Source organism: Hylobates moloch, unplaced genomic scaffold, assembly GCF_009828535.3.
Source record: "Hylobates moloch isolate HMO894 unplaced genomic scaffold, HMol_V3 SCAFFOLD_15, whole genome shotgun sequence".
In the NCBI taxonomy this organism is placed as follows: Eukaryota; Metazoa; Chordata; class Mammalia; order Primates; family Hylobatidae; genus Hylobates; species Hylobates moloch.
In genome coordinates this window covers 29,341,077-29,412,631 of record NW_026652290.1, presented here as the reverse complement: position 1 = coordinate 29,412,631, position 71,555 = coordinate 29,341,077, and the positions used below count along the sequence as shown (strand labels likewise).

The following is a 71,555-nucleotide window of genomic DNA, read 5'->3' as shown; positions in this document are numbered from 1 at the left end:
TAGCCATTCAAATCACAGATGGTCTATAATCTAGGTAATTGATCTGTAATCAAAACTGCTACCAGCCAGCCTGGGTAACAGAGCAAGACCCCGTCTCTAAAAAACAAACAAATGAAAAAACATGATAGATATTTTGGTTATCTGCCCCCCAACCTATTTCTTCATGAATCCAAATAAATTCAAACTTCTTGGTTATTCCAGGTCACAGACCCTTAAAGCAATTGTTTAAATTAGAAGATGCTACATTTTGAAGCAGAGACTGATTCACTGTAGCTTAATAAATTTTTACTGAGCCCATACTGTGTATATTTTGTCCTGGGCTTCAGAAACCAGGGAATCCCATTGGGTAAGGGGAGCCTGGTTCAGGGATCAGCAGCCTGAATGAATTCTGCTAAACAATTTTCATCTGGCTTTAGCTATTTCTGTTGAGCTATCAACACAGATGTTGGGTTTTGCTCTCAGAATTTTAAGGACACCTGGCAATGGACAGACGATCTACTGGAACTGGAGGAGAGGGGGAGGCGTAGTGTGCAAACACACAAATGGCCATTGTCCCAATATTACAGCCATTGCTTCATTCACCAGACATGCATTGAGCCTGTCTGTGCCAAGGACCAGGAAAGACCAGTAGGGGAGACAAAATGAAACCCTGTACCCTGCCACCGAGCACCTTAGTGTCCAGAGGAAAGGAAGGCATAACCTAGGTGAGGTTGTAAGATACAGTGGTCTAAAAAATAAGAGGCCCAGTGTTCTAGAGCAGGACAGTTCAGAGTGAAGAGAAATGCTTCCAGCTAGGAGAAGGGGGCAAGAGGAGGGGCAAGGATGACTTTTTTCCCTACGTCGCTCTTCTCAGTGGGTGCCATTAACATCCCCATGGTCACCCAAGCTGGACTTCCAGGGGTGTCTTCAGCTTCTCCTCTTCCCTCATGCCCACCTATGATGGACCCCCAAATGCTCTCTGTTACAGTTACAGAATGTCCCTCCAATTCATACCCTCCTGCCTACTCCCAAATTCAGGTCCTCATCCTCTCTTGCCATAACTTTTGCCAGAGTTTCCTAACCCATTTCTCTACATCCAGGTCTCCCCCCATCCCATCTTTCCTGCTGCCTTGGAAGTAATCTTCAAAAATCACAGATCTGACCATGTCACTCTTCTGCTTAAGAACTTTTGCTGATTTTTCATTACCTACCGCAGCAAATCCAAAATTTTGTCACTAGCATATCAGATTCACTATTTTAGTTTTTGTCATATCTTTGTATGTCCTCGTGCCAGTTGTTTACCTGCATGTCTCAGCTCCTAACCCTCACTTCATCACTCTATTCTGTATTTGGGGTATCATGGGGTATCATGGTGTCTACACATTATATTTTCCAGACTTCTTTTCTAGCTGTGTGTCTGTTAGGACTTGAATATGCCAATCGCCTGCTCAGTGGGAATTAGAAGTCAGAAGTAAGAGACAATCTTCCATCTGCAGCTTTGCTGGAAATTCTAGTAGTTGCTGTTGTGGCTGCAGCCATGCAGTGGGTCTAGCTCCCAGCAGCCTGAGCAGAGGAAGCACCTTTTTCATGGTTCAAACCCTGGTGGAGGTGACGCCACTTTATTGAATCCAGAACTGAAGACACTGTAGAAGCAGTTGTAGATACTTGGGTTCCAGCCCAGGCATTAGCAGCTTTGAATCCTTCTTCCTCTGCTCTCCCAGCTCTTTCCACTCTTGGTAACCAATCTCATGTATTAAATTCCCTCATTTGAAATGCCTAGGTTAATATCTGTCTTCCATATTGGACTCTGACTGATACGCTCTTATACTATTTTATGCACTATTTTTCTCTCAATGATTCCCTAAAAATACTTGACCTTATTCTAAGCAATTATATCCATGAGATCATAAGTTGGTCTATGTTTTTCTAATACATATTAGACTAAATGCTTAATTATTAAAATTAAAAATATTCATCCATGTACCATCTAAAACCATCTCAAGTGCTGACATATGCCCACTCTGGGAAAGCATGGTCCAGTCCACATCCCTCTCACTAGCTAGTGTGGTCCCCTCCCCAGCTCCCACATTCATCTCCCCACTCAGACTCTCCCATGCTCTTCCCTAACCTGTCCTGAATCAAGGCCTTGCTTCTGCAGCATTTTTTATGCTTTTGCATGCTTCGCTCTTTCTTCATGAAAGCATCTTGACTTCTTCTCTGACCAGAAAATTTCTTCTTGCTCTTAATTCAAACATTCTCTAGATTTTGAAGTTTTATTCAAACTTAATCCTATTCAAAAGGCAGCTTTAACTCCCTTTATGTTTCCTACTAGACAGCAAGTTTTTCATACGTTCAAAATGTTAGCCCAGCACAAATCTCACATAATAGGTCAGAGGATGCTTTATGAGTGAACCATTAAGCAGTGGAAAATTCATCTGATGTCTTGTGGGTTCAGCAGGATCTGAAGTTGAAGAATGAAACCCAAGGAGAGGGAATAGGATGATGCTTGTGATTATGATGAAACACAAGATATATGTTTACAGCATGGCCCAGATGGGATATTCCAGTAAATACAGTATTGGAAGAACTGTAAATCCTTGCTTTGAAGAATTGGGATTCAGTATATATGCTTTATACCGAACCTCTGATAAACACAAGAGTCCAGCAGCCACCCCAGGATCTTTAATTTCTTGAGATCTCTCTTCATGCACATGGACTGTCAGGCTCTTTGTTCTGGAATAACAAGACATTTCTGAACCAACAGTAACCCATCAATGAATGACTCAAGAAGTCAGTGGTGGCTAGACTATTGTCCTGTCAACATTTTCTAGTCATATACTCCATGGAAAGTGTAGTGCTAAGCTCCAGTTTGGAAGAATTTTTAGGAGAGAAGACATGCAATATCTTTAAAAATTATAATGTGGAAATAATAAAAGTCAAAAACACAAGCTTTGGAGTCCAGCAGGCTGGTTTTGTGTTTCTACTTGGCAACTTCCAATTTAGGCAAATGGAGGCAGTTACGGACCTCTTTATACCTTAGTTTTCTCAACTGAAAAATGGGAACATATTGCTTGTCTTACAGTATTACTTTGAGAATTTGATGAGATAGTACAGAGAAAGCACCGAGTGTTAAATTAATGAAAGCTGTTATCATTATTAGTGTATTAGAATAGAATAGAAATTGCTTTGGGGATGTTGGTCTAGGGGTGCAGAGAAGGCAGAGACCTCAGGAGGGCTTCATGGAGAGCAACCAAAGCTCTGAGTTTTGAAGAGGCCAGGACAGTGCCGCTGTGGCTCTGAAGGGTTGATTGCCCATGGCTTTAAAGCAGAGAGGATGCAGGGTTGCAGGATAGGGGTGATAAATGGGTCCAGGATTCCTTGGGAGATATTTCTCTTTAAAGTGTCAGGCTGACATTAAACCGCCAACTGGACATTCAACCCTCAGGGACAAGGGACATGGGACAAATAAACAGTATTAGCTCTTACAGCCAAAACAGGAATCTAATGAACCTGGCTTGCAGGTAAGTTTTGGGTTCTGTCTTGATTACATCAGCTGACACATGATTGCCACTGCCTGCCATGCCATCCACAGGCTCTACACTCTACCATGTAAAGGAGAGCTTAGTGGGAGTCCTAAGGTAAATCATGGGAAGGCCTCATGTCATACAACAAGCACATTCCTAACAAGTTACCATGTAAAGGAAAAGATTGTTCATTCAATACACTTTTCTGTGTAGTATAATTCATTTGACAGTGCAAACTACCACCCACAATTTTTGTTTAGCATATTTTAATTTTTGCTCCTCCCGTGGGTTCTTTTAGCAGGGAAGCCTCTAAAAATGCTAAGGATATTGAATGGTTCATTACAGCAGGTCTTATTTTAAATACTGTACAGCTGTTACAGGGGAATTCTTTAAAGAACTTACCATGATTGAAGAAACAAAATTGGTGTATATAAAATAAGTCTTAGAAATATCCTAAATAGTTTTTTGTTGCAGTTTGTACATCCTGAAATTCTACCAAAAGGATTGAAAACAGCACATAGTGAAAACACAAGACTTTCAGGACCAATGACATGGCCAATGAAGCTGATGCAAACTCTTCCTGCAGCATGGCTAGAGTGTCCAGCTTGAAGTATAATAATTTTTCAGCTGAGGTCACAAGAAAAAAAGGAAAACCCCAGATGCTAGGAACACAGAAGGAGCTAAAAGTCAGAGCAGTAAGCAGTGAGCTGAGTCTGGGGCACCTGAGGTGGTTGCCAGAATTGAAAATTACTCAGATGGCCAGGAGCAAAACCCAAGTTTTGCCATCTGGAGCAGGAGATGAAGCCTCAGTACTGCACAAGACACAGCTGCACCTTCAGGAAACTGGGGAATGGAGGCACTACCCACTGGCCGAGAGAGATGGGAAGGAAGCTCGTCCCCAAGCCAGGAGATTGAAAAATTGGTCCTCGCTGGTCATACCTCTGGGACATCTGACAGATGCAAAGTGCTCCGATCCCCTGTTATATGAGTGTCGCATTTCCGAAGGACTTGACAGTTTACACAATTTTTTTTAAATTTTTTTATTTTTACAATAACCACTTAAAATTTTTTTTAAAAATTTTTAACTTTTATTTTAGATGCAGGGGTACATGTGCAGTTTTGTTATTTAGGTAAAATGCATGTAACAGGGGTTTGGTGTACAGATAATTTCATCACCCAGGTAGTAAGCATAGGACCCAATAGGTATTTTTTCTGATCCTCTCCCTCCTCTCACCCTCACCCTCAACTATGCCCCAGTGTCTGGTGTTCCCCTACTAGTATCCATGTGTTCTCATTGTTTAGCTCCCACTTATAAGTGAGAACACACAGTATTTAATTTTCTGTTCCTGTGTTCGTTTGCTTAGGATAATGGCCTCTAGCTCCATCCACGTTGCCGCAAAGGACATGATCTCATTCTTTTTTATGGCTGCATAGTATTCCATGGTGTATATATACCACACTTTCTTTATTCAGTCTACTGTTGGTGGGCATTAGGTTGATTCCATGTCTTTGCTATTGTGAATAGTGCTGCAATGAACATACTTATGCATGCGTCCTTATGGTAGAACAATTTATATTCCTTTGGGCATATACCCAGTAGTGGGATTGCTGGGTCAAATGGTAATTCTGTTTTAAGTTCTTTGAGGAATCACCACACTGCTTTTCACAATGGCTGAATTAATTCACACTCTCACCAGTAGTCTGTAAGTGTTCCTTTTCTCTGCAACCTCGCCAGCATGTTATTTTTTGACTTTTAATAGTCACCATTCTGACTGGCATGTGATAGTATCTCATTGTGGTTGTGATTAGTTTACACAATTATTTCACAAGGCAAAAAATGTTATGACCATTTAACAGATAAGCAAGTAGAGGCTCACCAAGGCTCCACATCAGGTATAAAGAAGAGCTGGGCCCAAACCCAAGTCCTTTCCCTCTGCAGCCCTGCCTGTAGCAGAATTATGGGCTCCTCGGGCCACCTCCTATGTTCAAAACACCCAGGAAATGGGCAGGCCAGTACTGCAGGCACTGAGGTCAAAGGTGCTTGTTCTAAAATAAACACCTGTCATCCCCTGGCCACCAAGAAGTGACTCCCCTCCTTTCCCACACCTGCATGCTGCCCATCTGAGTAGGGATGTGAGAAGAGGGGATGTCTAGTGTGGAGTGAGCGGGGCCAGAATCTTTGGACACTCCAAAGCTGTGCCCACAGAATGGGAGTGTCTTTTTTTCTTTCTTGAAAGCCACTTGAACTTTGTCATTGCAATTAAGCTTATCTCTTCTTGTGTTTGCTCAGCTAGTGGGTGGAAGATGTCATTACCCTCTCCTAACTTTATGGAAAACTCATGAGTATTAATTTTTGAAATGGCTACTAATCTCTGTGCCCTCAAGATTCACCAAAAAAAAAAAAAAAAAAAGACAAAGGGAAGTCAGCGGGGGTTGCCTAAGAATGACCATATCTCAGTCCTGGGGGAGAGGGGGAGTCCTGGCCTGGCTTTGATCAGCTCGATTTACTTGTCAGGCTGCCCATCTGCCAGGGAAACTGTCAAGGCTTCACTGGTTGTGCCAGGCCCTTGACCAGCCTCTGGGTCAGCTGCATTCCCAATGCTGTTCTGAGTCTGCAGGCGTTGCCCGGACAGGGTAGGCAGGAAGTGCAGGGTGAGGCAGAGTGGTCCACAAGGAGACAGCTCACGGGTCCTGCTGTTCCTCAGACACCAGGAAAGGTGCACCTGGTCCCTACCTCCCCTGAGGCCTCCAGGGTTGGTGCTGACTTGCTCTATGGAGAAGCTTTCATGATGCTCCTTCCCACTCCCCTCCATAGATCCCAGAAAGCAGCAGTGTGGGGCGTGATACTTGACATTTGGGATCAAGGGGAGAGGGCCTAGTTGTGGAATGTATAAGCCAGACATCCCTTTATCTGAGTGGGATGTCAGGCAGGCAGCTGGGGCATGAGAGAACATGGGCACTTGCAGCAGATTCTCCCAAACAAAGCAACTGACGGGTGTGATGGGAGTTGGGCATGGTAATGACTCTGTCATGGTCATTTTCCTTGGTGACTATTTCATTGATTTTAGGCTGCAAAGCTCCTAAGCTCCCCATCTAAGCAAGTGTTTACGTATTCCTTCCTTGACAAACGCTAGAAGAGCTCTTTAGGTAGGTAGTGAATAGGGTCTCAGGTATAGAGCTGAATTTAGCCCTGGGCTGAACCTTCACATGGTCATTAGACAGACATATGCCAGCTATTGGTGCAGGCTTTAGGTGTCACATGTAACCCAGACGGGATCTAAATAAAACAAGCTTGAATTCCTCCAAAGCCCTTCCTAGGATTTCTAGGCACCTGGGGAACCCTGTAGGGAATGCAGCCCCACAGACACTCCACTTCCTGGTACTGCTTCTGCGTGTGCCATCTCAGCCCCATCACATCCATCCACAAATGAAGCTCAGCCTTGCATCATTTTCCACTTGCTCACATATTGATTCAGGCACTATATTTTACTGAAGCTTCTGAAATAGTTGGGGTGGAAATTAAAGAAAGATGGATGGGGATTCACTGCAGCAAATGAGCAGCCTCAAAGCCAATGCCATCCTGGAGCTCTTCTTGCCTTGCGGTCACTGGGGCTATCTCAGTGACCCATCACCCCATGCCCTCTTGGTGGCCCCTCTCCTGCCTGCCTGCCACATTCCTCTCTCTTCTTTCTGCAGTCTGGGGGAGGGACAGGAAGACACACCCAACATCTCCTGGTCTCCTGCGTGAGGGAGCTGCCCTTCTCTTCACCAGCTTGGCTCTCGCTGACACACGAGTCTGAGGTCTGGGGTCTCACACACTCTGTCTCCTAGGCAGCTAATCCAGTCATTTACACACACACACACACACACACACACGCGCGAGGAATTCTCATGCCAGTTCTTAAGATAATGGATTTTTTACTTCCTTACATATACAAAAATGAAAAATCAGCATCCCACCTGGAGACCAGGGTCTAATATGGGCCCCTTTAGTACAATGAGACATGTTAAAAGATGGGCAATCAAAGCTCGGAGCAAGATGAAAGAAGGACTGTGGGTGTGCCCATCCTTCTTTGAGCCACCTTGCCCCCTTCCTGCCTGCTGCTCAGGTAGTCGTGGTGATTATAAAAAGCCATAAGTTCTCAGCATGCAGGCCCACTTCGCTTGCTGCAGGGACAGCCCCAATTCATGGCCTGGGAGGCACCTTGTGTCCTAGACACTGTTAGAGGAGGGCCAAGCAGGGAGGGCCAGAGCACCCTCTGTGCTGGAGGGAAAGGTCTGCTGGTGCCAGAATCTGCCTGGCAGAACACTCCATTAGTGAGTGTTCTCTGCCCACACCGCTCCTAAGGTGAGGACCTCCCTGTGGTAGGGTACACCTTAACACCACCTGTCAGGGATGCCATAGAAGGACCCTGGCACTGGGACTGTGGGTGGAGGGGAGAACTTCTGAAGTGCTTTGCTGGATCAACATGTCCAAATGCTGGAGACCACGGAGGGCAGAGAGAGTGACATGGACGCCCCGATGTATCCACTTGGCCCTGTGGCTGGAACTGTGGCCTGAGGAGAAGGAAGGAAAAAGGATGGAAAGGTAGACTGGAGTTGCCTTTTGAGGGCTGGCAGCCCTGCTAGAAGTTTTGGCAATGGGAGTCATTTTCCAAGCCAAAAATTAGAACTCATGATAGGGAAACGGAAGTGTTACTGGGGGTGGCCATCATGACCCGTCACGTGACACCAGGCCATCCAGGACCTGTGGCCTCTGAAGTGATAGGAACCACTGAGGCTCATGCCTGGAGCGGTGGCCCGACTCAGCCTATGCTTCAGGATGATCTGTCTAACCACAGAGTAGAGGAGGCCCAGAGGACGAAGGCTGGAGGCTGCGGGTGAAAAGGTTGATGCCAAAGTCCAGACAAAGAAGGGAGAGAATCTGGGGGTGAGGGGGTGCTTGTAAAGAGCTGCCTCAGAGGCAGGAACTGGGACATGTGCACCCATTGGGCACCACGCCTCTCTGTGCTTCACAACAAACTGGCACATCCCAAGGCCACTGGAAGCCCTGCTGGGCCATCTCCCCAAGGCCAGTGCTGTACACATAACCCTACAAGACCAGTTTCCTACACATAACCCCAGATCCCTTGTCCTGTCTTCTCAGCGGGGCTGCAGCAAGTCAGCAGGTGCCACTTTCTCCTGCCTTGTCTCTGCCTAATAAAATGTGTCTCAATTCCGCACACATGGTTCCAATGTTTTACACCTGCCATTTAGCATGGACCACTTTAACACCTCAAAAAGGCCTGTGGAGGAGCCTATAATCATCAAGGAGGAATTCCCAGAATACAAAATAGCACCAGCAGCTGATGACAACTCTAAAAATTAAGTTTGTGTAATAATGGGGGTGAGAAGAGATCATAAGGTTATGTAAATAAGGTGAGGTTTTGAGTTCAAAGGAATTCTCTGGTATTTTTCTGTGTGTGTACACATGCACCCACACACGTGTGTGTATATGTGTACAGGCATATATAAACACTTATGCCTATAATGTGTATATATGCATTACATATATGCACATTCACACATCTTTATGTACATAATACATATATGCATATATAAACACTGATGTACAAACACATATGCACACATCTATATATACACACATGTGTGCATATATACACATACATACATTTCATGGGGTGTGGAGAGTCACTTACAGGCTGCAGGGCCATAAGGCTTCCTGCTTGACTGATATTCATTAATGTTTGCTGAATTACAGCAAACCTTTGCTGTGCCCATCCTGTTCTTTATCATTGACCATTGCTCTCAGGAGTTAATGTTTGAACCTGGCCATAAAGGAATCAACAGCTGCTGACCTCTGGCCACTATTCGAAGGGAAGGGAGCCCCCTATAAAGCAGCCTACAGTGGACAGTCTGGTCGGCAGAGCTGCAGGTCAGTCGTGAAGAGGGAGCTCTATCACCACCATGAGTTTCTCCGGCAAGTACCAACTGCAGAGCCAGGATAACTTTGAACCCTTCATGAAGGCAATCGGTGAGCGCTAGGCTGAAAGGCAAAGCCGTGAGTCACATCAGTGAGGGTCTGGCTCTCCAGCAGTGGCTATTTAGGGTCCGAATGTTGAGATGGGGGGAGAGATTCAGGCTATATATACAAACTAGGGGGCATTTTACTGACTTCTGGAGTTATTTGCAGCGAGTGCTCACTGCACAAGGCCACCCCATAGGCAAGTGGAAAGAGCACTGAACTAGGGTGTGGTCTGGATTGATGGCCCTGTCGTTGGCACTTCGTTGTGTGATCCTATTCCTGCATTTATTCATTCTTCAAACAAACAGTGATTCAAGGCCAACCACACACTGAGCACTGTGCTGGATAGATATCAGGGAGACAGATAATAAAGGTAATAAGGCATTATCTTATCAGGGAAGAGAAGAGAAGAAATAAAGGTAATAAGGCATTCCCTAAGGTGTATGGAGCGCTGACTGTGCCAGGCGACTGTGCTGACCATGCGATATGCAATACCCCATCTATTCCTCGCCAAAAGACTAAGCTGGGTACCATTATTTTCCCACTTTACAGTTGATGCAACTGAAGCCTGGAAAGGTTTAGTAATCACAGCAAGGTCATGCAAGTAGGAAGTGTTTAAGTTAGGATTGGAAGCAGGCACTGGTTCTCAGAGACCCTGCTTTAACCCCTGTGCCTCCCGGGGTCACGTACAGGAGGATGTGGCTCACGGAGGGCATGGGGGGATGGCTCAGTGGAGGTAAAGAGAAGGCTCAGGCTGAGGCTTGGAAGACAGGTGTCTAGGGGACTGGGGGCGGGGAGCATGCTCCAGGCAGAGGAAACCCTATAAGCAAAGGGTGTAGCATGGCAAGGGAGGGTGCCAAGAATGAGAAGGGTGCCGAAGACAGCAGGGGCAGGGAGAGGAGGACCTTCAGCGCTGCTGGAGAGGGATCTTCTGCAGGCAAGTTATACCACCTCTGTGTCTCGCATCTCTCCCTCATGCAACAGAACCCTCTGTGCTCACTGTCCACCCACACAATTTTTGTGAACCTCAGTTTGTATAACAGCCTAGACAAGTTCTGAAATTGGTAAAGCTCTACCCCAGGGCAAGGGATTGCTGGTATGTCTTCCTCCAGAGCCTTGACTGCAGAGGTGGACACAGGCTTGCCTGGCACAGCGCCGCTTTGTGTGTGTTGGCCTGGCATGATTATCAGTAGCTCCCCTTTCACTCCCAGGAGGGACCTAGCTTGGAAGATCAACTCTCTGGTCACCAGGGGTATGGGGAATGAAATGCTCACACTCCAAGAACAAAGTCATCAAAGGAGGAGGGAATGAGGAAGGAGAGTGAGCAAGAACCATGGTGCTTACAAGGGGAATGGTTCTTCAGGCCAGAAGAGTGTCCTTTTTTATAAATTGACTGGCAAGATAGCAGCAGGCCAGGCAGGTCACTGTCCCTTCCTTCCTGAGGCCACAGCTCACACTGCTCACCAGGCCCCAGTGAGTTTCTGTGGCCCCTTGGGAGACACAGTGCCCTTCTCTGTCCCTGCATGTCATGTCGTTTCTCTCACCTATCTACCACAGTCATGAAACTCCCACCTCTGCCCATCTCTAAACCTCAGACTGTTTCCACCAGGTCTGCCGGAAGAACTCATCCAGAAGGGGAAGGATATCAAGGGGGTGTCGGAAATCGTGCAGAACGGGAAGCATTTCAAGTTCACCATCACCGCTGGGTCCAAAGTGATCCAAAACGAGTTCACCGTGGGGGAGGAATGTGAGCTGGAGACAATGACAGGGGAGAAAGTCAAGGTAGGAGGGCATCCCTTCTGCTGTCAGAACTTTCCTTGGAACCTGGCCCTGGGGCCTCATTCCTCAAGGCTCAAACCTCACAATTCCACCCACAGATACCATCTCTGAACCCACCTCCCATGTGGGAGAAGCAGAGAGACAAAGGCAGCTCTTAGGGAAGAATCTTATAGGGAAGCTGCTCTCCTCTTCCCAGGGACTGTCTGCGGGGTGTTCCAGCCCCTGAGCTCTCCCATATGGAGGATATGGGGGAACCAGGCATGCGGCAGGATTCTAAGTCTCAGGTTCTCCCAGGCCCAGTGCTCCTATCACTAACAGTCATCTAAGTAGGGTGCAGGAGTGGGGCAAGTGGGAGTTTCTGAAAAATCCTTAACTGAGCCCAAAGTCAACTGGCCTTCACTGAACCTAGAGCTGGTGGCGATAGGGAAAGACTTCTTGAAGGAGGTGCTGGCAATACCGAGTACCAGGGCCCCAGACAGGTGCTCAGAGCCTGCCTTCAGTGGTGGTCACAAAGTCTCTGGCTTCAGCCACCCCATCTGTAAAATAAGAACAGCCAACCTCCCTAGACTGAAGGCAGTGGCCAAGGAAGCATCACTCCTGCTGGGCACAACTCAAGGTGTGCAATGACAGCTAGGGTGTGGGCTGTGTGAGTGGTTGGCAGATGGTGGCAGGGGGATCCCAGCAATGGGAGTGCCCGTCTCCTCCTCCCTCTGAAACACTCCATGCTCTAGCAGCCGTCTTCTCTCCTCCCCGCAGATAGCTCTGTTCATTGGGCTGGGCGTGTTTGTCTTTTTATCTCTTCTGGTCACTCTTTATTTCTGCCTCTCCAATTAGAACATTACGGGTCAGGGTGATTTTAGGAGGAAAATATTCTTGATGTGCTCATGATCAAGGGATTTAACTATGGGCCTTTTCCAAATTTTCTTTTTGGAGGCAAAAATGTTTAATGTTGCCCAGGGTCTTCGGCTCCCTGCTGGGTTCCTGTCATCTCTTCCAGGATGTATAAGGGCTTGGAAGGAGGCCACAATAGGAAAAGTTAATGCTCTGGGAAGAATAATACATACCTGGTTGGGCAGGTGGCTCATGTCTACAATCCCAGCACTTTGGGAGGCTGAAGTGGAAGGACTGCTTGAGCCTAGGAGTTCAAGACCAGACTGGGCAACATAGCAAGACCTCATCTCAATTAAAAAAAAAAAAAAAAAGAATAATACATACCAAAGCAAAATATGTATTCTCTACTGGTTAATATTTGAATTTTGCCACTACCTCCCTCCATTAGCTTGGGAGAATTGAGATTTTACTTGATTTGATTTTAGAATTTGTATTTGGGGCCACTTAGGTGTTCCATGCTCATTTCTAGATCACATGCCATAAATTAAAGTTCTGACAAAAGAAGTCTTGACATTTTATTTAGTTCTTAATGCACCTCATTTCTATTTGGAGCCAGAGAACTGGAGGCTTGGGATCATAGGAACCAGAGCATTTTGGTTGTTATGAGCTGAGACCTGTGCAGAAGAAGCAACTTCATTAGCAAGGCTCTTGCCTCCCACCACCCCTTCCTCACAGGCCACCTCTCTGTTCCCTGCAGACAGTGGTTCAGTTGGAAGGCGACAATAAACTGGTGACAACTTTCAAAAACATCAAGTCTGTGACCGAACTCAACGGCGACATAATCACCAATGTGAGTTGGTGGTGCTCTGAGTGTGTGGCTCCCAGTGCTTGAGGGGAGAGGGGAGGTGAAGCATGGGGAGGGGCTCACATACCCTAATGCCACCCCTCCACCCTCCAACCCCCAAACTTCTTTCCTGTGGTCAGTATCCACCAGCACTTACTGAGGATCCATAATGTCCCAGGCAGTTTACACACATTATCACTAATCCTTTCTGCTCAGCACTAACCAACCAGCCACAGAGGCCTCCACCTGCCCTGCATGCCCAGGATGCTTCATAAATGCCTTTGCCCATTTAGCGTTTATAAAGAGAATCCCATTCCTGGTGATATTATGGCAGCCTACAAGCCTGGCACAGTCCAGTTATGCAGTCAGCCTTTGTGCCTGGCTGCCAGCCACATCCTATACCCTATTTGGGGGTGAATGGTGCAGTGTTTCTCCTGCAGGTGTGTCCCTCTGACTCTTCTTTGCCCCCAGAATATGCTTTAGGGAGTCACAGACAACAGAATACTGCCTCAGGGCGCAGTCATCACTCTGTTCAAATGGAAAAATTCTTAAACTAGAGAGAGTGTGAGCATCAACCACCCAATGTGCAGTTTCCACCTCCACCCCAGCACATTCCCAGGAGAGCAGGGGAGCAGGAGATGAGCTGTCCTGCAGTAAGTCCTGGCCAACGCCCTTTGATAGGCTCCATCTTATCTAATCCTCCTGTCTCCTTCGAGGGAGGCTGGATGAGGGATTCAATAGACAGGTTCACCTGTCCAAGTCATCAGCTAATGGTAAATGCAGGGCTCAAACCCATCAAGCAGCAACCATTGCATTGCTGCTGAAGCTAAGGGGCTCCTTTTCACCCTGATGCCATGGTATGTCATTCCAGCAGTCTTATTCAAGAGAACTGGCAGGGGTGGAGAAAACATCCTTAAAAACTCCAAAGCTGATGCATCCACTGTTTTTATATGCTTCATAGCTCTAGGAGGACAATTATGCACTACCCACTGCCTTCCAGGCTGTGTGCCTAGTTGTGTCCATGTACGTGTATCCTTGGTGCTCAACATGTATTTGGTGCATAGTAGGTACTCAATGAAACTTTGAGAAATTGGATCGGGCTGGTTTGGATGGTCTTGCTATAACAGACATTGATGTAGAAAAGAATTCAGTCAAAGGCAGGAGGACTTTCCAGGTGAGGAGGAGAAGTGACAAAGACTTGGCATAGGATTTTGGAAAACATTGCCAACCTGTCCTCCGGTCCTGCAGGAAACCAGATGAATTTTTGAATTGTTTCATATGCCAACATATTTGGTGCTGTTTTTTAAGCTTAATTTTGTTTTTTACAATACAACATCAGATGAACACTTCATAATTTCTTTTCTGGCTTTCAGACCATGACATTGGGCGACATTGTCTTCAAGAGAATCAGCAAGAGAATTTAAACAAGTCTGCATTTCATATTATTTTAGTGTGTAAAATTAATGTAATAAAGTGAACTTTGTTTTAAAAAAATGTCTTTTCTTCTCAATGCCTTTTCATTGATGGTGCTATTGCTCACCATATTCTCGTAAATATATTTTAGTAAACGTTGATAATCCACATGATCCACACTACCAGGTCAAATCCGAAGAGTAATTCCCTGCACACAAAACCCATGCTGTACACTCAGGTGTTCTGCCAGGAAAGCCAGGTGTGGCTAGATCTGCAGGAAGGCCCTGGAATGCCCTTTCCCAGTCAGGCACACGGGCAAGGAGCTGGAGCCAGAGGATGTGCAGTGGGGTGGCCTTGAGGATGCTCTCTGTGGGGACAGGGAGCAAGAAGACTGGGCAGAAAAGGAGAGCTATACCCACAAGCACAGCCGCAGTACGAGCCCACCAGCAGACAGGTGCAGAAAGGTCGACACTGACCCACCAAATAAACTTTTCCTCCTGTGGGAGGCTGAGCAAAGGGCTTAGTGAGAGGCACCAGAAGTGGACAGAGGAGGCTCAGTGGAAGTTCCCTCCATGCTATGGGCAGGGGCAGAAGGTAGGGGAAGGAGAGGAGTCCCTTCAACACTACTTTATGCCAAACTGTTAGGGGTTGAATTGCACTCCCCCAAAATTTATAGGTTGAAAGTCCTAGCCCCCAGTATCTTGGAATGTGACCTCATTTGGAAATAAGGTCGTTGCAAATGTAATTAATTACGATGTCATACCGAAGTAGGGTGGGCCCCTAATCCACTATGTCTGGCGTCCTTATAAAAGGGGGAAATTTGGACACAGAGACATGCATATGGGGAGTGTCCATGTGAAGACCAGAGCTATGCTGTTGCAAATCAAGGAACTGTTCGAAGCTGAGAGAGAGTCCTGGACCAGATCCTTCCCTAACTCCTTCAGAGGGGGCATGGCCCTGCTGTCCCCTTGGTCTTAGGTTAACGGCCTCCAGAATTGTGAGATAATACATTTCTGTTGTTTACGCCTCCCAGTTTGTGGTACAATGGCAGTCCTAGCAAACTAATAACAGTACTCATACCCCTCAGAGCTGCCATTTCTACCTTCATTAGACCTTTCAGCACCCAGAACTGTATGCAGACCGCAGTAAGCCTTGATGAATGACTGAATCGTTCACATTCCTCGTCTTCTCTTCCCACTTCTAGAGTTGAAACTATTACTTGTTACTTGGATTGTTTCCCAGGCCACCTGTAGCACCTCCCTGCCCCACTCTCACCTGCAAATCTCCAGCCCACAACAGCGTCCTCCTCCTTAAACAAGCCACCAACCATTATACATCCTACCTCACTGTCCAGCACATAACAGTTACACTCCTAAACCTGGCATCCAAGCCCCTATATCATGGGTCAGCAAACTTTTTCTGTAAAGATCCAGAGAATACATTTTCTCAGCTCTGCGGGCCATTTGGTCTCTGTCACAAATACTTAATTCTGTCATTGCAGTGCAAAAGCAGCCACAGCCAAATGGTGTGGCTGGGTTCCAACAGAACTCTATCAGCACTGAAATTTGAATTTCATATAACTTGTACACCATAAACTATTACTCTTCTTTTAATTTTTTGCACCATTTAAACATGTGGAAACCATTATTAGTTTGTACCTTGTATAGAAACAGGTGGCAGCCAGATTTGGCCTGTGAATTGAAAGGATGCTGACTCCTGCAACCGTAGCCTGTCCAACCGCTTTTAGTCTGTAATATACATTCTAATCAAACTAAACAACCTCCCATTCCCCTCACAATTCAAGCACCACTTGCTGTGAGATGTCTTCCCAAACTGCTCAGCTGAAAATACTCTCTCCCTTTCTCTGCCATTTTATCAGGACCAGTCTTTTCAAGGCAGCTCCTCCTGCCTCGCACTATTATTTTCTCCATATATTTGTTCTCCTTCTCTCACCTGAGTCTTCTTCTCAGCCTTGGGGAAAAAACAGATCCATTATTTGGAGAACTAAGGCAGACTGAAGGAAAGAGTTTCAGTCTGCCTTTAGAGAATGATATTACTTCAGTAAGAAGTCAGAGTCGGGAGTTACAGGGAGCAAGAAAACAACAGCACACTACGATATGCCATTCACAAAAGTAAACTCCAGATGAACTAAAAAGGTAAATAAGCCAGGCGCAGTGGCTCACGCCTGTAATCCTAGCACTTTGGGGGGCCAAGGCAGGCGGACCACTTGAGGTCAGGAGTTTGAAACCAGCCTGACCAACATGGTGAAACCCTGTCTCTACTAAAAATACAAAAAATTAGCCAGGCATGATGGCGGGTGCCTGTAATCCCAGCTCCTCGGGAGGCTGCAGCAGAAGAATTGTTTGAACCCAGGAGGTGGAGGTTGCAGTGAGCCAAGATGGCACCACTGCACTCCAGCCTAGGAGACAGAGCGAGATTCCATCTCAAAAAAAAAAATAAAAATAAATAAATAAGCTAAATAAATATGAAATGTTAGAGATAGATATGACTGTAGATAGCTTCCAATTACAGAAGACTTTTTTATACCAGATTTTTTATGCAAAAACCATCTAGGAAAAGATTAATAAATTTGACTACCTCAAAAATAAAAAGTTTTATATAAAAAAGGCACCATGAACACAGTTTCAAAAAGAGGTATGGCTTACATAACAAAGGTTAATAGACAGAATATAAAAATATCCCCCAAATCAATAAGAAAATCCACAAGTCAATGGAAAGGTGGGTTGAGGACATTAATAGACATCTCACAGTATAAAATATGTTTAGTCTTGTAGTAACGAGGGAGGAGGGATACAAGATGAGGTACCATTTAAAAAATCAAACTAGTAAAAAATTAAAAGGTTGCTAACACCTGGGGTTTATAAGGATGTGACGAGCTCTGCCTTTGGTGGTAAAGATATAAAGTGGTGGGCTGGGAGTGGTTGCTCACGCCTGTAATCCCAACACTTTGGGAGACTGAGGTAGGCGGATCACCTGAGGTCAGGAGTTCGAGACCAGCCTGGCCAAGAGACCAGCCTGGCCAATATGGTGAAACCCCATCTCTACTGAAAATACAAAAATTAGCCGGGCATGGTGGCGGGCACCTGTAATCCCAGCTACTCAGGAGGCTGAGGTAGGAGAATTGCTTGAACCTGGGAGGGTGAAGGTTGCAGTGAGCCGAGATCCCGCCATTGCACTCCAGCCTCAGCAACAGAGTGAGACTCTGTCTCAAAAATAAAATAAAATAAAATAAAATAAATAAATATATATATATATATATGTGGTGAACTCCATATGGAGCACCTTTGACAGCATCCATTAATATTTTCAATGTGAAGTCCCTAAAACCTAGCGAAGCCACTGTTGTGTCTCCTTTAAGGAGAGTTTACACACATGCACAAGAAGCATATAAAGGATGTAGTCGCCAAAAACTGGAAACAAATGCTCCTCAGTAAAAACTCGGTTCGATCAACTGTGGTACAGCCATACTCTGACATAACCTACAACAGAGTAAATGAATGAAGTGGATCTGTATGTACTGACATAGAAATATCTCTGAGACAAAGCACTTCTTTTAAAAAGTAAGTTTCAGAAATAATATTGACAGTATACTATCATTCAAATAAATGTTGTTAAAACACGAAACAAAATTATGTTTATACATCTATGTATGTGAACCTATAGAAAAAAAATCTGATGGTTGAATATCATTATCCAGAACACCAGATAATAGCCATTACCTCTGGGAACAGAACTGGTAGGAGGTCGAGAGCTTTTTGCATTATTTATATTGTTTGAATCTTCTGCAAAGAACTCATTTTGTGAAACTATTATTTTTAACGAGCAATACATTTTTTTAAAGGCAGATGACAAAATAAAAATATTGGGCATGAAGACATGGTTCTAGTTAACTAATCTGTAATTGTGGACCTCAGCTTTCTCTCCTGTAAGATGGGTAAGACAATCCCTTCCCTCGTGGCTTTCATGAGGAGCCCATGAAATGATGAAGCCAAATGCCATCCAAATAAAACACGTCATTATTTCCATTCTCAGATTCCTCAGGGGATGTCAGTTGGGTTTGATATTGAGATCGTTAGCAGAAACTGTGGTGCCCAGAGAAGTGAACCTCTGAGAGCAGATGCAGAGGCTCAAGGAGGAAAAGAGGTTTGCTCTGGCCCACCAAGCCGACAGAGAGTGGCACTGGGGTGCTTTGACTCTGGAGCCATGGGAGAAGAAAGTAGTGCAGACAAGATCTTCTCAGCAAAGCTTCCAGGGATCTGACAAAATTCCCAGTCTCCCCGCTAAAGGGGTTCTTCCCCTGAGAACATCTATGGGTTTTTGAGGGGATTGTTTGTGCTTTTTCCTGAAAAGGAGAATTAATTTTACATGTTGAATTTAGATTTTGTACAGGTGCCCAGAGAACTTTGGGCCGGAAGCCTGCTTAAATAAATGGAATAAACAGCTGTTGATGGTATGGGCTATTTTTACCTTAACCCCTCCCACACTTCGGGCCCCTCCACGCCTCCTCTCTGCCTGTCCTGTGGGCATCCCACCAGCAGAAAGTGCTGTTTCCCGGTGACAGACCATCGATTTTCAAAGAGCCGGTTTGGGTGTCTATATCCACACAAAAGTAGCCTTTTTTTTTTTAACTCACTGCCATTAGAGTAAGTACAGTGATTGGCGGGCAGGGGAAGAGGCGGGGTGCTGCCTAACTTAGTCCATGCTTTATCTTCAGAGCACTTTGTCTGTATACACTAGAGGCATGTTGACCATCCCATGATTTTGTAGCATGTCTTACTAGAAAAACATGGAGACGTGGGATTAAATGCATCTTCTCCACATAGCCTAGCCTCTTTCAGCCAAAGCAGGGCTGGGCAGTGTTAAGCCCTGAGGATACAGTGATCCCCGGGAGACTCACTGTCAGTGGGACCATAAACGCAACAGTGTCATCCACTGTGATGCAGGTAGGTACTAGCTCCAGCCCCTGCTGCAGACCGGGTAGGGGTGGTGCCTAGAAAAAACATCTCAGAGGCGGTAAGAAAGCATCCAAGGGTATTTGCTTCACAGGGAGATGTATATAAATGGGGCTTGGCAGAAGAGGAGGCAGAGAAGGAACAGAATCTCTACCATGAGTATCCTTTGACTCTAGCAATGAGTTTGAATTTGATCCTGAAGACAGTAGAGAATCATTGAGGGGTTTTAAGCTCTAAGAGTAACATGATACTAAATGGTTTGCAAAAAAATTATTCTGGGCCGGGCGCGGTGGCTCATGCCTGTAATCCCAGCGCTTTGGGAGGCCGAGGCGGGCGGATCATAAGGTCAGGAGATCGAGACCATCCTGGCTAACACGGTGAAACCCCGTCTCTACTAAAAATACAAGAAATTAGCCAGGCGCGGTGGCAAGTGCCTGTAGTCCCAGCTACTCGGGAGGCTGAGGCAGGAGAATGGCGTGAACCCAGGAGGCGGAGCTTGCAGTGAGCTGAGATAGCGCCACTGCAGTCCGGCTTGGGTGAAAGAGCGAGACTCCATCTCAAAAAAAAAAAAAAAAAAAATTATTCCGGCCACAGTGTCAAGGGCCAGTGAAAAGAACCAAAGCTGAACAGAGAGAGACAATTCAGAGGCTGTGGCAGTGGTCCAGGCAAGAGATGCTGGGGGCCTCAATCAAAGTGGTGCCCGTGAGGACGGAACATAGCAAAAGGTTTAAGCATATTTAGGAATTAGAATTGATGGGCTCTAGTTATTAGAAGTGGGATATGCGTTAGCAAGATGTATCAGTCAAGATGTATCAGTCAAGATGTATCAGCCGGAACTAAGGCACGCTGTGAGAATTTAATGAAAGTGTTAGAGTAGGTAGCTAGGTAGACACGAGCAGGGCAGGAGAGGGCCCCCCTACCAAGGAATGTCAGGTAATCATCAGGTGATGGTCAGGTAGTTGTTAAACTCTCTCTCTAAAATAATAGTTGGTCACAGCCAGCGCCAGGGAAAGGCAGTCTCCCAATAGATAGAAAATCCCTTAAGATGGTGGTCAGCAGCTTCCCAATAAGAGCTCAGGATGTGGGCAAGTGGGTTCAAGCATGTGCATTAAGAGGCAAAATGGCGGAGCTTAACTGATACACGACCTTCCTCTAGGAACCTTCAACTAGTGAGGAAAAAAACACCTCAGATGAGCATGTGCGCAACTCCAGTAAACACACTGCACATGCAGCCCCGCCCAAGCGCTGGCAGGCCACTGCGCACGCGGACAGCCTGTCCCAAAGAAAAATCAAGGGAGGAGAGACACAAAACCCCAGGAGCATGCCAACATATAAAACCCCAGGTCAAAGGTCAAACAGGGCACTTGGATCTCTCAAGTCCCCCGCCTGGCCCTCTTCCAAGTGTACTTTACCTTTCGTTCCTGCTCTAAAACTTGCCTCAGTCTTTCACTCTGACTTACGCCCCTCAGACGAATGTTATCCTCTCGGGAGGCAAGAATCACACTGCTGTGGACCCATTCGGATTTGCCACTGGTAACAAAAGGACTACTTCCAAAGATGTGGTTAGAGTAAAGGGAACCCATTAGGTAGCTGAGGCACCCAGCCAGTAACTGCAGGAAGCCACCACCACCTGTAGACCTGAAGAGACAACGCAGGGGACAGCGTTACCGGAGCTCAGGGAGACCTAGAGCCGTAGGACGACCACCCAATGGGAGCTGAACCCTGCTTGGGCAGTTGTGGGGGGTGTCCTTCTGCATTCCAGTCTCCTGCTGGTGCTTCTTATTGGTTAAATGAGAAAGAAGTCAGCCTTTCTGACACAAAGCAGGGCAGAGAAGAGTGGAGAAGGCCTGTGGGAGAAATGGAGAAAAACCAGCACAATGGGAACTCCTTCAGTTGCAAGGGAAAGAAACCCACCCAAATGGGTTAGGCCAAAAATAAAAATGGGGCAGGGGGAACATGGTTCCCTAGCTCATAGAACTAGAAAGGACAGAGGGATCCAAAGCTGAATAACAATTCAATATTTCTCCCTCAATACAAGCTGTGGTCTCCTGGGCCTCTCCACACAGCAGAGAGTATGATTGTCAGCACCTCCATGGTCACAAACTGAGAGCTTGCATTCCTAGAGAACAGCAAGGACTCCTCCTCCTCCAATTCAGAAGGGAAAGGGTTGCCCAACAAAGGTCCAATTGCCTGGCTTCAGTCACAAGCAGTATGGTTGGAGCCACCTAGTCCCAGATCCCGATTCAGCATACAGCTTGGCATTTGACATCGGCCTTCGCAGGAGTGTTTACACCAGGGAAATCAGCAAATGCTACAGATCAGGGCTCTTCTTCACATTGTTTTTAAATCTCTACCGGCACTCCATTGACTCATGGGCCATGATTGTGTGTCAGGAAATGCTGTGCTGTGACAGGTTCAGGCTCCATCCTGCACCAGCCTGTCCTGAACTGCCTCCTCAGAGCCTCCTGGTGCAGAGCAGTGTCCCTAGAGAAAGGGCTGGAAAGTGTCCACCAAGGCCAAATATAAGTGCCACTGATGGACACAAACCACATATCTAGAATTCTATCTGCTGCTTCAAATTGTAGTCCCCTGCACTGTCCCAGCTCTTGGCCATTCCCCAGAAAGGTGCTGGGGCTGTAAAGGGATTCCACACCTGCCCAGCATAGGTGAGCAGAAGGGAAGCAGTGAGAAAGGGCTGTGATCTACAAAAGGAGAATTTTAAAACCCTGCCTTGGTGAACAGGGAAGAGAAAGAAGGCAAACTGGACATGGCCATCAAAGAGCTGTATGGAAAGGAATATTCATTCTCCAGGGGCCTGGACTGCAGGATTCAAGTCCCAGGTCTTCTGCTCAGAGGCTTGCAACTATGGATGCGTGGCTGGTCTGAGGACTCGATAGCAAGACTGCTGTGGTAAGCAGAGTGAAGTCCCCCAAAGAGTCCATGTCCTAATTCCCAGTCCTGTGTATGTGTTACCTTACATGGCAAAGGGGATTTGGCAGATGTGATTAAGGTAAGGACCTTGAGATAGGGAGATTATTCTGGAAGATCCTAGTGGATCCAATGGAATCACAAGGGTCCTTATCAGTAAAAGAGGAAGGCAGGAGGGGCAGAGGAGACATGATGACAGAAGGGGAGTCAGAGTGATGTGATTGCTGGCTGGGGGCCATGCCAAGGAATGTGGGCATTTTAGAGGAAGACGCTTCCTCTCCTGGAGCCTTCAGAAGGAACACAGCCCTGTGGCGCCTTGGTGTTAGCCCCATGACACCCATTTTGGACTTCTGACCTCTAGAAATGAAAGATAATAAATCTGTGTTGTTTTAAGCTACAAAATGTGTGTGGTAATTTGTTCCAGCAGCCATGGGAAATAAACACAACTCCTAAAGACATCTGGGGAACTGTAGCATTGTGCTTGGACCAGGTTGTTCTCACACCGAACTTCGTGAGCTGGGGAGGCCAGGACTGGGAAATGAGGACTGAGTTTCTGCCAGAGTGAGCAAAACGGCACCGTAGCTTACAGCCGTGCTGCCTATTGTACTTCTCTAAGACAGAGGAGTCCTCCTGGCCCAGCTGAGACTGGGTTGTGAATGTAATTAATGCTGGGCCAGAAGGGGCAGGGAGCTTCTAGAAGGACTGTTTACTTTTATGCGCTGGATGTTATCCACAACTGTGCACGCCTTGGTCCAGAAGCCTGGACCTCCAACTGCCCTCAGAAATGTTATTCTTGGCCAGGTGCAGTGGCTCACACCTGTAATCCTAGCACTTTGGGAGGCTCAGGCAGGTGAATCGGTTGAGCTCAGGAGATTGAGACCAGCCTGGGCAACATGGTGAAACCTCGACTTTACAAAATAAATAAATAAATAAATAAATTAGTCAGGGGTGGTAGTGCAAACCTTGTGGTCCCAGCTGCTTGGGAGGCTGAGGTGGGAGAATCATTTGAACCTAGGAGGTTGAGGCAGCAATGAGCCATGATCGCTCCACTGCACTTCAGCCTAGGTGACAAAGGAAGACCCTGTCTCAAAAAAAAATAAGACGAAATGTTGCTATTCTCTCTGGTATGTGCCCCCAGCTATATTTTTCCCTTTGGTATCCTTTAGAGAAGTACACTCTGTGACTCACCCAAGCAATGGCTATGTCTGCCCTTTAATACATGTATTTGTCAATACATTGATGGTGCAGTGGGCAGATGGCTTCATCTAAAGGGTAATCAGAGGTCTTAGACTTGCTCAGCATGGCCCTAAAGAATAGAGGTTTCATGATGCAGATTTCACCCCAGTTTAAGTGAAGACTTCTTTAATGGTCTTTCTACTATCTATTTTGCTACTCCCATGTAGTGAAGCTCCTTTATAGATTGACAACACTGCAAATTAATGTGTTCTGAAGTTAGGCCATTACCATGGTTTAAATATTCCCACCATGGCCAATTTTAAGTTATCAGTGTGATGTTGATGAATGTAGAGTTGGGAAGAGATGTGCCCTGCAGGCTCTCGAGCTGATAAGAGCTAGTTCCATCACACCCCTGCTTGCCTCTACCCTTCACCTTCATCTTCTAACTGGGAGAAGGGACTCCCCAGGAGAAGCAAGGTTGGAATGCTCAAAGTGTAATAATAGCTAATAATAGTCACTAAGCACATATGATGGGTTGGGTTCTCAGGGCTTTACTCTTTAAAAAGTCAGTCCTCACAGTAAACTTACGCTAGGTAGAAGTCAGGAAACTGAGGCATGGGTGAAATAACTAGTCCAAGGTCACACAAATAAAATTAGGAAAGCTGGGATAAAGATAAGCTTAGACGGTTTTTCTTAGTGTCCATGTTCTTAGAAATGACACTGAAGTATTTCTCTAAAATTGCACACTCTAATATGGTAGCCACTAGCCACATTGGCTAACTACGTGTAAATTAGTTGAAATTAAATAACATTTAAAATTCTGTTTTTCAATCATACTCCCGTGCTCAATAGTCACAAGCTGCTAGTGGCTACTGTACTGTATTGGACAACACAGATATAATACATTTCCATCATCACAGAAAATTCCATTAGACAGTGCTGCTCTAAAAAGATTGTCAGAAAGAAAGAAGCCACACTTATTTGCTTGGAAACACAAAGTATTTAATAGGATTTGCTGACTGCTATAACATAAAAACTCAAAATACAGTTTCATGGTTCTTTTGCCCTGAAGTAAGCAAATTCATTCATTTGTTCATTCATTCATTCATTTATTCAACACACATTTACTGAGCACCTACCACGTTCCGGGACCTGTGCAAGGTTCTGGGGATAGGAAGAGGAATAGAAGGACACAGCTCCTGCCCTCCAGGAGCTCACAGTCTGATGGAGGAGGTGACATTCTTGGGTGGTGTTCCAAGGAAGAACAGATCAGAGGAGAGGAGACAGGAAAGAGAAAAAGTTTCACTTTGGACATGATGAGTTTGCTGGGCCTGCAGAACATCCGAGAGGATGTGTGGGGCTGGAGCTCAAATGCAAGATCGGGGAATACAGATTTGAGAATCATCAGCCTTAAGGTGGTCATTAAATGAAGGGCCTGCCTGAGTTCATGCAGAGACTGTGTGCAGAATGAGATGAGAATGAATCAAGGACAAAACCAACTCCAGGAAATGTCAATATGTCAGGGGTAGGGAAAGAAAAAGGACCAGCGAAGGAACCTGAGAAACCAGACCAGAAGATCATCACAGGGAAGTAGGTCACCAAAATCAAGGGCTGGGAGTGATGATTGACATCGAAAGGCCAAATCACATAGAACTAAAATGTACCCATTAGATTTGATCTTGGTAAGAGCCCTTTTAGTGAAGGAGTGGGAGTGGAAGTCAATCTGCAATGGATTCAAGAAGAAATGCAAAGTGAAGAAAGGCAGATGATAACTATACAACTAAAAAAAACTCAGTCATGAAGATTATGATCCAAGAGTTCTCAGCATTTTTACTGATTGCACTTGAGAAGGCCAGTGGGGTAAGAAATGTCAAGGATCCAGGATGGAGAAGCAATAATAGATGGAGCAAAGTCTGGGGGTCAAAGGAGGGGAAGGGATCTAGAGTACATTCCAAGGGGGAGAAGGACTCGCATTCCAATGGTCTGAGAGGGAAGGAGGAGCACAGACACAGAGCACAGTTTGTTAAAGACAACAAATATTAGAAAGATAGGATGGAAAAAAAGACTATGAATATGGGGAAATGATCAGTAGCTTAGCAGATGACAATGACAAAGAAGGGAAAAAGGTTTGGGGGAGACATTTTATATGAAGGTAAAAGAGTGATAATTTGAACTTGCCAGTTAGATCCCTGCGAGAAGGTAAGTGCCATCCCTAAGCCTGTGGTGTGGGGGCTTGAAAGACTATCAGTCTTCTTGTAAAACCTTCCAGAAAGGAAAATCTTCAAACAAGACCTAAGTGTCAGATACAAGTATTTTGCAAAAATGTGGCCCATTTGCAGAGTTTTCAGCCACTGGGTAGTGCTCAGAGGGACACAGTGGGTTATCATGTTGTGAGGATGGAGAAGCTAACATTTAGGCAGAGATAACAAACATGGGACCTGGTGGGATCAATTTACTTCAAGATGTGGGGTACAGCTCTGAGATCAATGGTAGTCCTGGGTTGTGTAGAAGTCTTGGTGACACCCCAAACTGAAGGAATCTTTTCCAGGATCTCCCAAAACACTGGTGAGAAATTTGGGGTCTCAGAAGATAACAGGATAACAGGCTAATCTTGGGATTGGTTGATTCTCAAGACCCTCATTTCTTAGACGGAAATCACAACAGCCTTCCAGGAGATTGGGATAAATTGGCCACACCTCTGAAGAGGGTCTAACCCAGGTGTACAAGAATCCAGATTCAAATGTTCTTTCTGGTGAGAAGAGCAGAAGCCCCCAGGGCATGACAGAAAAAGAAACTCAGCAAGGGAAGTAATAATTATTCAGTATCGAGAATGGAGCTTCATGGGGGCCCATGATAGAGTCTAAGCTAGTAAAGACCACCCAGGTACATATAACCAAATAAAGCCCCCAAGGGCCAATTCTGCGGGGCCCACGATCAACAGGTATGTGTGTTTCCAAGATCTCTCTCAGCTTCACATTGAAAATATTTTTTAAATCCTACTAGGCAAATAGCCAGAAAAATATCAGACATTATCTAAAATCACAGGGAACCACAAGGCTTGATGATAAGGGTGATGGAGGAAGTTATTCCCTCTCTGTGTGTTCTAGAAATATTTCTAGAATTCTAGTTGGAACCCAGATTTTTTTTCCCCCAGACTTTAAATTAAGACCTCAGGTGGTTTGGGCAAGGCCCCCAGCCAGCTCTTTCCACATATGCACCATTCTGAAGTGGCTTCAGGTCTCTGAGTAGAGCCTAAGTGGCCCAAACACAGCCCCTTCTTCATAACTCCACACCAACCACACAGCATCACATATCCTGCTCAGCCAGTCGTGTCTATTGCAGACCACAGGTGAGACCAGCAGCCCTGGAGACACCTGCACAGATGGGTGAGCAGCCACCTGAGACTCCAGGCACCTGCCACCCTCAACTCAGATGTCATACTCTCTGTGATACCCCCACTGCACACACACACATCACACACCAGACACATTCCCTCCTCTGCACCCTCCTCCATATAGTTTACAACTGCATTTATTATTAGTGCGCTTTAAATGTTTCTCTACATTTTGCTTCCCCAACCAATGACATTTGGAGCTCCTTTATTGGGTTCTAGGGCCTATCATCCAATAATATTTGTAGAAGGAGTTGGTCTGGGCTGGGATAGAGTTAACTTGAATTGAATAGACTTGAATTGAGCCAAAATGGCACTGGGAAACACAGGGCAGTAAATTCTCACAGCAACAAGGTTAAGCATTACCTCAACTTCCTCATTAGGGGTCTCCCCAGAGACCCACCACCTCCAGAGTCTCTCCCTATTTCCCCAGCCACATTGCCCCTCCTCCACTGGGCAGTCCTCACTGCTTCTTGTGGAACAGAGCTGGGGCTGGCTCATTGCTGGGCTCGGCCATGACCTGCATGGGCTGGTTGTTCAGGGCAGCCTCGCGCATCTTGTAATACATGAATTCGTTCTGGCGGAACATGCGTAACTCCATCTCCGTCTGCACCCGCATGGCCTGTAGGACACAGATACACCATAAACAGTGATAGCAAGCCCCTAGGACATGCTGGTCTCTGATATACCTTGGGGTAAATTACTTCCAGCCACGGAGATTCAACTCTACCCCCTCAGAACACACACACACACACACACACACTCATTCATGGAGGACCTAATGTCCTGGCCGTGGGCCCACTTTGCCAGGGAGAGGGAGTCAGAACCCTGGGAGAGTAGCTGAATGAACTTTCTCAGAAAAGAATGTTTGTTCTCAGGAACTGCCCAGTGGGGACCTGGATTTGAACTCTGGCCCCTGCAGATACTAGTGTGGGACCTCAGGCAAGTGACGTAATCGCTTCAGCCATCAGTTTTCTCACCCGTTTTGGAGCTTCGTACCTTACAGTGGGTTGGGAAGATTACAGTGTGTGACACACAGAAGAGCCCTCATCCTCCCACATGTCCATTCAAGAAATATTTCTCAAGGGCCAGGCATTCAGAGACTGAGGAAACAGCCGTGAGTAAAATCAACAAAGGCTCTGCCTTTGACAGGCTCAGTACCCTAGACACAAAGCTAGTTACCCAGCTTTTCTGCCCCTTGCTTGGTCCTCCTGCCAATTTTGAGGGGCTGGTATATTATTTCCATTTTATAAAAGAGGAAACCTGGGATCTGAATAGTAAAAGGACATCCATATCTGAGACCATACCAGTCCTAAATGTCATAGTCATCCTACATTTTATAACACTAAAGTCTGTCCACTTTCCCTAGACTGTACTGTCTGAGGACAGCCCTATCACTCTCAAATAAACCAGCCTTTCAAAGCACCAAGGACACCAGCAGCACCATTTGCCAGGCACTAAGTGCATTTCACATATTAACTCATGAACACTCATCACAACCCTATCCTTTCCCCCTATTTTACTGATGAGGAGACTGAGTGCCATACATTCAATATTTGCAAAATCACACAACCAAAGTGGTGAAGCTGGAACTCAACCTGGAGGTCTGATTCCAGAGCCTGTGATCCCTAACTCCACTCCATGTTACACAGAATACTTTCTAATATAAATGGCTGTGCGTGTGCACACACACAGACACACACACACACACACACACCATTGTTTACGCTTCCTCAGTCTAGGCTTGGGGTGTTATGATTCAACAGACTCAGGCTTCAAGTCTCAGCTTTGCCATTAACTCGCTATGTGACTATGGACAGATTGCCTTCCTTGCCTCAGTTTCCTCATGTGTGAAGCAAGGTGATATGGTTTGGATATTTGTCCCTTCCAAATCTCACATCGAAATGTGATTCCCCAGTGTTGGAGGTGGGGCCTGGAGGACGTGCTTGAGTCATGGGAGCAGATCCCTCGTGAATTGCTTAGTCCCATCCACTTGGTAGGAGTGAGTTCTCACTCTGAGTTCACACCAGATCTGCTTGTTGAAAAAAGCCTGGCACCTCTGCCTCTCTCTCTTGCTCCCTCTCTCATCATGTGACACACTGGGTCCCTTTCCCTCCTGGCATGATTAGAAGCTTCCTGAGGCCCTCACTAGAAGCAGATGCCAGCACCACACTTCCTACACAGTCTGCAGAACCATGAACCAACATAAGCCTCTTTTCTTTATAAATTACCCAGCCTCAGGTATTCATTTATGATAACACGAACAGTCTAACACACAAGGGTAGTGGGCTAAAGCGTTTCTGAGTTCCCTTCTGTCTAGCTGGGAGTATGTGGACTTTTCTAAAGCAGAGTCCACCTGAACTCACACTCTCATCCTCAGAAAGCTCAGGCCAGGAAGGGAACACCAGCCTCAAGATGCTACTTGCCTCTAAGTCCTTAGTGATGGGGTGGGAGGGTCCGTGTGTTACCAGGAGAATGGCATAGGCTTTGCAGATCATCCCGTGCCCCACCTCAATGTTACCAGCGTGCCAGTTGGTCAGCCCTGCCCGCATCACGGCCATGCCCAGTTGGGCATTGTTGGGGTGGTAGAGCTTCCTGTGGGAGCATAGCAGATAATCATACATCATACCAATCACCCTTATATCTGCACTTAATTTAATAATGTATAAAATGCCCTCATTGATTAAGCCCATCTGTCCTCCCCTCAGCACTGCGAGGCTTCTGTAGCCGCCAAGGGGGAACTGAGGCACAGAGATATGGAACAAGTTGCCAAAGATTCTACACAGTGAGGCTGTGACAGCTGAAACTCTGGCCTGGGCTGCCCAGCCAACTCCTTGTGAGAAAAAGGGGCAAGGATCATACTATCTGAGCTTGGGGACTCTAGCCAAGATGGCCGAATAGGAACAACTCCAGTCTACAGCTCCCAGCATCAGCGATGCGGAAGATGAATGATTTCTGCATTTTCAACTGAGGTACCAGGTTAATCTCACTGGGGATTGTCGGACAGTGGGTGCAGGACAGTGGGTGCAGCGCACCGAGCGTAAGCCGAAGCAGGGCAAGTCATCGCCTCACCTGGGAAGTGCAAGGGGTCAGGGAATTCCCTTTCCTAGCCAAGTAAAGGGGTGACAGACAGCACCTGGAAAATCGGGTCACTCCCACCCTAAAACTGCGCTTTTCCAATGGTCTTAGCAAACGGTACCCCAGGAGATTATATCCCGCGCCTGGCTCAGAGGATCCTACACCCACGGAGCCTCACTCATTGCTAGCCCAGCAGTCTGAGATCAAACTGCAAGACGGCAGCGAGGCTGGGGGTGGGGCGCCCGCCATTGCTGAGGCTTGAGTAGGTAAACAAAGCCACCGGGAAGCTCGAACTGGGTGTAGCCCACCGCAGCTCAAGGAGGCCTGCCTGCCTCTGTAGATTCCATACTATCTGAGCTTGAGTACAGGAAGCTCACAGCACTCAGGAGTACCTCAGACGTCTCCCTGGAAAGTGGTAGGAAGGTCAAGGGAGAAAAAAATAATTTAAATGTCCTTTTTGAGACAGCATTGTATTTTCACCTGGTTGGCACCCTTTTGCAGGGCTTCCTTAGCATGTTGTACAGTTTATCTACATTTTGTTTATGACTAACATCCTCTCAAAGAAATGAACTTGTGTCAACTTATTTGGCCAGAAACACAAATTTGCATGACAACATAAACACAGAAAGCAAGAGAGGGTGTTGGCCGATGGAAGGCAAGGGAATTGAATTTTACAATTTTTAAGCAAAGATGATTGATGGCTCTTTTAAAAATAAATAAATAAATAAATAAAAGCTCCCAGAATTGCCTGTGTTGATTACAGGTTGGAGGGTGGGGTCCAATCACTTAAAATCAAGCTGGGGTTAGCCTGAAGGAAGTCAAGAGCAGAAGATGCCACCCAAGTGATAGACGTGCTGGAGAATTTGGGAAAGACCAGGGATGACAAATAGGTTTCATCTCAAGCACAAACTCTGATTGGTCATTACCATTGGAGCATCATGATAAAAAGACTCAGTCAAAAAGAGAACCATGATGGATTACTGACGCCTGCTGTGGGTATAGGAGGGAGAGGCACCAGTAAATGTGCCATCTATTTGCCATCCCTGGAATAGACACACTTCCAGGAGACTATCTGAGACCTGCAATTGTCACCTACATATAGCCGTCCACCATCCTCCTGGCATAGAACGAGGCCTCCTCAAAGGCCTGGAGGTAGGAAAGGACCTCTGAAACAATGCTCAGCATCCGCAGCATGTAGATGTTGGTGTCAGCAAACACTGGCTCCTGCTTCTGCAGGCACTCCCGGCATAATTTCACAACCTAGAGTGAGACAGAGGCCCTGCCCATTACCATTGCACCAGAGCACACGCTTAATTCACATATGCGACCATCATGATGATACCAGACAATCATTCTTTTTAAGACTGGGGCAATTGCTGACAGAGGTGGGAAAGCACAGGTTTGGGGTATTAATTGCAAAGTGGTCCTGTTGGCTAAGGTGTAAGAATGGGAAGGGTAATGGTGTGAGACGTGGCAGATAGAGCACAGAGAGGAGTTTCCAAAATCAATAGGTAGCAGGAAGCTATGAAAGCTATACATACACACACACACAAACACACACATATATATGTACAGTCAGATCTGTATATGCACAAGTTCCACATCCATGGATTCAACCCACTGCAGGTCAAATATATATATATATATTTGGAGACAAGAGTCTCACTCCATTGCCCAGGATGAAGTGCAGTGGCTCAATCTCAGCTCACTGCAACCTCCCCCTCTTAGCTTCAAGCTATTCTCCTGCCTCAGCCTCCTGAGTAGCTGGGATTACAGGTGCGCACCACCAAGCCTGACTAATTTTTGTATTTTTAGTAGAGACAGGGTTTCACCATGTTGCCCAGGCTGGTCTCCAACTCCTGAGCTCAGGCATTCCGCCCACCTCAGGCTCCCAAAGTGCTAGGATTACAGGCATGAGCCACCATACCTGGCCAAAAATATTTTGAAAGAAAGAATCATACAACAACAAAAAACAATACAAACAAATCAATACAGCATAACAATTATTTACATGGCATTTACATAGTATTAGGTGTTATAAGTAATCCAGAGATGCTTTAAAGTATATGGAAGGATGTGCATAGGTTGTATGCAAAAATACACTATTTTATACAAGGTACTTGAGCATCTGAAGATTTTGGTATCTGTGGCAGTCCTAGAACCAATTCTCTACAGATATTGATGTGTGTGTTTGTGTGTGTATATATATATATATACACACGCATATATATGCATGCACGCACATATATACATATACAAATATATTTATATCTCTTATAATAATACACTGAGATGAGTACTACTAATAATCCCATTTTACCAGATGAGAAAACTGAAGCACAGAGAGGGTGAGTACTTTGCCAAAGTCACACAGATGGTGAACAATGGATCAAGCACTGAAACCAAGCAGTTGAGCTGCAGCTTCACCACCATTCCTGTGATTCTCCACTCACTGTGCTTTGGAAACATCTGAAAGCTTTTTTAAAACACTGATGTTCCGGCCGGGCGCGGTGGCTCATGCCTGTAATCCCAGCACTCTGGGAGGCCGAGGCGGGCAGATCACGAGGTCAGGAGATCGAGACCGTGGTGAAACCCCATCTCTACTAAAAATACAAAAAAAAAAAAAATTAGCTGGGCGCAGTGGCAGGCACCTGTAGTCCCAGCTACTTGGGAGGCTGAGGCGGGAGAACGGCGTGAACCCGGGAGGCAGAGCTTGCAGTGAGCCGAGATCGCGCCACTGCACTCCAGCCTGGGTGACAGAGCGAGACTCTGTCTGAAAAAAGAAAAACAACAACAAAAAACAAAACACTGATGTTCAAGTCCTACCCCAGACCAATTGAAACCAAACATCTGGGAGAGAAACCCTGGATGTGTAGTTTGTATAAGCCCCTGGGTGGTCCTTAGGCTTAGTGAGTTTGAATAATTATGTCCTACTGAAGTGTACAAGATGGATGAGCAGAGAAGGAGGCTCCCAGGAAGCTGGGAAACATCCCCAGAAGGATGCAACCTTGGCCCTGGTGAGGAAAAAGATGGGCCTGACCGCAGTCATCCTGGAGTCAGGCTTTTCTGACTGACTGTTGTGTAGACATAGGCTTAGGCCCCACCCTACAAAGTCCAGTGGTCTCTAGATTTTAGGTGTTCGTCGTTCTCCTCTCCTTCCTTTGCTGCTCTCATGGGAGAAATGCCATACAATTCCTTCCATTTGAAATCAGTGAGAACTAATTTTGCTCTGAGACTTTCCCAGAGTTCATGAGGCAACCTGAGGTGGTGGGGGCGTAGCAGGGAGTGGAAAAATGATGGCTGGCAATCAATTCATCCAGAAAACAATCCTCTTAAACCCATGGGGGCAGTGTCCAGAGCCACACCTAGCCCTGCCAAGTCTGAATGGAGAAGGAGAAGAAACGAAGAGGAGAGAAGCCAGGGTAATGGAGCCAGTGGGGCCCTCCTGCTCACTCCAGCTCCCACCTCATGCCTCTGACATAGATTTTCCATGTTGTACAATAACATTTTCTTCGTGTGACTGTCTCCCCACCTGACAGAACTCCTTCCAGGCAAGGAGAGTGTCTTGTGTTGGCCACCCCAGTAAGGGCTTAGAAATGTGCAATAAATGAGTTAGTAAAGAAACAGGAAGAGGAGAAGGGAAATAGAAATAGAAATGAATAGAAATTAATCTCCCAAATCAACATGCCCTAGTGGCATTAACATTCAAGTTGCTTAGCGAGCTTGGGGAACAAAAATACTAATTCATGGTCCCTGTTTTTCTGTTGCAGATTGAATGAGTCACATCTTAGAGTGTGAGAATGGAAATCAGTATTTCCAACAAGCCGCCCAGGTTAATTCAATGCAAATACGCCGCAGGCCAGTGTTTGGCAGTGGGTCTCACCTTTGGTTACACATTGAAATCACCTAAGAGCTTTAAAAATCTTAATATCAGGGTCCCATGCCCAGAGATTCTGGTGAAATTGTCCTGAGTGGGGGCCTGAGCATCAAAATTTTTCAAAGGTGATTCTAGTGTAGAGCCAGCTGAGAATCCCTGGTGCTTCAAGAGCCAAGGATGAATGCTCAGTTGGGAGAGACTGAAAACTGTAGCTGGCACATGCATTCAATTATGGGAAAGCATGCAACTCACTGCCAGTATGTCCACTGCCATCTGCATTCCCCCACCTCTGATACCAGGTTTAGATATCACAGATCCCCCAGGGACAAGTGTCTGGCTGCATTTGCTCCCCTCAGACCCAGTCTCAGTGGGTTAATAAATAGTCACTGAGAACACACCCCTAAGAGATGCTAAAGGTTTAGGGGTAAGAAGAGTCATGGTCTCAACCAAGGGACATCTTCTAGAAAAACAACCTTCTTGGGAGCCCCCACGCCCATTCTCACCCCATTTCCCTCCCTTACTAGAGAACATTTCCAGCCTCCTCTCTACTCCCATCCTCTATAACAAGTGAATTCTTACCTCATGATACAAACCCTCAGAACGAGCCTTGTCTATCTTTTCCAATGTATCCTTGGAGAATTGTATCATCTCCTTCACCACTTCCTGAGAGGGCTGGGAAAGAGAGACACATTGAGCTAGAGATGCCTTCATGAGGCAACCCATTCCACCTTTGAATAGTTGCCATCTTTGACATTCAATGTAGTGCAAGGTTAATGCCTTCCTCATTCTGAATGCCTCATTCCTGTAAATGCTACCTAAGATCCTGTAGCTATTCCAGTTCCCTCATCACGTTTCTGACTTGTGTTTTCTATTAAGCCAAGTCCCAGACCCTTGCTGTCAGCCAATCATCCCAGCCTGTGCAAATTCCTGGCCCTTTGAACCCCAGGGCAGAAACGGACATTGATCCCTATTGCGTTTTCTTTGGCATTTTGGATTCTATCACCCAAAATATTTGCTGCTCTCCCTCTTTGTTTCAAGTCAACCACATATTCCACAGGTACACCCTTGCATTTTTGTTTTCATCCAAGTCATTGATTTAAATACCAGCCAGCACAGGGCTAAAGACAGAGCCCAGGGACTTGACCCAAAAATCATACTCCAATTTGTCTTCGAGTTCATTAAGGAGGGTCCTTGTGATTATAATTATTCAAACTCTTCCAAATGCCTTAGCATCCAGCCTGTATTTCCTTGTCTTGACCAAAAGGATATCAGGAGAATATCTGTCAGCTGTTCCTGTGAAATCTAGACTCATTAGGATTACTACATTTGCCTAAGCAAACTAGTGATCTTACCAAAACAAAACAAAACAAAACAAAACAAGGTTTTGATATTTGAGGCAACGAAGTGCCATAATTAAGAAGCCAGTTCCCACAGGGACATAATAATTTTGAAGAAAAAGAGCCAAATTTCTCAAAGTCCAAACAAGAAGTTTACATGCTATGCTTATTCCTATCAGAAGTCCTTTTCTGAAACTTTTTTTTGCTTAAGCAAATGTTTTATAACTTTTTTCCAAAATGAAAATAACTTGATTATTTATTCTGACTGTAAAATTGGCATATGCAAGTTGTGAAAATTAAAACAATATTAAAAAGTATGGTAAAAAAAAAAAAAAGTAGAAATCCCTAGAACCCACCTAATGACTACAGTCAGTATCTGGGGGAACATTTTCCTATGTATGCATACAGAAAAAATATTTAAAACTTAATGACTCATACAGAAAAAGCACTGACCAATCAAAGCACAGACAGTGACCATCAACAATGGGTATGTCAGCCCAGCACGATGGTTCACGCCTGTAATCCCAGCACTTTGGGAGGCCCAGGCGGGCAGATCACCTGAGGTCAGGAGTTTGATACCAACCTGGACAACAGGGTGAAACCCTATCTCTACTAAAAATACAAAAATTAGCCCGGTATAGTGGCGCACATCTGTAGTCCTAGCTACTAGGGAGGCTGAGGCACAAGAATCACTTGAACCCGGGAGGCGGAGCTTGCAGTGAGCCGAGATCACACCACTGCACTACAGCCTGAGTGACAGAGTGAGACCCTGTGTCAAAAGAAAATTAAATTAAATTATTAGACTAAATTAAATTAAACAATGGGTATGTCTAAATGACTTTACCAGTAAGCACTGGCTGAATTTCAGTCCTATGTGTGCACACACATGCATATATGTGTGTATGTGCCAATAGGATTGACTAATTTTTCTAACTGGAATTATACCACGTATCTGTCTATAGCATTTTTTCACTCAGTGTATTGTAGACATTTTCCCATATCAGTATAAAACTATCTATATCATCATTTTAATAAATGTAAAGTTTTCCACTGTATGAAGCTAGGATAATTTATTTAACCAGTTCTCTGGTTGTCCAATTTTTTCACTCTAAAGAGTTAGACTCAACAGCTTCCTTTTGATTTGGTTCACATTGTTTTGTGAAGTCACCCTCAGTGAACTACCAAAAAGTAACAACAGAATGGGCTTTTATTCCAATGAAAATGTATCCCCCTCTGTAGATCATCTTTCCTCCTTCTCCCAGCTGTCCTGGACCAGTTCTGCCATGGGTTTTCATCTTGCAGTATGAGAGTCCTCTGACCAGGACACCTTGCTTCAGGGTCAGGCTCTCCTAAGGAAAGGGGTACTATATTTGTTCTTCTGCCCACCTCACCCACTTTGGCTTTTGTATAACTCTTGGCTATCGCTATAATTTTGGCTATCCTTGTTTCCATATCCTTCTGTATCTGGGCCTCCCTGGAGTTAGTTATTCTATGTGTCTACCTGTATTTGTTCCATGGCCTGACTCTGACAATGTATGCACCCATCAGTGCGCTAGCTTCTGCTTGCAGGTCTCACTCCTAGCTTAACCTTTGCCTTGACCTTTGATTTGGCTCAGATTTCTGGCTTTGGCTGCCCTCCTGCCTGCTACCAGCTGCTGCCTTATGCCCCGGAATGCTGTTCAGCCCTCTGTGAACTCAAATCATGTCTTTGTTCCAAAGAAGTTATTTCAGTGTGTGACTGCTTTCCTAAGCCTATTGGAATTAAGCCCGTGTCTTGCCTGGTTGTGCAGAGTTCTGTGACTGGTGGACCAGAGGTGTACTATCGATCTGTCAAACCTACATTTCTAGTTACAGCCATAGCTTATTGCCCAAGTAATGACTCACAAAATCATGTATAGTTTATGACCCCTAGTATCTAATCTACTGTAAATTCTATTATCTTTAAATCTCAAAATTCTTAGTGAATCTTCTGGAGTAATCAGTAGCTTGTAGAATAGATTAAGAGAATACCAACTGGTTAAGTGTTCATCAAAGTCTTGCTCAATTTGATGATGTAAGGAGGAGTGTCACTTGAAGCTCTGGAAGTGAGTCAATTTTTTTTAAAGAGGCAACTTACAAGATTCCCCAAAACAACCTGGCAGAAAGGTTGTTAATTAATAAGTGCAACATGTGATAAATCTACTCTGAGAAAGGAAACGGGGCTGTTCCACTTGGCTCCACTCTTCAGAGAAAAGGCAGGAACATTCTGATTTGCAGACAGGATTTAAGGAACCCCCGCGGTGAAAGGCCGCTGTCACCAGGAGCATCAAATTCTACAGAAAACAAGAAGGAAGAGGGAGGGAGGAGCCAGAGGCGGAGGAGAAGGAGCAGGAGTTGGGGGATCTGAGGGGCTGGGGAAGGAGCCAGAGGAGAAGGGAGGAGCCATAGGAAAGGGGGAGGAGCCAGAGGATAAGGGGAGGGGCCAGAGGACAAGGGGAGGAGCCAGATGAAAGGGGGAAGGGTCAGATGAACGGGGGAGGAGCCAGAGGAAAAGGAGCCAAAGAGGAAGAAGAAGGGGTAAGAAGGATGTTGGTTCCCAAGCCTGGAAAAATTGGCACATTTCTATTTGATTTTTTTCTTTTCTTCTTTTTTTTTTTTTGAGAGGGAATCTCGCTCTGTCACCCAGGCTGGAATGCAGTAGCACAATCTCAGCTCACTGCAACCTCCGCCTTCTGGGTTTAAGCGATTCTTCTGCCTCAGCCTCCCGAGTAGCTGGGATTACAGGCGTGGGCCACCATGCCCGACTAATTTCTGTATTTTTAGTAGAGATGGGGTTTCACCATATTGTCCAGGCTGGTATCGAACTCCTGACCTCGTGATCTGCCTGCCTTGGCCTCCCAAAATTCTGGGATTACAGGCGTGAGCCACCACGCCCGGCCTGGCACATTCCCATTTGAAAACCATGGGTAAAGGCTGGAGAGAGAAAGGGAAAAACCCGCCAGGCACTGTAGCTCATGCCTGTAATCCCGGCACTTCAAGAGGCTGAGACGGGCGGATCACTTGAGGCCAGGAATTTGAGACCAGCCTGGGCAGCATGGTGAAACCCCGTCTCTACAAATAATACAAAAATTAGCCAGCAGTGGTGGCATGCACCGTGGTCCCAGCTACTCAGGAGCCTAAGGCAGGAGAATCGCTGGAGCCCAGAAAGTCAAGGCTGCAGTGAGCTGAGATCACACCACTGCACTCCAGCCTGGGTGACAGAGTGAAACCTCGTCTCAAAAATAAAAAAAAAAATAAATTTTAAAAAAGAATGATTCTAAAAGAAAACCTAAGCAGCCTAAACAAAGACAGTCCAGAGGCACAACTGAGGAAAAATGTCATAAATTTTGCTATTATTTTCCCATTTTAAAAATATTTGGTTTTTATTTTTACGTAGGTTTACATATGCATATATTAAGGAGCTAGGAAAGATTTTGATGGCAATTGATGGTTTGAGGCTGGTGTACTGATGGAGGCTTATCAGGCTGAGGTACAGCATTATAGGGAAAAGAAAGGAAACGATTGTGATGACATTGTAGATAGTCCAGCTTGAGGAAATGGTTAATAAGTTAGTCCAACTCCCCATTTTACAGATGAGGAAACTGAGGCCCAGAAGGAAGAGACTTGGCCAAGCTCAGATGTTTAGAGTCATAGCCAGTACTAGTAAATAGGCCTCATAATTCAACTTCCAGTATTCTTCCTACTACATTATGATGGCCTTTTTTTAATACCTGAGGAAGCATTTGCTTTTAAAAAGATATACTCAATTTTTTTCTGCTCAGTTAGTATAGGTGAGTTATTTTTATTTTGAGTTGTTTTAATAGAGAAACTCAATTTGATATAAAATATAATAGAAAGCTTTTGCCTTGAATTCAGGTAGGTTCAAGCAGAAATCATCAATCTTCTATATCAAGAGAAATGCCAACTCTGCAATTCATACTGGAGACGTGTGTGTATTGTCACCAGCTGGTAACAGCATATCTAAAGTGAAGGGATGGGAACTGAAGGCCACACATAGCCTACTGAACTATTGAAACTGCCAGGTAAACATCAAAAAATCTAAAGAAATGATCACATGGTTGTTTTATTTTAGAATAGAGAAAAGAGGGTCTGGCCTCTTAATAAAAAAAAAAATAAGTAGTGTGGAAGCAAGTTATGAAACAAATACTCAGGGCCAGTCTCCAGGAGGGAAGGCTGACTGGCTCACAGATAAGACATGTTATCTGCAGGTTCTGAAAGGTCAGGGTGAGGGTGAGTGCAATAACAAATTCTTCTCTGTAGCACCCATGATGCAGTGCTCAGTGCCTCTCACATACATCCAATATACACGTCCTAGAATACAGACCTTTGATTCTCTGAAAAGAGGTCGTTCCTATGGAAGACATTAATCCTTGGGCCCCAACTGCTTTGTCTCTGCCTAGGAGGGGTGACTCTCAATCTCTTCACCCCAGGCATCGCTGGTCCTCCTACTTCTGCCTGTATGGAAACCGAGTATGCTTGCATGCACATGGGTGTGCATGTGTGTGTGTGTGTGTGTGCCTTTTAATGTTCGTAAATGGTAGCACACACAGTGTTAGAGGTTAAATTGTATCCTCCCAAAATTCATATGTTGAAGTCTAGCCCCAGAAGTTACCTCAAAATGAGACCTTACTTGGCAATAGGGTCATTGCAGATGTAATTAGTTAAGGTGAGATCATACTGGAGTAGAGTGGGCTCCTAACCCAATATGACTGGTGTCCTTATAAAAGAGAATGTCATGTGAGACGCCTCCATGCCTGTGCTGATCCCCCTCAACCTCCCTCTGAGCACAGCTTCACTGGAGGAAATGGACAAGAGGAGTCAGTGCTTTCTTCGGTTTTAGCTTCTTGCTTACACTATTGCAGTAAGTGATTAAATACTTCACTCTCATTTCTGCTCTGTTGCTTTAACTGGCTACTCTGACACCTGGCGGCTCAGCTTTCTCTCCCAGCTCAGCTGGGTTCCTGACCTCCCCTCAGCAAGCCTTCCTCTGCTGCTCAACAGACTCACCATCAACTGGCAACAGCTACCCAGGAGTTCAGGATGTTGACCAATCTAAACCTAGCCCTGTCTCCACACTGCCCATCCCCATGGGACTAGGAATATCTTTTTGATAACTAGATGATAAATCTCTTTGCCCATCTGATCTGAACACCTTAAATTCTCAACATCACTCAACTCATAAAGGAGCAAGAGGAGGAACCAAAATCTCCAGTGTCTACTCCGTATGCCACTCCTTTTACACACATTATCTTCTTTAATCTTTATAACAACCTCTTGCAGTGGGGCCATCATTCCTATTTTACTGTTGAGAAAACTGGGTGACTTCCCCAAACTCAAACACCTGGCAAGTGGCAGTGCCAGGACCTAGCTGGGACCTACCCGCGGTGCTCTGCTCTCATGCCCTGCCTCCTTCCCAGGGTGACAGTTGCTCCCTAGGAAGCTCATGGGCAGGGCACACGGATTAGCTGTGAAACCACCTGTGACTGGCTCCTGGAGAAGACGGACACAAACACCCCAGCAGCAGGGCTGTGTGTACCTTGGGATTGTCTTTCACCCCCAGGAAGAGGTCATCCTTCAGTTTTTTCCGGCAGTGTTCACATGTGCAGTCAAAGTAGTACTGCTTCTTCAGCTGCCTCTTGCGTTCTTCACTGACATTGAGGAAGTCGATGTAGGACACAGTCAGCTCCTCTCCTTCTGAGATCTTGCCCAAGGCCCGGAGCTCAATTCTGAAGCAGGGTGAAAGGAAAAGGTGAATCGAATCCAGGCCTACTGGAATGGGATCCGTGCTCTCCAAGGCTTCATGGAGTTGGGTCTCAAAGACAATGACTTTCACTGACACTCAGAAACTCCCATTGACCCCATAAAAGGAGAAATGTGACCTAAAGGATGATTTTCTGGATAATTCTACTCTGTTCCTTCGGACAGTCTGATCCATTCCATTCAGTTGACTACTCTGGAATCAGCTCAAATAGACTCCTAGTAAAGAGCTGGGCTTGGTCATAAAACCAGACAGAATGTCCATGCCCGTAAGTCTCCCTTTACTTTTAGCTACTGATCGTCTGTAACAAAGGAAGGGAGAAATAATAAGGCAAAAACTCCAAACAAGAAAAAACCTAAAAATATTTTCTGGTTAGTTTGGGGACTACTCCTCAGAAACATACACATTCGGTTACCCACAACCTTGGCCCATTCTGTGTCTAACTTGAAGTCATCTCTGAACCTTCAGTCCAGTGGTTCAGGCCAAATTACCTAAGGAGACTTAGCCCACTGGAGATCACTGAAGGCAAATAAACAAAGGCTGGCACTGTTCGCTTACTGCATTTTTCACTTTTGTGTTTATTGGGAGATGTGGCTTATTGGTTGAAGGTGGTTAGCAAGGGCAGATGGCATTTCAATTCCCTTCCAGCCTAGACCTGACCCTCAATTACCTACAGCATTACCCACCTTACCTAATGTGATAGATACTGAAGATGTTGAAGGTAAAAACCCACTGCAGAACTGACATCCAGCTGAGCCAAACAGGTGGAGGTCAGTCCGTGGACCTCTCAGCCATGCACCCTCCACCACAAGGCCAGACAGCTACAGAAAACAAATGGTGGGCCCTGCAAGCTGGGTCCTAAACCGTGCTCTTGTATCTCCCCAGAATCCTGGGACCTCCCTGCCTAGTAGGAAGCCATCATCCAGAGAGGAAGTGGCAGGATGCAGAGGGCTGGGAAGAGTGTCTGCACAGAGATCCGTGGTCATTTCTTTTACCTCCCAGAAAGGCTCAGCTGGACACCATGCAAAAGCAAGGGCAAGACTCCAGCACCTGAGGAGAGTCCCAGTCAAAGGCAGCCCCTTCCCTGTGGTCTGAGATGACAATCAAGGGAGCAACTGCTGAATGGTAGTGATGTTCATGTCCAGGCATCTGAGGTGACCATTTATGGATAAAAATCCTTCTCCCAAAGTGAGATACACTGACATGCCTATTAATGTGATAATATGTATAAAAACAACTCCTGTGGAGCCTGCAAAACTGAAGTGCCTGCTCATCATTTGTCCCTCCTTTCCTTTGTTCCTTATCCCAATTTTCGGCAGCAGTGGTTACTATAGTGATGAAAGGCCAGTAGGAGAGGGAGGCCGGGTGATTCTGCTCTCAGTTCTGCTTAGAATCCTAATATGTCTGAGCTGCAGGGATGCTCATTTCACAAATGAGGATAGTGACACAAGAGGGATAGGTCCCACAATACTTTGGGGACAGAGCCAGGATTAGAACTTCATACCATCATGAATGGTACTTCATACCATTCACGATTCTCCTCATCATAGTAGCCTTGCCTGGTTGCTTTCAGGCTGCTTCCCAGGTCTTCGATGCACGGGAATTAAGATGCATCAAAGCCCTTGATTTTTAGGACTCTACTAATGTCCTTAATAATTCTATGCGAGCAACTCCTGGGCCAGGTTAGAGTGTGGATCTCCGGTGTTTAACTCTGTTGGGTAAGTAACCAATTCTGCCCCCATGAGTCCCTTTTACAGAGGCAGCTCACTATAGTGACATATTCTAATTCAACAGTGAATCAGTGGCCAATTGGGCTGGAATTTCCAGTAGTTTTACTTCCCATCATGATTGTGCCAATTCTTGCATGGTCTCAGGGTGTCTCTGATTATTTCAATGGTATTAGAAATTTTTCAAAACCAAATTAACTTAATGTCACTTAAATATGAAAAGATGCATATATGTTTGCCTCATTTTACCTTACTTGAAACTAGAGATTGGGGGAGGGGAATGGAGACCAGCCTGAAATAAGCATTGCAGGAAGCAGGAGATGAGGGTTTTAGCCCTGGCTCTCCCTCCAACCAGCTTCCTTGGACAAGCTTCATCCCCACCCTGGACCCCAGACCCCCCACTTCTACCTCCAACAATCTGCAATTCTATAGTTCAGCTAATCGAGCCACAAATAGGCAGCCTATTTAAGTATTTCTCACAGAGGTTAGGGACAGAGCCCAGAGCTACAGAGACTTAGAACTAGGAAGGTCCCTAGAGCACTCTCCTCTTGACCTTTCTCTACAGATGTGGAACCCAAGCCCAAGAGATGACGTGAATCATCCAAATTCATGTGCAGTGCACACCAACACAGACTCAAGTGCACCAACCACTTCTACCCCAGCATTCCCAAAGCCCAAACTCCCACACAGCATTTTGTTCTTAATCCAAAGACTATTTCAAGGGCTGTCAACCCCACCCTAAGGAAAAGACCCATCTGGGGCCATTTGGTTGTCATTAAGAAAAGTCCGATGTAAAATTTGACCTGAACTACTAATTCATAGTTGGTCAGAAGCAGTAAGGAGAATACTAGGAATAAACATTTATTAAAAATATCAGTTATAGATGCTATTTTTTGGAGCCCAGTCTGGGTGAGAAGTTGGGGCTTATAAACAGACGGTCCTTTAGTAGGTCAGTCACAGTCCCCATTTCATGGTAAGCAGGGTTTAGGGAGACAAGATAGGCTTTTGCTAAGACGATGTGGACTACAAGGGTTCATGCTTCAAGGTTGGAAGAGCAGTGGAAGTGAGGCATGAAAGGGAGGAAGAAAGGAGGCAAAATAAAGCAAAGGCAAGGCAGGTGGTATGTGGGTAAGGAAAAAGTGGTTAATTTAAATGCATTAAAAAGACGAGACACTGGGATGCAGAAGGACATTATGGACAGATGGCAGCCAAGAAGTCTCGGGAATGGGTGGCCCCAGCAAACCAGGCAAGTGAGGGAGATGGGTCAGAGGAGCAGGGATGCTTGAAAGGACTGACCCACCTCATCTGGGTATGAAACATGGATTTCACTGCCTCATGACTGAAAGACAAAACAGACACCCATATGGAAATCATTATCATTGGCTGATCAGGTGTGATCTGGTGCAAGGGTGTACAGCATTCTGGGTCACGGTATCAAAGCTTTGGCCATCACAATAACATTTATCCTAGCCCCTTCTGGCTGGACTCACTGGACAAGACATAGCCTGGTATAGTGGAAAGTGCACTGAATTTGGAACAAGACATTCTGGATTCAAAGGTACTCAGCCCTGACCTGAACAAGTTCCTTCCCTTCCCTGTGTTTCAGTGTTCCCTCCTGTAATGAGACTGTCATGAGACAATGCACTTAAAAGCAGAGTGCTGAAAAAACATGCACAATGTTGTTATTATCATTCTATTAAGCATCCTGGATGAATAAACATTGCCTCTTTGGATGTCTGTCTTGGAAAGAGTTTGAAGTGCACATGGAGGCTGGTTAGGTCACATAGTATGTAAAAATTTTGGGGGTTCAAATTGGGCCCCTAACCCCATGTCTAGGGTTCTTTCCACTATGGCAGGTGGCTAGACAGGAAATGCAAAGTCACCTTCTCTTGCACAAAAGCGAAGAAGCCTGAATAAAATGTGGCTGCTAGAAATTAGTAGATGCAAGGAAGCCAGAGCAGACACAGAAGAAAGAGTTCCTAGGTTCCTGTGGCTGTTACACCCAATGACAAAAGGAGCCTTGGGTCACCACCACTTAGAAGAGGGCCATCTAGAAGGCCCAGACCCATACATGGCTGAATTTGATCCTCTCTGCCAACCAGGTCAAGCTCAGTCAACAGCCCCTCTAGGGAGGATTCCATAAGATCCAGGCCAGTGACCCCAAAAGGCTTCAGAAAGGAAACACAAATGCTGAGAAAAGATTATCATCTGAGTCCAAAATAAACTTTCCAATCTTGAGTGACTTTCTCAATTGCTTAAGAGCCTGGTTTCAGAAATAGGAAGGAAAAGAGAAATCAGGGTACTTGGCATATTGAAGCTTAGACCCAATTCTCAGCTGAGAACCAGACACCATTGTCTGGCTTCTAGGAAGTTTTTGGGGGAAATTTGCTCATTGTTGATGGCTCAAAGTCAGCTTGTATCTGTCATAAAAGCTCATCTCTAAGAGCAAAAGCAATTAATATTGCTCAGGCCTCATTCCCCTATATCTCCCCATCCTGAGCCATGGACAACCAGGGGCTCATTCCAACTGCTGATTCTTCTCCATTTGTGCCCCACACCCAAATCCATCATGTGCCCTTATTTCCCCCCTCATCTGTGCTGTCTCAGAAAAGGGGGCTGACCTCTGAGGGTTGCGTCACCCAGGTTTCTTTGTGGTCTGGCTTCTGGTTGGGGTTTGGCCAATGGTAGGAGAGCAGAAGGTTGGGGGAATGAGAGGTTAGACTATCTAGTCCATTGACTTCCTCTTTTCTGAGCCATGGTGCCAGCTGGCTGGTTTCTCTAGACACAGTTGTAAGCCACAGCTGAGCTGTTGGGGGCCCTCTATCCCGGGTCCAGCTCTCACTAGCTGCAGAAACAGTGCTTCCTTCACCTGCCCTTCCAGGCCTAGAGGTGGTGATGGTTTCATGTGTTGCTAGTCCCTGGGCACCTCACCATTCCTTGTTAGTTTCTTTTTGTTGTTATATTGGTTTGTTTGGTTTGGTTTGGTTTTAGAGACAAGGTCTCACTTTATCACCCAAGCTGGAGTGCAGTGGCATGATTATAGTTCACTGCAGCCTCAACCTCCTGAGGTCAAGTGATCCTCCTGCCTCATCCTCATGAGTAGCTGGGACTACAGGCACACACCACCATGCCCGGCTAATGTATTTATTTATTTTTTATAGATACGGGGGTATCACTATGTTGTCCACGCTAATCTCGAACTCCTGACCTCAAGTGATCCGCCCCTCCTCGGCCTCCCAAAGAGCTGGGATTACAGGTACGAGCCACCAGGCCCTGCCCCTTGTTAGTATCTTAAACCCTGCCCACAATTCTGCAAATTGTCCCTTCATTCAATTCTATTTGGGTAAACCCCTTTGAGTGTGCCTCGATTCCTGCTGAGACCTTGACTAAATGACCTTTAGACAGATAATCCTAGGCTTCAAGTTTTAAAACAGTAGTTAAAGGTTTATCTAACACATCCAGGCAGCCCCAAGAAACATACACACTCAGAAACGACCCAGGTTGAATTCTTTGATATCCTCCATGATGCCTTTCTCTCATTCACAATTATTCTGGAATGAGATTTCTATGTGCTATACGTTTAAAATCTATGCTAGTTCAGGTTTAGCAGGTTGACTTTGGCTTAAGTCAAGTGGAGAAAACACCATAGGTCTCCCCATCCCTTTCACACACACCCCCAGATAAAGACATACTCACTTGCCATTGTTAAATATGACAGTGCAGTTGGGCCAACAGTCATGGTTCACCAGGCCCAGGTTGGGGAAGATGCCTACGCCCACGGCCTGCAGGCCTCTCTGATCACTGAGAGTAAAACCGTTGCAGTTAATCTACCCAGGGGAAAAGATGAAAGAGTCAGTCGACGCAAACATGGACAGAACACCATCCTGGTTGTTGAAAGAAGTTTTTACAAACAGAAGACCCAGTCTCACCCTGGAGATGCTTAGGAAGTCTGGACACAAAACAATTAGTCTCCTGTCCTCTGTGTGACTCCAAATGACACACAAGATTAGGGCCATGGGACAGTCCCATATCTGCAAAAATGCAACCCTACCTTGCAAGTTTTTTGTGGCTGTATTCTAAAAGAGTCAAAGATGGAAATGTTTTCCTTTTTCTGTATCTGGGTCTTACATGAGTATTCCTCAGTCTCTGTCTTGGTTTTTCTCTCTGTACCCTGCTTTGTGTGCATGCGGGCGTGTGTGTGTGTGCGTGTGTGTGAACTTTTCCTTCCCCTCTTTCCTTTGCCTACTCAGTTTAAACTCCTGTAGCTGTTCATAAAAAACAAATTGACATCTCTTTTGATTATGTTGTATCTGGTGAATAGTTTTATATTCCCTGCTCACAATTTTTAAATCTGATGACTGCCATATTTAACACTTATCTCTGAGATTCAAGGCAAATCAAGTTGGTTACTACAGATGTGGCATCCAAGTGATTTTCTTTTCCTTAAAAATAAATTGTTCTTTACAGAAACAGACACCAAATATCTGCTCTCACAGTATGAAAAATGCATAAGAATAAATATAACCTAAAATACATAAGCAACTGCATGCAAATTTCCACTTCATCTATAAATACATCTATGAATACATGCTATACATAACAGAAACCCAGTAGACATTTATGTCCTCACATGGATATTTGTCATAGATATGGAGGAGTGTCACTTTCTCCACTTATTCTCATCAGACATTTAGTAAGTTCATGATGTTAAGCCTCTGAGTACCACTAACAAGCTGTACTACTTGGAGCAAACTTCTTTCTTCTCTGAGCCCTGGTTTTCCCATCTATAGGTTGAATAAATTGGACTCCATAAGCTCCAAGGATCTTTTCAGCTCTAACTTTTGGTAATTATATGACCTCTAGCCCTAGTCCCCAGACCTATTAGGGATGCCCAAGATTGCACGACACACCAATTCACCCGAAGGCTATAGAACATAAGAGTTAAAAGTAAAAGCTTAGGCCAGGCGTGGTGGCTTGCGCCTGTAATCCCAGCACTTTGGAAGGCAGAGATGGGCAGATCACTTGAGCTCAGGAGTTCGAGATCAGCCTGGACAACATGGTGAAACCCTGCTTCTACAAAAAAATACAAAAATTAACCAGGCATAGTGGTGCGTGTCTGTGGTCCCAGCTACTTGGGAGGCAGGAGGATCACTTGAGCCTGGGAGATGGAGGTTGTAATGAGCCATGACTGCACCACTGCACTCCAGCCTGGGTGACAGAGTAAGACCCTCATCTCAAAAAAAAAAAAAAAAAAGGTAGAAGCTCTGGCTCCTGAAAATACAGACTGCTGGCCGGGCGCGGTGGCTCACGCCTGTAATCCCAGCACTTTGGGAGGCCGAGGCGGGCGGATCACAAGGTCAGGAGATCAAGACCATCCTGGCTAACACAGTGAAACCCCGTCTCTATTAAAAAGTACAAAAAATTAGCCGGGCGTGGTGGCGGACACCTGTAGTCCCAGCTACACGGGAGGCTGAGGCAGGAGAATGGCGTGAACCCGGGAGGCGGAGCTTGCAGTAAGCCGAGATCGTGCCACTGCACTCCAGCCTGGGCGACAGAGTGAGACTCCGTCGCAAAAAAAAAAAAAAAAAGAAAATACAGACTGCTTCTAGACTTCTCCTGGGCACAAGCTAACCATGTGGCTTTTGGAGGTCATGTAACCCCTCTGGGCCTAGGTTTTCTGTTCTATAAAATAGAAATGCTGAAAGCATGGACCTTACCTTGTGTTGTAAAGATTGTGTGAAATAATACATGGGAAGCTGTGGTGGTTAATTTTGTGTGCCCACATGGCTGGTCAATGGTGCCCAGATATTTGATCAAATACTATAATGTATGCTTCTGTGAAGGTGTTTTTGGATGAGATTCACATTTAAATTGGTGGAGTTTGAGTAAAGCAGAGTGCCTGCTAGAATGTGGGTGGGCTTCATCTAATCAGTTGAAGACCTCAATAGCATAAAGACTGATCTCCCCTGAGCAAGGAGTTCTGCCAGCAGAATGCCTCTGGACTTGAACTGCAACTCTCCCCTGATCTCCAGCCTGCTGGACTACCTTGCAGATTTTGGACTTACCAAGCCTCCACCATTGTGTGAGCCAAGTCCTTAGACTCAATCAAACTCTCTCCCTTCGCCCCCCAATATGGTGAAGACTCGAGAGATGTCAGTGTGATATTTGTCCTCCTCCCTCCTCAGCCTGCTCACCTTCGCCACATAGAGGGCCTGGCCTACTAGATGGAACACATCCATCCCCACAGCCGGGACCTGAGCCTCCTCATCCACCAGGCTCTCGCCCCCGCTTCCGGGACTCTTATGGCCTCACCTGGCTTTGTTGCTCCCACCCCAAAACCCTGACTCCCCTCTCTCTGGTTCACACCCCCCACTGCTCCAGGCTCCACATCAGTCCTGCCTGGCAGACCTGGAAAAAGGTTTCCAAAGTGACTGGTGGGCAGGAAGCGATAGTGATTGGGGGGTCTTTATTTTCAATGTGGAGAGGAAAAAATGTAAAAAGTGCAGATAAGTAAGAGGATAAATTACCATCCAAATCTACCATCCAGAGATGGATAAATAAGTAAAATTTGTATGTGGGATGCCAATTCAGAAAGAGCAGGAATGGCCTCATAGTAAACAAGGCCAGAAGACAGAGTCTAGGATGAGGGGTCTTCAGTTCAAGCTCCTGTCCTCCTTCAGTCCTCTTGGCCTCCCCTCCCAATTCTGGCCTGGCAGTTTCTGGAAACTTCTTAGTTGTACGATCCCAGCTGTCACCATGGCCCCTCCTTTATAAGGAATCGTACTCTAGAATCTCTGGATTTTATTAGTTGAGTCATTTGGAGGCCTGTCCCTGGGCTCAGAAAAGGAAGGGGCAGTAGGTGTTTCTGCTACGTGTGGTAAATAGAAGGCGGTTTCTCCAGCGCCTCTGGCTGCCTGGGCTAGATGAGACCTTTATGGAAATAGAAATCAGGGTCCAGGGCGGACAGGGCTTCCGCCTCGTAGTTCACTTCTGAGAAGCCCCACCCTCCCCAAGGGGGAGGAGGGAAGGAAAGAGGAGACAGACAGGGAGGGTGGAGAAGGGACACAGGGGACCTACCACTCCGAAGATGTGCGAGATGTACTGCATGCTGAACTGCTGGCTCTGGGGCGGCCAGTACTGCAAGAATGTGTCCACGTCCACCCGCAGCTCCTTCTGCTCCTCCTCCCCAAAGTGCTCCACGTGGTTCTGCAAGTCGTCCACGGACACCAGGCAGCCCTCCGTGAGCCCGGTGCCTTCTCTCTCCACCCGCCACATGATGCGCGCCGCCAGCCTGTGGGAAGGGCAGCATCAGGGGGCCACTACAGCTGCACTCATTCATTCAACACACATTTACTGGGTGTCTCGTGCATGCCAGGCACAATGTTGGGCCCCAGATACGGTTTTAAACTAGATGGATGGAATGTATTCTATCATGATGCTTCATATAGTGGGGGAGAGGTAAGTAAACAAGCACATTTTACATAGAAGGTGCTATACAGAAAAAATAACACAGGGTGGCATGATAGAGAGTGACGGGTGGGGAAGCTAAGGTCTTCCAGGGAAGTGTCACAGAGGAGGCACATTTGAGCTGGAATTGGAAGGGGTGGAGGAGCTGGCTCTGTGACACTGGAGAAAGAGCACTTCAGGAGAGGGCAGTGAGTACAAAGGCCCTGAAGAAGGAATGAGCTTGGCATGATGGAGAAACAGCAGGAAGGCAGAGGTGGCTGGAGCACAGGGAGCAAGAAATGGAGACCAAATAAAGGTGGAGGTGTGGGCAGGAGCCAGGTCCCGTGGGATCTGGGGAAACAGAGAGGTGCGGCAGCCTGGGTCTCTCTTAACAGTGTGGCCTACTGGGATGAGCCCTGCATCAGGAGTCTAATGACCTGTTTCCACTTCTTACTGTGTGAGCCTGGGCAAGTCACTTGACCTCTCTGAATCTATCTGGTAGCTTGTAAAATAGGGAAAATATTCCCTGCTATGCTAACCTCCAGAGGTATTCAGAAGACAAAGTGAGGTAATAGGTGTCTGCATTATGTGTGAAGGTATTGGTATTCTTAATGACTGGGGAGTGAGAAAGTGGAGAAGGCAATCTAGGCGGGGAAACAGTGTGAGCGGAGGCCCCAGGCAGCCACGGGCATGCCACGTGCAGGAAGCAGGGAGGGGCCTGGCCTGGCTGGAGCCGGGCTCTGGGGGAAGAGGAGGAGGCCAGGTGGGACAGGAGGAGACCTATACAGACACAGGGACTTGAGTATGAAACAAAGGGGTGTACTTCACCCCGAAGGCCTCTTTGTTAACTATTAGGTGGACTGTGATGAAGCTTATGACCCAGGGACACTTTAGTGTTGCTGCCACCCACTGACTGCACACTTTTCAGGCACCTGGGGAGGGGATGGTGGTCCAGGAGAGATCCTGTCCCTGAGGAGAGACCTGCTGGGCAAAGCACAGGCCCTCTCCTCATTTTTTTTCAACTGAAATTTTAATTAAGATAATTGCAGATTCACAGGCAGTTGGAAAACAATACAAAGAGATCCCTTGTACATTTTGCCCAGTTTTCTCCAATGGTAACATTTTGGAAAACTAGTATAACAGCCAGAATATTAACCCACCTCTATTATTCAGATTTCTTCCATTTTACTTACACTCATGAATGTGTATGTGTGTTTAATTATGTACAATGCTATCACCTATGTGGCTTCATGTATCCACCTGCGCAGTGAAGATACTAAACAGTGCCATCACCTCAGGGTCCCTTCTTTTCCCCCACCTCTTTTTGAACCATTTTAACCATTTTTAAGTATACAGTTTGGTGGCATTAAGCACATTCACACTGCTGTGCAACCATCACCAACCATCTGTTTCCAGAACTTTTTTCATCTTCCCGATTTCTCCTGTTTGAGTCACTGAGTTATTTCTGGAGAAATGCCCTGCGTGGGACTCCAGGTGCCTGGAAACTGAGGTGTCTTCACAGGGAGCCCACGGCAGCACGGGGGAAAATACGACTCAGCACAGGGAAGATCTGCTGCCTCCAAATAATGAGGAAAGGGTCATGAAGCTCAGAGAATAGAGGTCAATGGGTGATAGATTTCAACTCAGTAACTATCATAGGAAGTGCCATTTACTTTAGGTCTTGAAGAATATGTAGGGTTTCAACAGATGGAGCTAAGGGGCATGGAGAGGTTGACTGAGCCATTTCATCCTGCAGGTTCTTAAAAATCATCAGGATATGACAATTCCATTCTGTACCTTAACTTCACACCCTATGCACACAGTGCAAATGCTCCCGGTCACCATCTCCATCTTCTTTGCTCTGCAGTGCTGGCTTCCTGAGCATCTCCCTGCAGCCCAGCACCAAGCCCCACCCCAGCAGAGCCTCCGGGATTGGGAATCTCTTGGGCTGGAGCTATAGGCCTTGAGATTTCTGATGATGGCCACCAGGAAAGGCCATTAGTTGCAAACTCAAATGCACTCTCTGGTGTAATGTGTATGACCACAGGGAGCAGTGGTGCTGCTGTGACTTAGAAAGCTCTGTATTTTTTCAAAGATGGCAGATACTACTCAGCTTTAGCCTATTTTGCCAGATCTTCAGTTTTTTGTTTTTGTTTTTGTTTTTTCAAGAGAAGTCAGAAATCCTGATTTTAAAATGTGAAATTTCCCAATTTTTAAACATTGGTGGACCAATTTAAAAATACTTGCCCCTTGGCCGGGAATGGTGGCTCATGGCTGTAATCCCAGCACTTTGGGAAGCTGAGACAGGTGGATCGCTTGAGCTTAGGAGTTCAAGGCTACCCTGGGCAACATGATAAAACCCTGTCTCTAAAAATATACAAAAATTAACCAAATGTGGAGGTGTGTGCCTGTGGTCCCAGCTAGTTGAGAGGCTGAAGTGGGAGGATCACTTGAGCCTGGGAGGTCAAGGCTGCAATGAGCTATGATTAGGGCCCCTGCACTCCAACCTGGGCAACAGAGCAAGACCCTGTATCCAAAATACCTAAATAAACTAAACATTGGGGAGCCCTACAGAGGGAATCTGCAAGCCAGTTTTAGCCCGTGGCTGCAATTTGGAATCACTGCTGTCAACAGCCAGTTCTCCCTCTTAGACCTTAAGGGAGTGAAGAGAAGTGACGATATCCAGTCTTTGAGGCTCTTTCCTGACTTGCACTCAGCTTGGCTTCCTTAGATTTGGGAATGCTGTTACTGCAGCCATTCCAGCCTGACATTTGGAAATCCGAAGGACCACCATGCCCAGCTCTCACCTGATGTTCTCATTGGGCACCTTCCCGTATCTCTTGATGGCCGAACATTCATTCTTGTGGTTCAGCCAAGCATCCTTCTGGCAGGTGCGGTCGCAGTAATGGGCAAACTTGCACTGCCCACAGCGATGGAGCTTCTCCTGCCTCTTGAAGCAGGTATGGCACACAAAATTAACAAGGCTGGAAATAGAGAGAGAAGACAAATGATTGAGAGCACAGTGGAAAGGGCACCATGCAGCCAGTGGGACACCTGTGTTCCAGTACTGGTTCAGCTGGCTGGTCCTTGTTTATCTAAACTTCAGATTTCCACCTTCCAAAACGAGGAGTTTGAGCTTCCAAAGGCCCTTCCCAGCTATAACAATTCCTTTAGCAAATTTTGTTTTTGAGGTGGAGTTTCACTCTTGTTGCCCATGCTGGAGTGCAATGGCATGATCTCAGCTCACTGCAACCTCAGCTCACTGCAACCTCTGCCTCCCAGGTTCAAGCGATTCTTCTGCCTCAGCCTCCTGAGTAGTTGGGATTACAGGCACGTGCCACCACACTCAGCTAATTTTTGTATTTTTAGTACAGACGGGGTTTCACCACGTTGGTCAGGCTGGTCCCAAACTCCTGACAAGTGATCCACCCGCCTCAGCCTCCCAAACTGCTGGGATTACAGGCGTGAGCCACCGCACCTGGCCTACCAAATATTTTTAAGTGACCCCCATGTGAAGAACACTCTTACCCTCTGCATATAAGCCCTTCAATTCAATTCAGGAAGGGTAAACTCATGACCTAAGTGTATTAGGCACTGGGAATACCACAAATTACTAGAGAAACAATTGAACATGCAGTGTGGTGAACACTATGACAGGGGAGCACAGGGGGGTCCTAGACACTTTGGAGAAGACACTTGAATTCCTTATGGATCCCTCGCCCAAAGTCACAGGTCATTGGCACTGTGTTGGAGGGGGCATTTTGGTGACATGTCCTTCTCGTTGTTGAAACGTAGTGTCCCTTTCCCCAAAGAACAACAAATCATAATGATCCACAGTACGATGGGACAGGAGCATCACAGTATTGTATGCAAAAGAATATCTACACACTATGATATATGTCACAGTTTGTGCATTTTGCAACAGTAAGAATGACAAGGTTACTGATTTCACTGTCATTGACATATTCTCCCAGCTCAGAGCGAGGGTGGAAGTGATGAGGAGGAAAATGCGTGCCCATTCGATGGGTGAGGGAGAGAGGTGTGGGAAGATGAGGATCCCCACCCGGTGCTTCCAGCCTCTTAGTGTTCCCATTAGAGAGCCCCCTGTACCCCATGTTAAACCCATCGTTCAAACAGAAAAGGGCATAGGCTCCATAGGAAATGTATTTCAGGACACAGCCTGACATCCAGAGTGAGGGAAATCTGGTATGATGTACAGAATCTCTGGGCCTCAACCTCATGCTCCTGCAATGTGGGGAAGAGAAATCCCCACCTCTGAAGCAAAGAAATAATGAAAACCAGTTCCGTGATGTGCAGGGGAGCACTGAGCTTCCGGGAAGGAAGTGATTGGGTAAACTCAAGTAGGAGTCCACAGTCTAAACAGGGATCTCAAAAGTATAAGAACACAGGAGCTTTTAGAATCACAGAATTCCAGAGCCTGGAGGGAGAAGCTTCCACAGAACATTCAAGCACAGAAATCCTTTGTGTTTATCTCTGGGCATGAATATTCTAATTCCCACCGTAAAAAGGAGTTCACTGTTTCTGAGAACAGTCAGTTCATTGTTGGCCAGTCCTAATTGTTGCAAACTTCCTCCTTGTGTTAAGCTTGAATTTGCCTCCCCAGAAAACCTACTCCTGTACCCTAATTTGGCCTTCTGTGTCCTTGCCCAGTGGAACAAGCCTGGTCAGGTCAATTCTTCAAGAATTTGAAGACCGCTGCCTTGCTTCCCATTCATTTCTCTCCTCCAAGTTAAATACTCCCAGATCTTTAAACAATTCTTTGTACATGTTTTCTAGAATTCTCACACCTTTCTGGTGGCCTCTGATACACCTACAGAAATCCCTGTAGCCAAAGGAGGGTGGGTTTAGCTGAGAAATCAAGCAACATGTGCTGGCCAGTGCCAGGGGGTCAGGCTCAAGGACCAGCCCAAAGGCCAGGCCTGACCCTTGAGCCTGATCCCTGGCACTGATCCCAGCATGGCATCTAGAGGGGGATAGACAGGTGCAGAGCCAGCTAAGGGCACTGCAGGGGCTACTGCTCTATGCTACATCCTGGGCTTCCTAAAGTCCAGGCAGTTTTCAGCCTCTGGCTGGCCAGCTCAACACACTGTTATGTCCCCATCCACTAGGATGTGTATTGCTACTAATTTGTTAACAATCATAAAGTACTCGAGGGCATGAAAGGTTAGTGCTTATTTCTAATAAGCAGATTCAAGGTTATCCTCATAGTAACAGCTTCCTTACTCTTACACTTGCCTTCCCTTAAACTTTCCTAGTGAGCGAGGAGGAGTAGAATTACACTAGCATACTTAGAACTGCGCAGGATCTGCAGCCCGTCATAACTAGGCCACAGAGGGTGCACCCTCCCTGAGAAGGTCATATGTCATAAGTGCCCCAGCAGAATAGAGCACATGGGGCCCAATGGAACTCTGGCCACTTAGTGAACTCTCTAAACCCCTGGAGATGGAGAGCTATGAATTTCTTACATCTGCCTCAAGTCAGGATTGCATTTCCTGGCAGGAATTTGCAGTTCATTAGCAGGAACTGGACTGCTGAAAAATCCAAGTAAATTGGATTCCAAGAAGGCTCCAAATCTTGTCTCCTGGCCAAACACAGGTGAGAGCTTGGGTGTCAACACTTCACAATTATGGTGCCCAGAAAAGAGTATACTATTCAGATGTGGTGCCATGTACACTTGCCGGATCTCCACATTGTGCTTCCATTAGTTTCTTTAGTGAAAACCTCACATTAATTTAGGGTCAAATGGCCAGGTGCAGTGGCTCACACCTGTAATCCCAGCACTGTGGGAAGCCGAGGTGGGCAGATCACCTGAGGTCAGGAGTTTGAGAACAGCCTGGCCAACATGGTAAAACCCTGTTTCTACTAAAAATTCAGAAATTAGTTGGGCATGGTGGGACATGCCTGTAATCCCAGCTACTCAGGAGTCTGAAGCAGGAGAATTGCTTGAACCCAGGGACAGAGGTTGCAGTGAGCCGAGATCGTGCCACAGCAATCCAGCCTGGGTGACAGAGCGAGACTCTGTCTCAAAAAACAAAAAAAAGAAAAAGAAAAAAAAAAAAAAAGAAAAAATTAAGGTCAAATTACAAACATAGTCAGTAGAACGTTCCAAGCTTTCTCAAAGGTGCTGCAGTCAAGACAGAGTTTCCACTCTGTTTGTCTACACAGCATTGCATTTTCTAGACATCTTTATGGAGGTATGATTGACATACAACAGTGTTAAAAAAGAACACTTTGATAAGTTCTCACATATGCACCTACCCACGGAACCATCATCACAATCAAGATAATGAACATATCCGGGCAGGGCACGGTGGCTCATGCCTGTAATCCCAGCACTTTGGGAGGCCAAGGCAGGTGGATCATCTGAGGTCAGGAGTTTGAGACTAGCCTGGCCAACATGGCAAAACCCCGTCCCTACTAAAAATACAAAAATTAGTTGGGTGTGGTGGCGGGCACCTGTAGTCCCAGCTACTCGGTAGGCTGAGGCAGGAGAATCGCTTGAACCAGGGAGGCAGAGGTTGCAATGAGCCAAGATTTTGCCACTGCACTCCAGTCTGGGCAACACAGCGAGACTCTATCTCAAAAAAAAAAAATTAAATAATGAATATATCCATCGGCCCAAAAGCTCCTTTGTGACATTGAATTTTTTAACTTGAAGTGGAGTCTTCACCTTCATCCCTAACTGATGGTTTTCAGTGTAGCATTCCAAAACGTCAAGGTCATTTTGAATTTTCTTCTGTCATCTTTTATATTGGTATGCTGACCTCTGAGTCATCCGCAAATTTCAGAGTATGTCTTAGGTTAGGAATGAGGAAGGAGGAGCAGATGTCCACCTCTGGGGCATCAGGGCTCAGACCAGGAATACAAACCCAAGGCAGGAAAGAAAGGGAGGAGAGCCAGGAGGTGGTCTGGAGAGGGAACAGGTAGACGCAAGCACAATCATGCTGTCTGTCCCTTGTAATCTGCCACTTGTAACTCCATGCCTGTCTGTTCCAAGGTCGTCCATCAGCGAGCAACCCCACAACAGAACTGCTCTCGTATTTTACACCCAAATTGACATTTTAGAATAGCATAGTACAATATCCTCCATCTTTTTATTCATATACATATATTCACACATTCATATTTCATGTATACACTAATATGTTGCCTACCAAACAAAAACATTACACTTCACAATTCTCTGTTTTATTGTTTTAAATTTCAAACACAAATGAAAATTCCAGGTGATCACCTAGGTAATCACCTAGGTGAACACTTAGAATAACAAATTTTGAGTCTTCATCTTTACAATCACTGCTTATTTCTAATCAACTTAAAAATGTGGGAATATGTGGTATCACAAGGATTGGAGACAGACTGTGGCCAACACAATCTGGAATAACTCTAAAGCTTAAGAATTTACTCTCACAACGAACACATGTAGTTGAGTCCACGTGGCTGACTGTATAAGCGAAGGTCCTCAGAATTAACTTCCAGGCAGAATACAATGTTTATTAAAAGATATGTAATTTTAAAATGTGCTAAAATGAGGTTTACCCAACAGCAGTTTTTCAGAACTTAGACCCTTACGGATTTTGGGGTGAAGAGAAGTGTTTTATCTTTGACGTTCTTTAGAATTGCTGGTACATGGTGATAACAAAAAACAGATTGACTTTTATTGTTTTTTGTTTTTTCTTTTGAGATGGAGTCTCACTCTGTAGCCCAGGCTGGAGTGCAATGACATGATCTCGGCTCACTGCAACCTCTGCCTCCTGGGTTCAAGAGATTCTCCTGCCTCAGCCTCCCTAGTAGCTGGGATTACAGGCACCCGCCACCACGCCTGGCTAATCTTTGTATTTTTTAGTAGAGAAGGGTTTTCACCATGTTGGTCAGGCTAGTCTGGAACTCCTGACCTCGTGATCTGCCCACCTCGGCCTCCCAAAGTGCTGGGATTATTGTTTTTAAATTCTGTGCAAAGGCCCCTTACTCAATGACCTTATTGCAGACATCAGGGATGGACCCCTTGCACAACCCTGTCCTTACTTAGTCCACGCTGCTTGTGGGGCTTATTATGGCAAGTTTTCCTAGCCTGGTTCCAACAGAAAGAATATGTCTGGCCTGGCATTTGCCTCCAAGCTCCCATTAACTAACTTAATATACTTCTAATAGGGCATGATTATGGAATAATCTATCTGCTATTAACTGCAGCTATATTATGTCCCTAAGAATAAATTCCAGTGGCATGACCCTCATGTTCTCAAAGTCAGTAATAACCACTGTGACCAGGAGAAGGCTGGAGACAGAGCCTTAAGCTGCTGCAAAGCAGCCTTCACCCAAGATTGGGTGACAGGGAGAACATTACACTTATATAATCATTTTATCAGGACTTGGATCAATTCATGTTATCTCATGAGATTCTTTGCTATCAAAGAATTCCTGTTATCTCATGAGATTCTTTGCTGTAATAAACTTTGAATACTTTTCATAAAAAGAAAATGTGATCAATGATTTCTTTTCCCATGGTGAACTTGGATGGGTTCCAAATATGAACCACTAAATAGTTCCTCCAGCATCACAGATCTGTTTTATATCCCATTCTGTAATTTTGCTAGGGCCTACAGCCAAGTTTTAGAAGCCGGTGAAACCCAGGAAGCATTGAGTTATTGTTCTTAAATTTAGGTTTCCTTTGGGATGAAGCTTACCTTCTCTCTATGCCCTCGGCTGCTGGTAGGGCTTAGCCGCAAGGCTGGAGCTGGGGAGAAGGAGGATGCAGAGTCGGGCTTTTGGAACTTCAGTATGCACACACATCACCAGCAATCTTGTTAAAACTCGGGTTCTGATTTAGTATGGGGGTGGGGGCTGGGATTCTGCATTTCTAACAAGCTCCCAGGCAATACTGATGCTTCAACTTTGAGTAGCAAGAATGTCGAGAAGAGAGAAAACCCAAATCCTGCTCCTTCTGGTGGGATAAACTGAGATGTGTCAAGTAGACAGGAAAGGGAAATTTTTTGTTTTCTTTCAAATGTAGTCTGAAATTTTTTTTAAGCCTATCCCTCTGGTTCCCATCTCCCCTCATCGGCATGGGGTTGGGTATTATGGAAGATCAAACCTAGAGTTGGTCAGAGCTGGGTTCTACTCCTGACTCCAATATCTACTGGCTGTGTGACCTTGAGCAAGTCCCCTAACTTCTCCAAGCTTTTGTTTCCTTATGTGAAAATGGGAATAGCAACACCTAGATCTTGCTATCTTTTAGACTACTGACCAATACTTTTGAATGAAATATACTTACTATTTTAAAAAATTCAAGCAAGATGAAAATTACAAAGAAGTTCTGAAATCTCACCACTCTCATAGTGATTTTAGAGTTAAAAGAAATCACATATGTAAGGTGGTCAGCACAGAGCCTGGCACTGGATAAGTATTCAGTGGACATCAGCCTGGGCCACCCATCCTGCCTGTCACTCAGAGAGGGCTGGGCCAGGTTGATCGCCGAACTCCTCTCACCCGCAGCACCAGCTCATTCCAGGCAGCTGCCAGAGAGGAAGACAGCCCAGCTACAGGAGAACATCGTATGGGGACAAGGGCACTCCTCTGACAGAAATGCCCATCCTGGCCGAGCATGGTGGCTCATGCCTGTAATCCCAGCACTTTGGGAGGCCAAGGCAGGTGGATCACAAGGTCAGGCGTTCGAGACCAGCCTGGCCAATATAGTGAAACCCCATCTCTACTAAAAATACAAAAAATTAGCCAGGCGTGGTGGCGGGCACCTGTAATCCCAGCTACTAGGGAGGCTGAGGCAGGAGAATCGCTTGAACCTGGGAGGCAGAGCTTGCAGTGAGCCAAGATCATGCCACTGCACTCTAGCCTGGGTGACAATGTGAGACTCTGTCTCAAAAAAATAAAAAAGAAATGCCCACCCCTCCCCTCCTCTGCCTTACTGCCCTCAGTGCAGGAGAGTGTCCAAATAACATGAAGTCCTAAAGCCACTTTTTGGATTCCGAGAAAGAGCATTTGTCCCAGGCAGGCTTAGCTGGATGACCTTCATCAAGTCTCATTTCTCCCCAGTCTTATATTCCTATTCACACAAGAAGGTATCAACTCCCACTCACACAGCACTTTGCCATTTCAAAGAGATGCTTTTAGTGATTCGTTTTTTAAAAAATCTTCACAGCAACCCTTTAGACTGGCCGAGATCATTATCCTCACAGGGATATTATTCTCTTAAGGGTCCCTGATGCTGGACGCTGCTCCCAGCACAGAGGGTGGGTGGATGCAGCTACAAGGCCCACCTGCTTGGCCTGCAGCCTTGAATGTGCCCTACTCCAGCAGCTGGTCCCCTCTCACTCTGCTCTGCAGCCCTGCTGGACTCTGTGATCTGTCAGAGTGAAGAGGGCTGGAAGGGCAGCTGCTGCTCAGCTCCTTGTATGGAAATAGTTGCTCACGGACAGATAAATGCAAAGACAACGTGCCTGCATGGTGGGCAAGCCCTCCAAAAACTCAAGAGAGGACTGGACCAACAGTTCAACAGTTCTGTCTTTCAGGGCTGCTTACAAACTCCTAGCCTGCCAGAAGGTATCTCCTCAAAAACTAGAGGGAAGTGTCTTTTTTTTTTTTTTTTTTGAGACAGGGTCTTTCTCTGCCCTCCAGTTTGGAATGCAATGGCATAATCACGGCTCATTGTAGCCTCAAACTCGTGGGCTCAAGCGACCCTCCCACCTTAGCCTCCCAAGTAGCTGGGACTACAGGTGCATGCCACCACGTTCAGCTTGTTTTTATTTTTTTTGTAGAGATGGAGTCTCATTATGTTGCCCAGGCTGGTCTCAAACTCTTGAGCTCAAGCGATCTGCCTGCCTCAGCTTCCCAAAATGCTGGGATTACAGGCGTGAGCCTACTGCGCCCAGCCTGGGGGTAGGTGTCTTAAAGAACATCCCATCCCTCAAGTACCCAGATAACTTCACAATATTTTAAATTCTTTTTCTCATTCCTTCTTTCCCTCTCTCTTTCCTTCCCTCCCTGCTTCTTTCTGCAAGTATTTATTGAGTATCTGTTATGTGCATTGAGCTAGGTAACAGAGAGCCTTAAAAGATAAAGGAAGGCAGAGCGCGGTGGCTCACGCCTGTAATCCCAGCACTTCGGGAGGCCAAGGCGGGCGGATCACGAGGTCAGAAGATCGAGAACATCCTGGCCAACACGGTGAAACCCCATCTCTACTAAAAATACAAAAAAAAAAAAAAAAAATTAGCCAGGCGTGGTGGCGGGCACCTGTAGTCCCAGCTACTCGGGAGGCTGAGGCAGGAGAATGGCGTGAACCCAGCAGGCGGAGCTTGCAGTGAGCAGAAATCGCACCACTGCACTCCAGCCTGGGCGACAGAGTGAGACTCTGTCTCAAAAAAAAGAAAGATAAAAGAAATACCGACTTTGCCTTCAAGCAGTCCCCAGGCTGGGATGGGACATAAACACATATAAACAAGGCAGGACCCACATTCCAAAAGCATGTTAACTTGCTGTAAGTTTCAAGGAAGAGAGACTACTTCAACTGAGGTAGGGGAGGCAATCTAGAAAGGCATCACCTACGAGATGAGGAGACATTGTTCTGACCTCAGAGGTGGGCTGAGTTTGTACTCAGAGAAGGTCGAGGTCTTCCAGAAAGAGGCACTGATATGAGGCAAATGTGTCGGTGTGGGGGTGTACATATAGGAGACAGAGGTAGCCGCTGGATGAGATCATGAGATTCATGCTTGCACTGACTATTAAATACCTTGACATAAGAAGTCAGTGGGGGCCAGGGGTAGTGGCTGACACCTGTAATCCCAGAACCTTGGGAGGCTGAGGCAGGAGGATCACTTGAGCCCAGGAGTTTGAGACCAGCTTGGGAAAAATAGCGAGACCACTGTCTCCACAAAAAACAAAAATAAAAAGTAGCCAGCCATGGTGGTGGGCACCTGTAGTCCCAGCTACTCCAGAGGCTGCGGTGGGAGGATGACTTGGGCCCAGCAGGTAGAGGCTGCAGTGAGCCATGATTGTGCCATGACACTCCAGCCTGACCAACAGAGTGAGACCCTATCTCAAAAAAAAATAAATAAATAAAAGAATTAAAAGGTACTGTTTTCTTGGATCAAGCCTGGAGATTGCCAATTTATTTTTAACATCCCTTTTTTTATTAAAACACCAACTCTCAAGATTTTCTCTTCCACAGCTCACACACCCTACGAAGACCTGTATATATTTACATGGCCTAGCTGAAGCACACCCCTCAATTCATGTTCAGAACATATCCTGGGATGCGAGTGGGTAAAGATAGCATCATTATGGGGACAACCTGCCATTTGATCTAATCCACCTTTAAAAGGCAATCATTCTCAGACTTCTGGATTTAAGAATTATTGAGCAATATTTAGCAATACAGCTCACAACAGGTTGTGTAACATGCCGACATGTCTTGCCTCTGCAGCTAAAAGTGCCAAATGAAAAGCAGAATTCTAAATCGACTGTGGTTATTCTCAATATCCAATGCAAACATTTAAGGCTGTCACTTGAATACTTTAACACTTACTCATTTTCTGAACTAATTGTTTCGGAATTTCTCTAATCCTTTTATTAAATTATTTCCATTTATAGCATCATTTATCCCCCACTAACCAACCACCAGCTGTTATCAGATTAAAGGCCACATGTGTGTTTGCGTGTCTGCCAGGGCTAATCCTGCCATTCCCACAGGCTCACACAGAACTACACTGGCTAAACCCCACCAGCTCTGCTGCACCTAAGAAAGCTCATAACTGGTTCCATTTTCAAAAAAAGCCTGGTTGACAGTAATTTATTTACAAATACTCAACTTTTTCTCATGTTCCCCACCATCTTTCTCCCTATACACACACTGTATATACATAATCTCCAGATCACTTTCAACTTTGTAACCAGAATAATTTAGAGACTGCTCAAGTTTTTATTTAAAGAACTTAAAAAAATCCACTAACTGTCCATGCTCCTTCTTAACATATTTTGTGATGAATTGGATCAATCCAGAAAATTCTTACTGGTTGGGGTAGATTGAATAATAGCCCCCCAAAAATTGTCAATGTCCTAATCCCCAGAACTTGTAAATAGGTTACATTACATGGCAGAGGAACTTTGCATGTGTGATTAAGTTAAAGATCTTGAGACAAGGACAGTATCCCGAATTACCTAGGTGGGCCTAATGTAATTGCAAGTCTTTATAAGAGGAGGCAGGAGGTCAGAGGGGAACAAGATGTTTACACTGCTGACTTTAAAGATTCAGGAAGGGGGCCATGAGCCAAGGAATGTGGGCAGCCTCAAGAAGATGGAGATAGCAAAGAAACAGAAGTGTCAGCCTGTTTTAGACTTCTAACCTCCAAAACTATAAGATAATAAACTTGTGTTGTTTTCAGCCATTGAAGTTACAGTAGTTTGTGACAGCAGCAAAGGGAACTAAAGGCTGGGTGCCTAGGGGCTCACGTCTGTAATCCCAGCACTTTTGGAGGCTGAGGCAGGCAAATCTCTTGAGGTCAGTAGTTTCAGACCAGCCTGGGCAACATAGTGAAACCTCATCTTCTTTCCCTCTCTCTTTCTCTCTCTTTCCTTCCCTCCCTGATTCTTTCCACAAGTATTTATTGAGCATCTGTTATGTGCATTGGGCTGGGTAATAGAGGGGAGAACTAGACATAAAGGAGTAATAAACAAATGAGTTATGCATATACTTAAAAATTGAGGGCATCAAAAGAAAACAACAATTCAGAAAAGAACAAATGTTAAAAAAAACTTTCACTTCTCTAATAATAAAAAATTCAAGTTAAAAAAATACTAAAATAAGTTTTAAGAGATTAAGTTGACAAACATGAAAAAGTGAAATAGTTTTCTGTGTTGGCCAGTGTTGGGATGAGGAGACAACCCCTGTGCTGCTAGTAGAAAAATGTATGATCTCCTTTGGTGAGGTAATTTGGAAATCTATATCAAAAGCCTTAAAAATGTCTTTTGAATTCAAAATTTGTACCTGTAGGAATTTGTCTTTAATACATAATCAGAGATATATGGGAAGATCTACTAGGAAAAAGAAGAGCATTACCTTGATATCCAAAACATAGCATCTACAAATTAGTTCAGACCTTGTAGAAAGCAGCCTGGAGAGTTCTTAAAAAACTAAAACTAGAATTACCATTCGACCCAGCAATCCCATTACTAAATATCTACCTGAAGGAAAATAAATTATTCTACCAAAAACATACCTGCACTCATTTGTTTATCACAGCACTATCCACAGTAGCAAGGACATGGAAACAACCCAGGTGCCCATCAATGGTGGATTGTATAAAGAAAACCTGGTGCATATATACCCTGTAATACTACACAGCCATTAAAAAAGAACAAAATCACGTCCTTTGCAGCAATATGGGAGCAACTGGAGGCCATTCTCCTAAGCAAATTAATACAGAAACAGAAAACCAAATAACATGTTTTTATTTTGAAGTGGGAGGTTAACATTGGGTACATATGGACACAAAAATGTGAACAATAAACACTGGAGATTCCAAAAGGGGAGAGGGAGGGAGAGGGGGAAGAATTGAAAAGCTACCTATAGGGTACCATGTTCACTACCTGGGCAAGCAGATAATTAGAAGCCCAAATCTCAGCATCACACAATATGCCCATGTAGCAAACCTGCACATGTACCCCCAAAATCTAAAATAAAAATAAAAACAATTATATGGCATCTAATTAAATTAATATACAAGTCAACAAAAAGAATACTATGCAGCCATTAAAATGGTGTAGAAGGATATTAATGGTTTGAAAGTTGTTCACAACATATTATGAAGTAAATAAACAGGTTACAAAATAATCCAACTTTTTTGAGAGAAAAAGTATATACAACTTAACTACATTGAACCTGAAATTATTAAATGCACCATTTTTATTCACTACTAAGAAATCAAAAAAAATCTGCCAATTAAACCATAATGAGCCATAGATTTTAGGACACATTATGATTTCAGAGAAGTTAAAATATGTATTCTGGAATTGATAAATACAGCATATTATGTATGTCCCATTTTCCCTCCATTCTGAAATAAACTTCTTTTCCCATATTTTAATATCCAGAATTTAGGGATATTTTGTGTCTTACAATCAAAGCATATATTTAATGTAGTGTTTCTGCCAGGCGCAGTGGCTCACGCCTATAATCCTAGCACTTTGGGAGGCCAAGACCGGCAGATCACTTGAGGCCGGGAGTTCGAGACCAGCCTGGGCAACAGGGTGAAACCCTGTCTCTACTAAAAATACAAAAATTAGCTGGGTGTAGTGGCGTAAACCTGTAGTCCCAGCTACTCGGGAGGCTGAGGCAGGAGAATCACTTGAGCCCAGGTGGCAGAGGTTGCAGTGAGCCGAGATCTCACCACTACACTCCAGCCTGGGTGACAGAGCAAGATTTCATCTCAAAAAATAAAAATAATAACAATAATAATGTAGTATTTCTTCCAAGACCCCCACCCCACCTATAACTCATCAGAATCAAGAAAATATTTTATATGCATTGTATTTGCATCAGAAAACAAGGAGGATATACACCAGAATGTTAATAGCTGGGGTTTTTTTTCCAAATGATAAGATTGCAGAGAATTATTATTTTCTTCCTTAACAACAACAACAAAAACCAGCATTGCGAATTCCCAGGTTGGCCCCATGCTATGTAGAAGCTAGGGGGATCACTTGGGCTAAGGTACCACAGAGTTCCCACTCACTGTCCTCCTGAGAACTGGAAACTCTCAGAGTGGAGAGTCAAAGGGGCAGAGAGCAACTTTTACCCACTCATGCATCACCCCCGGTATCTCAACTACCATAAAATACTGTGTCCAAAAAAGGCAACTCCTTGGTAACAGTACTTCACTCCCTTCCAGCACCCAACTGCAACACCTAAGGGGATGGCAAATAGACTTCATTTTTAAATGCTAGTTCTCATTGATTGGTAGTAGCCCCCTGGAGGACCTACTGGAAGGGATTCTGAGGCCAAGTTGGAGTTCAGGAGGAAGGTATGCCTGATTGATTAGTCATGCCTAGCACTTAATCCAAGTGCTACATAATAGCTAGGCCTGAAAGCATTTTCCCAGCTTTATTCTTGCTCTCTTACCTTCAAGAAGACTACCTGTTTTTCCAACCATCAAAGGTGAAGAGATCCTAACCAGACTAAGGACCATAATTTAAGGGCCTGGATTGTTACTGTTAATGCTAAACAAAGCCCATTCTAGCAAAGACAAAATTCAGGTTTACAAACCAGCATTTCACAGTATGGCATTATATTTTAAAGCCAAATAACACATATATTACTGGCCTAGTAATTACACTCCTGTGATACACACCTCATGTATTTGCTTTCCAAGAGATAGGATCAAAAATGTTCATAGCAACCATTCACAGGAGAATGGAAAAATAAATTTGGTACATAGACACACACAAAGTTTATTCACTTTATTAGTTTCACAAAACCACACAGATGAATAATAAACATTTCAGTGAAAGAAGCAAGTGGCATAAAACCACATATAATATTGTACCTTTGTTTAAAAGATCAAAAACAAAACATAACTAAATTATATATTGTTTAGGAATATGTGACTGTGATGAAACTATTACTTTTTTTTTTTTTTTTTTTTTTTTGAGAAATAATCTTGCTCTGTCACCCAGGCTAGAGTGAAGTGGCACGATCTTGGCTCATTGCAACCTCTGCCTCCCGGGTTTAAGCGATTCTCTCACCTCAGCCTTCTGAGTAGCTGGGATTACAAACACCTGCCATCATGCCTGGCTAATTTTCGTATTTTTGTAGAGACAGAGTTTCACCACGTTGGCCAGGCTACTCTTGAACTCCTGACTTCAGGTGATCCACCTGCCTAGGTCTCCCAAAGTGCTGGGATTACAGACATGAGCCACCACACCCGGCCAAAACTATTATTTAAAAGGCAGTAGAATATACAACACAAAACCTAGGATAATTACCTTTGGAGCAGGCACGCGACAGGATAGAGAATATGTAACATATTGGAATATTCTAGTTAAGTTGGTTTGGTGTTGATTTATTGCTATGCTTTATATAATATATGTTAGAATATATAATACACACTGTTTGAAAGAATTAATTTTCATTTAATGCAGTGCTCAACTAAAAATAAAATCTTTCTCCACATCTGCGTGGAAGAGTAGGAAAGCCTGTCTTGCAGTAACATGGACTAGAACAAGCCAGTTTTGTACAGTGACTTTTGTGGGTGACTCAGTCCCACCTCTGCAAACAATTTTCTCATCTATGGTGGCTGAGCCTCACCAGGAGCCTAAAATGCATAAAACTTTCCTTTAATGCCTCTTTGGGCTGTCTCTGGTATAACCAAAGAAAGCACAGCTCCCTCATCTGTGCAGTGACAAGTTTGGGTAAAGCATTTTTTGAAAAAAAACTACCTCTTTTAGATTTTTTTTCAATCGTTTTAAAGGTCATTTATACCATTTATCCCACTTTTATTACTATTGTAAAAATAATATATGATTTTATGTAGCATTTATCTGCAGTGTACATGAAGGTATTTTTATAGTTGTCACTTCAAATGAATGACAAATTCTTTATAATAACAAAAACGTGGAAACAATCCAAATGGCCAGTCATCAGCAGGTAATAGAAGAACATGTAGCCCTTAAGTACTATGTCTCTGAAGAGTGTATAATAGCACAGAAGATGTCAAAATTATTAAATGAAAAAGCATAATAGCTTGTATAATGAGTATATTACAGCCAAATGAAACCTATGTTTTAAAACAAACCAAAAATAGATACCCAACATGTTAAGAGTGGTTATCGTTGTGGATATCTTATCTTTCTAAATTTTCTAAAATGACAATGCCTTGCTTTTATAATGGAATGCAAGCCCATTCAACTTTCACCTTCTTGAAGTGGAACTGATTGGCTAGATTGACTTTGGGGAATTGGAGGCAGCAAATGGAGATGTTCTTCACAAGGCCAAGCAGTAACTCACGGGCAGCGCCAGGATTAGTGTTGACAGTCTCTGTGTTTCTGGGTTGTGTTTTCACTCTGAATCCAGCTGGCTCCCTAACTGTACTCACCCCTCCCCTGACACATACACACACACACACACACACACACACACACACACACACATTAATGAAATAAAACAAGCTCCCCCTGAAAAAGTCACCTCAGCCCCTTATATTCCTCGAGTGGTGGTGAGCCATATGCCCCAGTTCACACCCTTTTCCCTGAAGGTCTTATTGGGCAGGAAGACAAGAGAATGTGAATACTAATCAAGTTATCTCTGAGAAGCAGTGCCCTTTCCCAGGGTGGTCAGTGCAGCCAGCCAACCGCAAAGCCTAGGTTATCAGACTCAAACCACATAGATGTCAAGCAGGTCACCCCAACCTTGATCTCAGAAAATATTGACAATTTAATGTAATCACCATGTAGGTTTGTTTAAAATGAAGATTTATTACTAATTTAAAAGCTTGGTAGTCTAGTGTGGCCAAGGTTGTGAGGAAGCGGGAATGTAAATTTAATAGAGCCTGTTTGGAGAGCCTATAAAACTGAAAACATCACATCCTATGGCCCAGCAATTCCTCTTCTAGTCCTGTGCCCTAGAGAACAATCGAACATATGTACAGGTAGACACGATCAAGGATTTTCATTTTTTTCATGAAAAATTAAAAACTACCAATTGTCTCTCAATAGGGGAATGGATAAATAAAACGTCATATATTTATAGGATGAAATATTTAAAATTAAGATTGGTGAGTCATATGGCATATCAATCTATATGGATAGCTCTATAAAGGAAACAGATCTTTGGAATTTAAAAGAAGTATCTATAGATTTATAGTTCCTGCAAGGATAGACATCAAAAATGTGTTGTTTAGGGAAAAGAGTGAGTTCTAAAATGACATCTGAAGTATGACACCATTTCTGTAAAAAAAAAAAACAAAAAACACAAACTACAGCCATCCATTTTGATAAGTGCAGATATATGTATGTAATAGCACAGGAACATTCTAGAAGGAAATACATTGAAATAATAGCAGCGGTAATATCTGAGGAAAGACAGAGGGGACTGGAATTGGGTGATACTCTGATTTTTCAAGGGTAAGTGGATTCCTGGGTTATTCATAATTATAAATATACAAATAGTTTATAATTTTTTAGGTCTCAGCAATTACTTTATCTGGTAATATATTTATAATAAAAAGAAAGCTAAAAATACAGAGCTTTCTGTCGGAAAATATTTCCCACAGCACCACACCCACCTTTCCACTCCCAGCACACCCTCTCAGCCAAGTTGGCCAGTGTTGGGAGAAAGTGCCCCCAAAGTCTTTGCTCACCTTTGCCACCCTTCTAGGAGCCACAGTAAATCACACTGGCAACGACTCCTTGCAGAAAAATTAGCGCTCAGAAGTGCCATTTTGTTCAAAAAAGAGCATATGAATTTTACCCCTTCCCCTGATGATTTTTGAGAGCAAAGTATTGTAGAGTTCGGCACCAGCCAAACCAACAGGAGAGAAGGCAACTCCCCACATTTCATACCTGTCAAAAACCACTGCGGAATAAGCCCGCTCAGCAAAGATGATATCTGCAGCCCAGAACTCCTTGGTGGCCTTCAGACCCCTTCCTTTGCCCTCAGCAGTGAAGACCTCCACGTTCTCCATTCTCCCTATTGTCATCTCAGAGTCTGTCAGGCCAGCGCGGCAGATATTTAACACTGAGCCAAATCCCTTGTCATTGCTATTTCAGCACCTTCAGCATCCCAAAGAGCAAGACTATAAATGGACAAGCCACCTCCCCTTCCCTACTCGCTCTCAGCCACTGGGCCCTCACCTCCCCCTCTGCTACTTTTCCTGGAGGTGGGGATGGGACAGGCAAGAGAACAAGTGAACTGGAAAGGGTTTCATTCATCACCCAGCAAAGCCGACAGAACAGAAAATGACCATGGGTTAATATGCTTCTGGAATAGGGCCTGAAAAGTTTTGAGAGGTTCCATTGCAAGCAGAAGCTATCTGTATGTGCTAAGTTCTGAACTGCAACAATCCTGTTCGGCTTTAGTTGGAGTAGGGAACATTTGGTCAGGAGGGTATTTTTAGCAGCCAGATGCCTCTGTCAATCAAAAGCAGACAGCTGGAATGGTCCAAGAGAAACAAGGTGATATTTGCTGCTCTGGGACCCTTCAGCTGTCAGGCTTGCACTTTCTCAAGTGAGATGGGCCCCTCACCCCACCCCTTTCAGTCTCTCTCCCAAGGGTGGACTGTTGGCAGGAAGCAGCAGAAGCTAAACTGAGGGCTGGGCCTGGTGGCTCACGCCTGTAATCCCCACCTTGGGAGGCCAAGGGACATGGATCACCTGAGGTCAGGAGTTCAAGACCAGCCTGACCAACATGGTGAAACCCCGTCTCTACCAAAAATACAAAAATTAGCTGGCCGTGGTGGCGGGCACCTGTAATCCCAACTACTGAGGAGGCTGAGGCAGGAGAATTGCTTGAACCCGGGAGGCAGAGGTTGCAGTGAGCTGGGATTGCGCCATTGCACTCCAGCCTGGGCGACAGAGTGGGACTCCGTCTCAATAAAAAATAAATAAATAAATAAATAAGAAGAAGAAGCTAAACTGAGCCCTTGCCATATACATAACAGTACTATTTAGGCTCCAAGGGGGCATTTTTCCTCTCCAGTATCACCTGGGGCTCCTACAGCACCCCTACTCCACAGCATGGAATTCCCTGTTATTAGCACTGCTGGTGATGCTGGTATGCTGGAGGCAGGCTGGATACAGACAAGGCAGGCTTTAAAAATAGCAACCCCCATCTCTATCTTTCTATCAAATTTCCTTTAACATGTGTCCGCTGCCAGGAAAATACCAACGTGCTCTGTCCTTCTTCTTACTCAGGAATGAGGACACTGGAAAGACAAATCTAAAATCCCCATTGAACTAAATGCCACTGTTCTTGGCTATCAGACAGCTTTCACTGAGGTTTAAAAGAAAGACTTACAGATCTGGAGCTCTGGCTTGACTTCCACGTAAGATTTTTAGTTCCTGGGATGCATCTATTTCCGGGGGCGGGGGGTGGGGTGGGGCAGTGGGTGGGGGCACTTCCTGGATTTTTCTGAGTGTACGGTTTCTGAGTCAGATGAATCTGAGTTTGAATTCTAAGCCTGCTACTACCACTTGAGATGGAACCTGTGAAACAAGGGTGATAATTTCTACCTTACTGGATTGTGAGAGTTAGATAATATGTGTAAAGGACATAACACAGCACTTAGCACTTCATAAAGTACTCATTACGTGATAGCTATTTTATTTTATTTACTCTGTCACATTATCCTCCCTAAACTGTCACGATGTACCAGAAATTTTAACATGTCTTCAACCAATTGAATCTCCC

General features: G+C 45.2%; 2 protein-coding genes across 3 annotated transcripts; one reads left to right on the top strand and one right to left on the bottom strand.

The window, feature by feature from the left end:
• Positions 1-9,406: 9,406 nt before the first annotated feature.
• Positions 9,407-14,476, top strand: FABP1 (fatty acid binding protein 1). Its single transcript, XM_032177395.2, has 4 exons — positions 9,407-9,537; positions 11,138-11,310; positions 12,896-12,988; positions 14,356-14,476. The coding sequence occupies exons 1-4, from the start codon at positions 9,471-9,473 to the stop codon at positions 14,404-14,406; spliced, it is 384 nt and encodes a 127-aa protein (XP_032033286.1). The 5' UTR covers positions 9,407-9,470; the 3' UTR covers positions 14,407-14,476.
• A 9,976-nt stretch (positions 14,477-24,452) lies between these two features.
• SMYD1 (SET and MYND domain containing 1) lies at positions 24,453-69,966 on the bottom strand. Of its 2 annotated transcripts, XM_032177542.2 has the most exons (10): positions 69,710-69,966; positions 52,933-53,109; positions 49,757-49,970; positions 46,376-46,506; positions 43,980-44,018; positions 40,731-40,920; positions 34,398-34,490; positions 31,038-31,201; positions 29,290-29,458; positions 24,453-27,485 (listed from the first exon to the last, which is right to left on the bottom strand). In XM_032177542.2, exons 1-10 carry the CDS (start codon positions 69,844-69,846, stop codon positions 27,327-27,329), a joined length of 1,473 nt encoding a protein of 490 aa, XP_032033433.1. In that variant the 5' UTR covers positions 69,847-69,966; the 3' UTR covers positions 24,453-27,326. The 2 variants fall into 2 exon arrangements, with proteins under 2 accessions (XP_032033433.1, XP_032033434.1); XM_032177543.2 differs by lacking the exon at positions 43,980-44,018.
• Positions 69,967-71,555: the final 1,589 nt, after the last annotated feature.

What these genes read in the sequence shown, in the direction of transcription:
- FABP1 (XM_032177395.2), top strand. Translation starts at nt 9,471, where the DNA reads ATGAGTTTCTCCGGCAAGTACCAACTGCAGAGCCAGGATAACTTTGAA. An exon ending in ACCCTTCATGAAGGCAATCG is followed by an intron (nt 9,538 to 11,137) that starts GTGAGCGCTAGG and finishes TGTTTCCACCAG; the next exon opens with GTCTGCCGGAAGAACTCATC. An exon ending in TGACAGGGGAGAAAGTCAAG is followed by an intron (nt 11,311 to 12,895) that starts GTAGGAGGGCAT and finishes TGTTCCCTGCAG; the next exon opens with ACAGTGGTTCAGTTGGAAGG.
- SMYD1 (XM_032177542.2), bottom strand. Translation starts at nt 69,846, where the DNA reads ATGACAATAGGGAGAATGGAGAACGTGGAGGTCTTCACTGCTGAGGGC. An exon ending in ATGTTTCATACCCAGATGAG is followed by an intron (nt 40,921 to 43,979) that starts GTGGGTCAGTCC and finishes ACCCTGCTTCAG; the next exon opens with AATTGAGCTCCGGGCCTTGG. An exon ending in GGGTGAAAGACAATCCCAAG is followed by an intron (nt 34,491 to 40,730) that starts GTACACACAGCC and finishes TCTCTTTCCCAG; the next exon opens with CCCTCTCAGGAAGTGGTGAA.